General features: G+C 45.0%; 1 protein-coding gene across 1 annotated transcript; it reads right to left on the reverse strand.

Moving 5' to 3' along the window:
- Positions 1 to 518: 518 nt before the first annotated feature.
- On the reverse strand, positions 519 to 54,503 carry dhx8 (DEAH (Asp-Glu-Ala-His) box polypeptide 8). The gene is made up of 23 exons (XM_072487260.1): positions 54,222 to 54,503; positions 50,825 to 50,910; positions 48,802 to 48,877; positions 48,522 to 48,607; positions 44,853 to 44,956; positions 40,307 to 40,636; positions 38,713 to 38,857; positions 35,181 to 35,384; positions 34,634 to 34,721; positions 33,199 to 33,296; positions 32,313 to 32,460; positions 31,447 to 31,628; positions 29,368 to 29,562; positions 28,390 to 28,575; positions 27,599 to 27,809; positions 26,255 to 26,436; positions 23,425 to 23,565; positions 21,922 to 22,077; positions 18,705 to 18,842; positions 17,700 to 17,828; positions 16,692 to 16,888; positions 15,068 to 15,247; positions 519 to 1,868 (listed from the first exon to the last, which is right to left on the reverse strand). The coding sequence occupies exons 1-23, from the start codon at positions 54,328 to 54,330 to the stop codon at positions 1,649 to 1,651; spliced, it is 3,591 nt and encodes a 1,196-aa protein (XP_072343361.1). The 5' UTR covers positions 54,331 to 54,503; the 3' UTR covers positions 519 to 1,648.
- Positions 54,504 to 72,089: the final 17,586 nt, after the last annotated feature.

Genomic DNA, 72,089 nt, shown 5'->3' on the forward strand with positions numbered 1-72,089 from the left:
CTCAATGGGCCGAATGGCCCCCTTCTGCACTGTAAATTCTTTTTAAAAAGTTACTTTCCTCAACAAGAATTATTTCCGCATTTGCAAGTATCTATCTGAAGCTGGGAATAGGTTCCAAGAATTCTAAAAGAGAATGAATGGTCTGATGCCATTGCTCAAAAAACAGATTTCAGTTCCCTGACTGGTCTGTGAAGGACATGGGTAAGGTCACATATTCTACACTCAGTCCGTCCAGCTCGACAGTTGGGGCCATCATTTTGGAACCATGAAATTGGAAAGCAAGGGCAAAAATAAATTAAAACATTATATCTATTCCCGTGGACTCTGTCCACTGACTCCCTTCCTGATTAAAAAGCACTGAAAAGTGGAAGCATTCCCTAGCAGTAATCTCGCATTGGCACGCACACCAACAACAACCCGGCAGCATTTGAACTCATGGCTGAAATTATTACTTTGTAATCGTCCATGAAAGAATTGCAGGGTTGGTGCTAAAGGAGGAATAGAAACATACATGCATATTCCATACAAAATATACAGCCCAGTTTTATTTGTGTCCTTGAGATACTACATAATTAAAAGAAAAACTTTTATTTTTTATTTTTTACAATGCATATGTACATTAAATCTTAATATAAATATATCCGAATTGTAGATGAAACTGACTGAAGTCTTCCAATGAAAAAAACCTGCCTTGGTTGCTCATTCCCAGTTGCTGCAAGACCTGCTCTTTGAAACCACCAGTCAGGACTAAACACCGTACATGAAAAATATTAATCGTTTTTAAGTATAGGATTTGCCACTTCCTTTGAAATTAAACACAACTATTAAAAGAAAATAACTGTATTAGCAGCGCTACTGTTTAAACCTTACAATGCACTGGAAGAATCATTAAACTCTTCAAAAGGTAGTGGCCGAGGAGTCTTACGCTTCAATGTTTAATCCATTTCAATAATTATAGCTCTTGGGAGTCATAAATTAACTTGACGGATTAAAAAGATGCTATAATGTTCTGGGTAAAACAAATCTAGGAAGATGAGGGGTTGAGGAGGAAGATTTAGAACAGATCTTTCAACACATTAGGACAGGAAAGAAATGTCCAACCACAATATTAATCTAATATCTTCCTTTGTAATCCTGACATCCAGATATATATCGTAGTTATGCATTTCTTGACCAGAGGTTCTGAATGCTTAATATTTGAAAATGGTCAAACACATTCTCAATTGCACTTTGTGCCTGTTTCTGAAATATCAACCATGGTGGAAAAAGATGTATACTTAAAAAAGGCTGCATTTTTTTTAAAAAAGGACATTCTGCCAAATTCTCGTTGATGAAGTGGAAAAGTATTTTCTTGGATGCAATTGTTACAGTACATTACTTTATTCTGTAGAAACAGATAAAACAGCAGTTATAACCAGGTCTGTGTAAAACAGATATGCGACAAATCAAGATCAAACTGGGACATAGAAAACGCCAAGAATTCATCACATAGGGCAACACACAAAAATAAGTCTTTTAAATATTGGAGGTGCAAATTTTCAGTTTTTAGGGTGCAGCGTGGAGTCCTACTTTTCAGCCTGCAATCCCTCTTGAGCATTTCCTCCCACTTCCTACCCCACTCCACCAAGAAATGGTGGCGACCAAAGGCCTAACGTCGTCTGAAAGCACGGGAGATCCTCCAGGCATTAGGCTCTTCATAGCGGTTGTAGAGGGGCTCCAGCCTCTGTTGTTTCTTTTGCTTGCTGAGTTTAGTTGGGTCGGACACTTTGAAGAAGGCAGGTGCAAACTCCACCAACCAGCGTGGGTCGATGGTGGTCACTTCCCGCATGTATTCCTTAGTCGTTAAGACAAGTTCATGATACACAACCCTGAAAGGAAGATACAAATATTGTAAACTCTTGTCAATCCAATTTTGGGTTGCAAATTTCAGCTTTTCACATTGGGAAACAATTTTAGTTTTATCACACAAGGTCCAAAACAGCTGGAGAGCAAAGACAGTCAACACAGAGGATCTCCATTAAGTTAACTATTTCACAAATGGGTTCCCTGGTCTTTTATTAACAACAGCTCTAGCACTGGATCTTAGTGGGTAGGGACAGGATGGAGAAAGAGCTGTTGAGAAGTACCAACATTGCTCTTTCATCTCCAGAATCTTGGTTTGAATCAACTCATATTGATGGGCTGAATGTTTCTTCTCCCTGTTGGCGACTAAATCATTTACATGAAATGAGTATAACAAAATCTTTAATTAACTTTAAAGGTTTGCATTTATATAGTGCCATTCACAACCACAGCACTTCCCAAATGCTTTATATCCAGCAATGTGCTTTACGTGCAGTCACACTGTTCTACTGTGGGAGATATGGCAGCACACGACCAGCTCCCACAAACAGCAGTGACCTGATAATCTGTCTTTTTTTAATGTTGATTGAGGGTTAAATGGATTAAATATTGGACAGAACACCCCCCCCCCCACCCCGCCTCTTTTGCAAAATTATTTTGCAAAATAGTTTCATGGGATGTTTTGGGTTCAATGGAGGTGCTAGGCAGGGCCTTGGTTTAACATCTCACCCTAGGTGTTTCCTCTACACTGCAATGAGTGTCACTCTTGTTTTTTTTGTGCTCGAGTCCGAAAGGGCGACTTGAACCCACAGCTTTCTGACTTGGGGCGAGAGTGACACCTAACTCAGCACAAATTGGCAATCTGATTCAGAAACATCACAAGAGTGGCTGGTATTAGAAATGGAAATGTCGGGGCAGCACGGTGATGCAGTGGATAGCACTACTGCCTCACGGCGCCGAGGTCCCAGGTTCGATCCCGGCTCTGGGTCACTGTCCGTGTGGAGTTTGCACATTCTCCCCGTGTTTGTGTGGGTTGCGCCCCCACAACCCAAAGATGTGCAGGGTAGGTGGTTTGACCACGCAAAATTGCCCCTTAATTGGACTAAAATGAATTGGGTACTCTAAATTTATTTTAAAAAAGAAATGGACATGTCACACTCAGGGTGCAGGTGATGTTTTTTGGAGGTGCATTGGGATTGGTTTAGAGGTAGTTCTGGCTTAGTAGTAATATTTCTGTCCAAGTCAGAAAGTCATTGTTTCATGTCCCACTATACAGATCGAGCAGATAATCTAGGTTAGAATTGCAGTGTGCTGTAAGAAAGTTTCACTGTTAAAAGTGACGGTTTCAGATGAGACAGCAAATCAAGGCCTTTCTGCCTTTCCATGTGGGCATAAAAGATTTCATGGTACAATTCAAAGAGCAGGCGAGTTCTCTCCGGTGCTGAATTCATTCATGTCAGGTTAGATTATCATCATAGATTATCATAGAATTTACAGTGCAGAAGGAGGCCATTCGGCCCATCGAGTCTGCACCGGCTCTTGGAAAGAGCACCCTACCCAAGGTCACCACTTCCACCCTATCCCCATAACCCAGTAACCCCACCCAACACTAAAGGCAATTTTGGACACTAAGGGCAATTTATCATGCCCAATCCACCTAACCTGCACATCTTTGGATTGTGGGAGGAAACCGGAGCACCCGGAGGAAACCCACGCACACACAGGGAGGATGTGCAGACTCCGCACAGACAGTGACCCAAGTCGGAATCGAACCTGGGACCCTGGAGCTGTGAAGCAATTGTGCTATCCACAATGCTACCGTGCTGCCCGCTGGTTATAGCATTACAACCATTGAAGGATATTACACTCTCCTGTGTCGTTTTTCACTAACATTACCATAGATCGCGGGATACAAGTCAGGCTGGCATGTAAGACAACCCCATTTATCAGCCCCAAAAATCATGTCTTTCCATATACTCAACGTACAAGTCAACACCACCCTTCCACAGCAAGCTACACACACGCATTAATAGACACGTTCAACTTTTCACCTCACAAATGCATGTTTCACTTACTGGAGCCTTAAAATTGGGTGCAAACAATCAAGCAGCTGATTTGGGCAGCGTTGCAAAGACGCGTAGGAGACACACCCACACAAAGCAGACCCCACATAACAAAGTTTGGCGACCACCCATATCCAGCCAACGGTTCATTATTATGCTCATCATATAATTGATCCCAGTTTTTGGAAGGATTTACCAAGAGTTCAACGGGCAACTTATTCGTCGACATCTATGGCAATTTCATTTACCACACACATTAGAAAACAACTATGAAAGCAATGTGATTTGAAAATTTGGCGAAAAGAGTCTACGACATAACCTCGAGCAGAACGTTATATTGGCTAGAATGCAGCACTGTAGCAAAAAAAAAAACAGAGGAACAAAGAACAAAGAAAAGTACAGCACAGGAACAGGCCCTTCGGCCCTCCAAGCCCGTGCCGCCCATGCTGCCCGACTAAACTACACTCTTCTACACTTCCTGGGTCCATATCCCACTATTAAAGAACAAAAAGGAAGCAAACAGCACCTCAACTCATGGAATGATCTATCCCATTTCCCAACTTCATTCTCGGCACCAGAATAGGCCCAGCGGCAGAATCCTGAACAAGAACTAACTAGTGTGAAACTGGATACACCCATCTGAAACAAAGCCTAGAATTAGCAGGATTAATCCCCGAAGGAAGGAAATGAGATGAAAAATAGGAAGTTCCCAAGAAGTTTTGTGAAGCTCAATTAAAACATGCGGAGAGAATGAAATGGGTAATATAAAGGTGGACTACAATATAGATATATATATATATATATATATATGTATGCATGGAAAAGAGAAAAATATCAATTAAACATACAAATCCTGTAGCTAGCTTGCAGAAATCAGGGCATAAACAAAACGAGTGGGTATATAGCATATAGAAGTTTATTTATTTATTTTTAAAAAGTTTTTAAAATTCCATCCTTAAAGTTACAAAGCCAATGTGCAGAGTGGACAGGGGAAATCCTTAATCCATCTCATTTGAAGCCAATTCAAATTGAAGTCAATTCATGGTCCCCACAAGAGAGATATACAAGATCCAAGCTGACAAGAAAAGGTGTTGCACCTCATCTTGGGCTTGATTTGATACTTGATCTTAGCCAAAAGGCCAAGAAGCAATGAAGTTTAATTATTCCTTCAAGGGCGGCACAGTGGTTAGCACTGCTGCCTCACAGCGCCAGGGACCTGGGTTCGACTCCGGCCTTGGGTGATTGTCTGCGTGGAGTTTGCATGTTCTTGCCATGTCGGTGTAGGTTCCCTCCGGGTGCTCTGGTTTCCTCTCTCAGTCCAAAGACGGACAGGTTAGGTGGATTAGCCATGATCAATGCACAGGGTTACAGGGGTAGGGCCTAGATAGAGTGCTCTTTTGGAGGGTCGGTGCAGACTCGATGGGCCGAGTGGCCAGATTCTGCACTGTAGGGATTCTACGGATTCAAGTGAAACAAAGGCCTGCAAACACACATCTGGAAATGACTATTTGTGCTATGTAAAGAAATGACAGGTTATGCTGCCAAATGTCGCAAATCAATTAAATAAGCGGGGATGAGGCTCACTTATCCCAAAGGGCTCATCATACCGCAATTCAATGGGGTATATCAGCTGACTGTCCATAAGCCTATCAGAAGACAATCCACGTATTGAAATAATACAAAATACCATCTTGCAGTTAGTATCTCTTTCTCCCACTGAAATTGTATAGCGGGATTCTCGCTAATCAGTTCGTAGCACTTATCCTTTTTCAAATCTCACAAACTCAATCCTAAAACTTAAAGCCACTATTTACAATTCATTTAAAACTAATTTAAGATTTACTCTCTCTATCAGCTTCTTTGGTAGTGTTCCACTGACTCTGTAGAAGCAATAGAGTTAGGAAATTCAACACCTCCTGGGTCTCCACCAACACTGTTCTTTTTTAAAATAAATTTAGAGTACCCAATTCTTTTTTCCAATTAAGGAGTAATTTAGCGACTTCCGGGTGCGGCGATGACCAGCTGAGTCGCACGTTTCGGCAGCTCCCTGTGAAACGGACTTTTGGGCTCTTGATAGGAGCCCCAACGGCAATAATGACGGCTAAAAACACTGTGCGGTAAACCAGAAGGGAATCCCCCCTGGATACGGATGGAAAAAGGAGGAGAGTGTGGCCAGATTGCAGTGGATCCTTTAGAACAGCGGCAAGGAAGGCAAGCAAAAACCAAGATGGCGTCGGAAGGTGGCAGTTTAACATGGGGCCCTGAACAACAAGAGTTCTTGAAATGCTGTGTGGAAGAGATAAAAAAAGGAAATGAAGAAAGAGCTGTTGGCCCCGATACTACAGGCGATCGAAGGGCTAAAGGAGGAACAAAAGACCCAGGAGCGGGAGCTTCGGGTCGTGAAGGCAAAGGCAGCCGAGAATGAGGACGATATACAGGGCCTGGTGGTGAAGACGGAGACGCAGGAGGCACATCAGAAACGATGTGTGGAAAGGTTGGAGGCACTGGAAAACAACGCAAGGAGGAACAACCTGAGGATTCTTGGTCTTCCTGAAGGTGTGGAGGGAGCGGACGTCGGGGCATATGTGAGCACGATGCTGCACTCGTTAATTGGATGCGGAGGCCCCGGCGGGTCCGTTGGAGGTGGAGGGAGCATACCGAGTGATGGCGCGAGGACCGAGAGCAGGAGAAATTCCCAGAGCCATAGTGGTGAGATTCCTCCGTTTTAAGGATAGAGAAATGGTCCTTAGATGGGCGAAGAAAACTCGGAGCAGGAAATGGGAGAACGCGGTGATCCGCGTTCATCAAGACTGGAGTGCGGAGGTGGCGAGAAGGAGGGCGAGCTTTAATCGGGCCAAGGCGGTGCTTCATAAAAAGAAGATAAAATTTGGAATGCTGCAACCGGCAAGACTGTGGGTCACATATCGAGGGAGGCACCACTACTTTGAGACGGCGGATGAAGCGTGGACTTTTATTGTGGAAGAAAAACTGGAATGAGCGGGTTATTAAAAAGAACGTTCGAACAAAGTGGTGGGGCGAATGCGGGGGGCAAAGAGGGGTTTTATGTACTAATCCTGCGATGTGGTAACTTTTCTCTCTCCCACAGGTGGTGATGGGGGGAGGAGGGGAGGTGGAGGAGATGGGGCGTTGGCCATTGGGGGCGGGGCCAAGGGAGAAGCGCGGGCTTGGTTCCCGCGCTATGATAATCATGGCGGGAATAGAGAAGCAGGAAGGAGGGGGCGTCGCACGGTGCGAGCCGAGGTCACGGGGGGAAGCCGAGGTCAGCCAGAGTTTGCTGACTTCTGGGAGCAACATGGGGGGAGTAATTACGCTAGCGTGGGATCTAGCGGGGGGGGTGGGAGGGGGGAATTACTGGGTTGCTGCTGCTGGGGAGAGGGGGGAGCTGGTATGGGAGAGGATGGGCGGGGGGGCACCGCCTGGGGGAGATACAGCTGCGTGGGAACTGGGTGAGGAGCTGGAAAAAGGTGATGGCTAATCGACAAGGGGGGGGGGTAGGAAGCCCCCCAACTCGGCTGATCACGTGGAACGTGAGAGGGCTGAACGGGCCGATAAAGAGGGCACGGGTACTCGCACACCTTAAGAAACTTAAGGCAGATGTGGTTATGTTACAGGAAACGCACCTGAAACTGATAGACCAGGTTAGGCTACGCAAAGGATGGGTGGGGCAGGTGTTCCATTCGGGGCTAGATGCGAAAAACAGGGGGGTGGCTATATTAGTGGGGAAGCGGGTAATGTTCGAGGCAAAGACTATAGTGGCGGATAACGGGGGCAGATACGTGATGGTGAGTGGCAAACTACAGGGGGAGACGGTGGTTTTGGTAAACGTATATGCCCCGAACTGGGATGATGCCAATTTTATGAGGCGGATGCTAGGACGCATTCCGGACCTAGAGATGGGAAAGCTGATAATGGGGGGAGATTTTAATACGGTGTTGGAACCTGGGCTGGATAGGTCGAAGTCCAGGACTGGAAGGAGGCCGGCAGCAGCCAAGGTGCTTAAAGATTTTATGGAGCAGATGGGAGGTGTAGACCCGTGGAGATTTAGCAGACCTAGGAGTAAGGAGTTCTCGTTTTTCTCCTATGACCATAAAGTCTACTCGCGAATAGACTTTTTTGTGCTGGGTAGGGCATTGATCCCGAAGGTGAGGGGAACGGAGTATACGGCTATAGCCATTTCGGATCACGCTCCACACTGGGTGGACTTGGAGATAGGGGAGGAAACAGGAGGGCGCCCACCCTGGAGAATGGACATGGGACTAATGGCAGATGAGGGGGTGTGTCTAAGGGTGAGGGGGTGCATTGAAAAGTACTTGGAACTCAATGATAATGGGGAGGTCCAGGTGGGAGTGGTCTGGGAGGCGTTGAAGGCGGTGGTTAGAGGGGAGCTGATATCAATAAGGGCACATAAGGGGAAGCAGGAGAGTAAGGAACGGGAGCGGTTGCTGCAAGAACTTTTGAGGGTGGACAGGCAATATGCGGAAGCACCGGAGGAGGGACTGTACAGGGAAAGGCAAAGGCTGCATGTGGAATTTGACTTGCTGACTACAGGCACTGCAGAGGCACAATGGAGGAAGGCACAGGGTGTACAGTACGAATATGGGGAGAAGGCGAGCAGGTTGCTGGCACACCAATTGAGGAAAAGGGGAGCAGCGAGGGAAATAGGGGGAGTGAGGGATGAGGAAGGAGAGATGGAGCGGGGAGCGGAGAGAGTGAATGGAGTGTTCAAGACATTTTATAAAAAATTATATGAAGCTCAACCCCCGGATGGGAGGGAGAGAATGATGGGCTTCTTGGATCGGCTGGAATTTCCCAAGGTGGAAGAGCAGGAAAGGGTGGGACTGGGAGCACAGATCGAGGTAGAAGAAGTGGTGAAAGGAATTAGGAGCATGCAGGCGGGAAAGGCCCCGGGACCGGATGGATTCCCAGTCGAATTCTATAGAAAATATGTGGACTTGCTCGCCCCGGTACTGACGAGGACCTTTAATGAGGCAAAGGAAAGGGGACAACTGCCCCCGACTATGTCTGAAGCAACGATATCGCTTCTCTTAAAGAAGGAAAAGGACCCGCTACAATGCGGGTCCTATAGACCTATTTCCCTCCTAAATGTAGATGCCAAGGTCCTGGCCAAGGTAATGGCAATGAGAATAGAGGAATGTGTCCCGGGGGTGGTCCACGAGGACCAAACTGGGTTTGTGAAGGGGAGACAGCTGAACACGAATATACGGAGGTTGTTAGGGGTAATGATGATGGCCCCACCAGAGGGGGAAACGGAGATAGTAGTGGCGATGGATGCCGAGAAAGCATTTGATTGAGTGGAGTGGGATTATTTGTGGGAGATGTTGAGGAGATTTGGTTTTGGAGAGGGGTATGTTAGATGGGTGCAGCTGTTGTATAGGGCCCCAGTGGCGAGCGTGGTCACGAATGGACGGGGATCTGCATATTTTCGGCTCCATAGAGGGACAAGGCAGGGATGCCCTCTGTCCCCATTATTGTTTGCACTGGCGATTGAGCCCCTGGCGATAGCGTTGAGGGGTTCCAAGAAGTGGAGGGGAGTACTTAGGGGAGGAGAAGAGCACCGGGTATCTTTGTATGCGGACGATTTGCTACTATACGTGGCGGACCCGGCGGAGGGGATGCCAGAAATAATGCGGATACTTGGGGAGTTTGGGGATTTTTCAGGGTATAAATTGAACATGGGGAAAAGTGAGTTGTTTGTGGTGCATCCAGGGGAGCAGAGTAGAGAAATAGAGGACCTACCGCTGAGGAAGGTAACAAGGGACTTTCGTTACCTGGGGATCCAGATAGCTAAGAATTGGGGCACATTGCACAGGTTAAATTTAACGCGGTTGGTGGAACAGATGGAGGAGGATTTCAAGAGATGGGATATGGTATCCCTGTCAATGGCAGGGAGGGTGCAGGCGGTTAAGATGGTGGTCCTCCCGAGATTCCTCTTTGTGTTTCAGTGCCTCCCGGTGGTGATCACGAAGGCTTTTTTAAAAAGGATTGAAAAGAGCATCATGGGTTTTGTGTGGGCCGGGAAGACCCCGAGAGTGAGGAAGGGATTCTTACAGCGTAGCAGGGATAGGGGGGGGGCTGGCACTACCGAGCCTAAGTGAGTATTATTGGGCCGCTAATATTTCAATGGTGAGTAAGTGGATGGGAGAGGAGGAGGGAGCGGCGTGGAAGAGATTAGAGAGGGCGTCCTGTAGGGGGACTAGCCTACAGGCTATGGTGACAGCCCCATTGCCGTTCTCACCGAGGAACTACACCACAAGCCCGGTGGTGGTGGCTACACTGAAGATTTGGGGACAGTGGAGACGGCATAGGGGAAAGACTGGAGCCTTGGGGGGAGTCCCCGATAAGAAACAACCATAGGTTTGCCCCGGGGGGAATGGATGGGGGATATGGAATGTGGCAAAGAGCAGGAATAACGCAACTGAAAGATCTGTTTGTGGATGGGAAGTTCGCGAGTCTGGGAGCGCTGACCGAGAAATATGGGTTGCCCCAAGGGAATGCATTCAGGTATATGCAACTGAGGGCTTTTGCGAGGCAACAGGTGAGGGAATTCCCGCAGCTCCCAACACAAGAGGTGCAGGACAGAGTGATCTCAAAGACATGGGTGGGGGGTGGTAAGGTGTCAGATATATATAGGGAAATGAGGGACGAAGGGGAGACTATGGTAGATGAACTAAAAGGGAAATGGGAAGAAGAGCTGGGGGAGGAGATCAAGGAGGGGCTGTGGGCAGATGCCCTAAGCAGGGTAAACTCGTCGTCCTCGTGTGCCAGGCTAAGCCTGATTCAGTTTAAGGTATTACACAGGGCACATATGACTGGAGCACGGCTCAGTAAATTTTTTGGGGTGGAGGATAGGTGTGCGTGGTGCTCGAGAAGCCCAGCGAATCATACCCATATGTTTTGGTCATGCCCGGCACTACAGAGGTTTTGGATGGGGGTGACAAAGGTGCTTTCAAAAGTAGTAGGAGTCCGGGTCGAACCAAGCTGGGGGTTGGCTATATTTGGGGTTGCACAAGAGCCGGGAGTGCAGGAGGCGAGAGAGGCCGATGTTTTGGCCTTTGCGTCCCTAGTAGCCCGGCGCAGGATATTGCTAATGTGGAAAGAAGCCAAGCCCCCGGGGGTAGAGACCTTGATAAATGACATGGCGGGGTTTATAAAGCTAGAGCGGATTAAGTTCGTCCTAAGGGGGTCGGCTCAAGGGTTCACCAGGCAGTGGCAACCGTTCGTCGAATACCTCGCAGAAAGATAGACGGAATGGGAAAAAGAAGGCAGCAGCAGCAGCCCAGGATCGGGGTGGGGTGGGGGGGGGGGGGGGGGGGGGGGGGAGGAGGAACCAGAAGGACTCTCAGGGTTGTTAATATATACTGTATAGTATGTATAGGTCGTTGCTACAGATAATTATATATTGGACTGTTAAATTATATTTTTGGAGAGTGTTACTTGTGACAAGGCAGTTGCCAATTAGGGCTAGTTTTCATTTTTGTTATTTATTATTTATTCATTTTTTGTTTATAAAATAGGTCATTGTTATTTGTGTTGTTATAATATTGTGTAAAGGATGCACAATGTACTGTGTTGGTTGACCAAAAATTTTCAATAAAATATTTAATAAAAATAAAAAAAGGAGTAATTTAGCAAGGCCAATCCACTTACCCTGCACATTTTCTTGGGTTGTGGGGGTGAGACCCACGCAGACACGGGGTGCACCAATACTGTTCTGTTTTTATTGTGTTCCGCTTGTGGAAGCTCAGGTAATTTGTTCTCCCATTAGATACATGTCACTGTATTTATGATGTGCCCAAGAGTCAGCACTTATCTCAAGGACCCCACAGTATGCGATGCAGATTTTCCAGTCGACCATCGACATCACATTTTCACTGCTCAAACATTTTATATCAGATGTTTGTTCACGATCACATGATTTTGTTTTATTTCCCCCTTCATGACCTAGCTGCCCCTCCCTCCTCATCTCTGTGACCCCCTCCAGCCCTGCACCAGAGATTTCTACACTCCCCCTGGCCAGCCCCTCTCGCACCCCAAATTTCATTGTTCCACTGCTGGAGTCCATGCCTTCAGCAGCCTAGACCTAGAATTTTCTCTCTAAGCGCCTCTCTTTGCCAACTTTTCTACTCAATGCCTCTTGGTGGTGATTCCCTCATGTATCTGTTGTATGTAAACATAAAGTTTAAAACTGAGATCGGTAAGAACAAGGGAGAGGGGGAGTAAAGCGTGCCTCATTAAACTTGGGATTTGGTGGCAGCACGGTGGCGCAGTGGGTTAGCCCTGCTGCCTCACGGCGCCGAGGTCCCAGGTTTGATTCAGGCTCTGGGTCACTGTCCATGTGGAGTTTGCACATTCTCCCCGTGTTTGCGTGGGTTTCGCCCCCACAATCCAAAGATGTGCAGCCCAGGTGGATTGGCCACGCTAAATTGCCCCTTAATTGGAAAAAATGAATTGGGTACACTAATTTATTTAAAAAAACTTGGGATTTGAATGTTAAAATCAATCCTGGCTGATAAATTGATGCTTAATTGTGTGATTAAGCAAAATGGAGATTGTCCAGGCTCCACCCAATTCCCAGTAAAGCACTGGGCCATGGTTCAAAACTCACAATTGAGCAGCTAATTCCGTTTTCATACCCTGGATATATCTCTCATTATCAACTACTAAAAGAACCAATGTTATAAACTATTGGTGATATCTAGGGGCAAACCCTTAGGGGTGGCACAGTGGTTAGCATTGCCGCCTCACAATACCAGGGTCCCGGGTTCAATTCCAGCCTTGAGTGACTGTCTGTGTGGAGTTTATGCAATCCCTATAAGGATTCTATGATTCAATGAACATGTGTGACAGCTCTCTGTCTGCTATTTAAACGGATGGAGATGCCGGCAGACTGGGGTGGTGATGAAGGAGCTGCACTCCGAAAGCTAGTGATTCGAAACAAACCTGTTGGACTTTAACCTAATGTTGTAAGACTTCTTACTGTGCTATTTAAATGGAAACATTAACAGTTAACATTTACAACAACAATATTTTCTTGTCTCAACTGCCTCCCTGTTGCTCCAAATGTACTCTTTCTTCCACAATAGATGCAAATCCATGCTGGAGTACAGTCCCCACGGTCACCAGGATCTCCCAGTATCATGCCCCATGCTTTAAGTGAGCATAAGCAATAAATGTGAGCAAATTATTCAAAATGCTGGCTCATAGCCACACCAGATGTCCCCAATTGGCATCTAAACTTGCAAACTTTGCAGTGAGGAGAGTGTGTGGAGTGGGTCGGGTCACTGGACTGCAATCAGCAACAGGAACTTAAGCCAATTTTTCCTCCTGCCAGCCCTCAGATGTAAAATCCAGTTGTGGTGTGCCCTATCCACTGTGACCAGATACCTTCTGCTCAACCCCAGGAACCTTGCTGATCTGTATAGCGTGGTACCATACACAATGCTTTTATTCAGCAAGCATCAAGAGATCTTTGTCATACATATAAATACCACAAATATGCAAGCATCGTGTAATGTAAACTGTTTACGTGTGCTACAGACACTGGAGTAAAAAAAATACTGTCATACACGTTTTGGAAAAAAACACTATGGAAAAAAACCCAAAGGTTTGAACAAGGACATGCCATAGGAGAAATCACCTCAAAGTCCCACTTGTGAAATAGACTTTCTGGAATATTTGCCCAATATTCCAGCAATAACATATAAGCAGATGATGACATACCACTCGTGCCATGAAATAAATAGCACGGTTCAGTTTGTCACTCAATGCAAAGGCTAAATGTATGATTTGAAAAGCATCGCAGCCTGGATTAATTGTTTAAAAAATAATGGCAGATCAAACAGTAGGGCATATTTAAACAGGAGATACATAACGGGTAAGTTAAATATCTCCCTCCTCTGGGTAAAAGAGACGCAGGTATGAGGAGAAATTAGTAAAACTTATGGTTTAAAAAGATGCAAGCGATAAATAGTGTAAAATACAGAAAATAAATAACCGGAAAGCAAACAGGGAGATTAAGGCAGGTGTAGGCGAATATGGAAAAAGATTGGCATAAGGGAAAAGTAGCAAAAAGCTTTTACAAATACATAAAGAATTGATAGGTTGGGTGGCAGCATTTGAAACAAAGAAACCATCTTATAATTGAGAGTGAAGGAATGGCAGGAATAAGTAAATAATTTTGTTTCAGTATGAGAGGAAAATGAAGCTAAGATCGTGCATGATTTGGACAAACACAAAGAGCATGGATATTGAAGTTTATTGATGGTACTGAACACAAAGCGTCTGACAAACAGTGAATAAGGCAGCAGAAGAACACAGGTTAGTGGAGTGAGAAGGTCCGTGACAGATGCAGAAAAATGTGAAGTAGTGCATTTGTGGGACATTACTGTAAAAATATGCAGCTGGTTTTGAATTTGTAAATGAAGATGGTTCGGGTATAGTTGGAGGACTAAGTATGGTTTGGCTCATTCCATTATTGCAAGGACATTAGTCAAAGGGATACAGCAAAATTATGATAAATCTATAGTAGTAACAAAAGGTCATAGATGTGAAGAACAGCTTACACATGCAACTGAGAAGATTATGGGAGTTTGTCAAAATTATGAATTGATAGGGCAAATAGTAAGAATTTACCTCCATGGCAAATTGGCAATCAGGGGCATTGCTTCAGGAGAGAAGGAAAAAAGGCAGAAATTAGGAGGAATGCCACCTCCAATGCAGAAGAGTGCGCTACCATGAGCAACTATTGAGGCAAGGAGCGTAACAGGATCTAAAAAAGACCAACATGCAGATCTACCAGGAAGTGGGCGACCAAATAATACCTAAGTCTTATGTGGCCCCTCACAGGGAAATGCCATTTTCCACCCCCCAACTTTCTTCCTTCGATAAATACAGACAAGTGCACCAGTGGCTTAAGTGCCTCTACCTCGCGAGAGTTGGGGAAACTGCTCATCATTCGGACAATCTCAAAACGTATTACAAATTTAATCTGCAATACTTTTTCATTGCTTGCAGGTAAACAGATTTCAGCCGTACAAAGTGGGCCAGAACCAACAGTCCACAGAGGCGTTCCGCAGGGTGGTTAGTTTTGACACTGCAATTATCTCATTAACATTACATACCATTCAGGCTGCCTGTTGAAGAGAGCACTGGAGGGGTGAATGTACACCACCTGCTGGTCAATCAGTGTACGGTATCCCTCTTGTGGGTCCTTCTTAGCTGCATTGCGGAAGAAGCCACTGCAGATTGCTTTCTGAACTCGCACCGTGGCTTTTCCACATGAAACAACATCCAGTTTATGCCTATAAGAAAACACAAATTAAAAGAAAATTAAAAGAAAAGGTAAAAAGTGTTTAGTTTCACTTAATGGCACAGATTTACTTCTAAAGATCCAACCCAGACTTTTATCCACCCCAACATTTCTTAAAAGGTTTACATTTGTACAATACCTCTCACAACTACCGGATGTCTCAAAGTACTTTACAACCAACAAAGCTTCCTCACAGCTCCAGGGACCCGGGTCCAATTCCAACCTTGGGTGACTGTGTGGAGTTTGCACTTTCCCCTCGTGTCTGCGTGGGTTTCCTCCGGGCGCACCGGTTTTCTCCCACAGTCCAAAGATGTGCAGATTGGGTGGATTGGCCATGTTAAATTGCCCCTTAGTGTCCAAAAGGTTAGATGGGATTACTGGCTTACAGGGATAGTATGGAGGCGTGGGCGTAGGGTGCTCTTTCCAAGGGCAGGTGCAGACCCGAAGGACTGAATGGTCTCCTTTTCCACTGTAAACTCTATGACCTATGAACTGAAACAGGGATATTTCAGATCGCTATTGTGCATATTCCAGCAACTGAGAAGAAAATGATAGAGCCTTGAGTACCCGAGGTCTGGTCTGTTATCTTTCCAGTCATCCTCTGCTAGGGATATTGCGCATTCAATGGAGATCTTTCACATTCAATGAGAAGTGAAAAAGTGCAAAAGGTCAGGCAACACTATCAAATAAAGCTGCAAACTATTTAAACTGTCCAGGTAGTCAAAATATGTCATCACACATACAAGTTCATTCATTTTCTTTTTAAATTTTGAGTACCCAATTCATTTTTTACAATTAAGGGACAATTTAGCGTGGTCAATCCACTTACCCTGCACATCTTTGGGTTGTGGGGGTGGAATCCACGCAAACACGGGGAGAATGTGCAAACTCCACACGGACAGTGACCCAGAGCTGGGATCGAACCTGGGACCTCAGCGCCGTGAGGCAGAAATGCTAATCACTGTGCCACCGTGCTGCCCCTACAAGTTCATTCATTATGGATTTGTTCAGTGGACCAAATTAACTAAATTAATAGATTCAATATGCATATTGAATCTAACTTCATTTGCTAAGGAATACACTCCTGAGAGAGTCACTGGTCTAGTAATCCAGAGACCCAGGGCAATGGTCTGGGGACTTGGATTCAAATCCCACCATAGCAGATGGTGAAATTTGAATTGAATAAAAACATCTGGAATTAAAAGTCTAATGATGACCATGAAACCATTGTCGATTGTTTTAAAAAACATCTGGTTCATTATGTCCTTTAGGGAAGGAAATCTCGCCGTCCTTACCTGGCCTACATGTGATTCCAGATCCCCAACAATGCGGTTGACTCTTAACTGCCCCTTCAAGGGCAATTAAGGATGGGAAATAAATGCTGGCTCAGCCGACAACACCCACGTCCCGTAAAATAATGAAAGATTTCCCGATACCTGTCCATGATACCCAACATCTGCTTGCGGATATCCTGAGCTCTGCGAAGGGAACGTGCTTGGATGAAGTTTTCATAGCACCATGGATTGGAGAACTTATTATTTTTCCATGAATTGTAGACAGCAAGCAAGGTGAGATGATCTCCTTCTGCCTGGTGGAACTTGGCCTTCTTCTGGTCTGCAAGAGCTTGCTTATCCTAGCAGTGATTTAAGAGCATAAACAAACAATGAGCGAGAGAGCACAGATTGAGCCGACAACTGCAAATGCTTAAACAGAATTTAAAAATGACAGCTGCTGGAATTCTGCCTCAAATCGAGAAGACACTGAAATGCACAGGTCAGTTAAATCTGTAAAAAGAAAAGGCAAGCTAGCAACTCAGGTGTTGGCCTTTTGTTGGTCCATTTCTGATGACGTTTCTGCAATTGAAACGTCAGCCTATCTTTTCTCTTAACAGATGCTGATGGAAGTGTTGTGCATTTTTTAAAATTTGCAATCAATGTTTTCACTTTTATTGGTAAGACTCCACACTTTGCTCAATAACTGATTTCTTACGCTTGCTTTATTATTTTAAAAAAATTGGTTCCTAAATGGGTAGAAAACCAGGTACCTCATGATAAATTCCCGCATTTCTAGTTTTTGCAAAAAATCCTATCGTAAAGAAAATGTACGCACAAAAATAGGCTTACGATCTCAATTCCATGGATGCGCTCTGTATTTGCCCAGAAAGGAGTTATAACACGGACACATTTAAGTGATGTTGTAGAGATGCCGGTGTTGGACTGGGGTGGGCAGAGTAAGAAGTCTGACAATACCAGGTTAAAGTCCAACAGGTTTGTTTCGAATCACTAGCTTTCAGAGCGCTGCTCCTTCATCAGGAGAGCGACTCACCTGATGAAGGAGCTGTGCTCTGAACGTTAGTGATTCGAAACAAACCTGTTGTACATTAAGTGATGCACAGGTGGTTTAAGTTAGCACTTTCAATTATCAGCCCAGTTAGATTTGCTTACCTTTGGTCGGTAGAAAACATTCTGTACAGACAGCATGGACACAATTGTCAACATCTCTTCACTGCAGCCAAGATGTACTGACATAATCAACATTTTACATAGCATGGGCTCCAGGGGAAACTCGGCCATCTGAGAAAGGTGTGTAGAAATGGCACATACAGCTTAATATCAAAATTAATCAGAATTCAATTTTTAGCATTGTTTATTAATGCAAAAGGTAGCTAGGATGCAGTATGGTCTCCTGTCGCTTCAAGTCAACTTTTAGTTTAAAAGAAACAACTCCGAATTGTCATTCTTTGCATGATATCAATTTAATTAACTTAACAGGCAATTCAAATCAAGTAACTTTGAATTAAAAGTAGACTGTATCAAGCTGAGTGAAGACTGATGCAGTCCATGTCCATATGTCCAGGACACGATTTCCATTCTTGTGACAAAATGAGTTATAAACAAAATACCGTGGGTTATAGATCCTTTTTCTAAAGAACTTGAGTATCCGATTGGGATGAGCTCATAGCTCAGCTCTGACAATCAATCAAAATAAAATCAATACAAAAAACTTAAATCAACAGAAAATTTAATAAGCCTAATCACCTTGTCCAGCTAGCCAATTTGGCCATTGCAAAATTGTGCAGACACAACTCATTCTATGAAAGACAGTTTTATGATCACAGCGACATCAGCAGACACTGCAATGTTAATAGCTGCGTGGCTGACCTATGCGCTGAGTAATAAATGGACCTAAATGAGAAGCCAACCACTTCCTGCTTAGTACTTAAGATTGCTGATATTTAAATGAACAAACTTCAGGCATCAATAGTCATTCAACTTAATAACTTGGTAAATTTTCTATTACAAAATAAGCAACCTGCCCATCTCCCCAGCCCAAACACAAGTAAAATGACCTGAACTGATTCCCAACTCATTTAATACAACAGCGGTTATAAATGTGTGATGTTATCAAGCCAAAGTTAGTCTTCCAAAGATCCACTAAGTTCCCCTTACCCTGCGCCCGAGTCGTGTCAGTAAACCTTCATCATCCAGTGCTCCTAATGTGTACAGTTGTTCCATGGCAGTGATAAGGGTCTCCATAGGAGGGGCATCCATAAAATCAAATGAAAGCAGGTCATTGATCCCCATAGCCTGAGACAGAGAAAGGTTTCATTGTGAAAGTACATATATTTTGAATGCTCGACTATTATAGTTATTAAAGCAATTAACCCAGACTCGGATGTTGCTTATGTCATGTCCTGATAGTACAGAATTCTTCAGACTTTCTTTCTGAACTACACAAAGCTAGGTGAGCGGCATCATGCACAACTTACAATACCACAACAGACTAGTGGAGGTATTTACATGGCAAAGTGATACATCACCAACACACAAACCTTCTCTAACAATTGACTTTTTCTTTAGTAACAAAATGACAACCGCAGGGCAGATTTTAAGAACTCAGAATCCTGGAATGGGAGCCAGTTAGCTCACTTGGCTAGATGGCTAGTGTGGGGATCAGATTAAAGGCAACTGCACAGCGTTCAATCTCTGTTTCAGTGGAGGCAGACTCCGGGTCTGTCTCCTCGTCCTAGCCATAATAATTTTTAAAATTACAGCACCTTCCATTGTTTGGCGAATAATTGCCAAGGACGTGCCCTCGGTTTACTGTCTGTGTGGAGTTTGCACATTCTGCCCGTGTCTGCATGGGTTTCCTCCGGGTGCGCCGGTTTCCTCCCACAGTCCAAAGATATGCAGGCTAGGTTGACTGGCCGTGCTAAATTTTCCCCAAGTGTCCAAAGGTTGGATGGGGTTACAGGGATAGGATGGGGGACTGGGCCTGGGTAGGGTGGTCTTCCGAAGGGTTGATGCAGACTCGATGGGCCAAATGGCCTCCTTCTGCACTGTAGGGATTCTATGATTTGAGTAGCGAGATCAGTTTGTTGTCCACCAACAGCAGCATTTAGATAACATTATTAATGCAGGAACTGCATCAAGGCACTTCACACAACAGAAGCCGAAAAGTAAGAAACAGAAATTGTGCTAACAAGGGAAAATTAAGAAAGGTGACCAAACTCTTGTTCAAAATGATATCCAACAACAGAAATATCAGCAAACAGGAGTTTAACAGCATCATAAAACTCAGAATTTAACCACTGAGGCAGGAAAAATTAAATATTAAATGGACTTCATTCAATTAGCAATGGTACAGTTTTGAACAGACACGAATCAAAAGTTCCTGGTTTCTTGGCAAATCCAGAACATAAAGTGTCAAGAGAGATATCTATACTCCAGTGTAGCCGGACAAGGATTCAGAGGAGTAGTGATGCAACTTTAGGGAAACCATTGGCTAGATATCAAACTCTAAATTGACCAATTCTAACCTCACCTCCATTTCAGTTTAGCAAAAAACTTGCAATAATTCCAGAGACACAAAATGAGCAAACGCAATTTGCAATTGCAAAGCAGCACGAGTCCTGGCCTTAGAGCTGGTTATCGGGTAAATTCAATAATCCGCCTGCCATAGTCTACCAGGAGGTTACGTTTTAAATATGGTCTCTTTTAAATTCAAATATAATTGAAACTAAATGTTATCACATTGGTCATCATTCATGGGCAGCACGGTAGCACAAGTGGATAGCACTGTGGCTTCACAGCACCAGGGTCCCATGTTCGATTCCCTGCTGGGTCACTGTCTGTGAAGAGTCTGCACGTTCTCCCAGTGTCTGCATGGGTTTCCTCCGGGAGCTCCGGTTTCCTCCCACAGTCCAAAGATGTGCAGGTCAGATGGATTGGCCATGATAAATTGCCCTTAGTGTCCAAAACGGTTAGATGGAGTTATTGGGTTATGGGGATAGGGTGGAAGTGAGGGCTTAAGTGGGTCGATGCAGACTCGATGGGCCGAATGGCCTCCTTCTGCACTGTATGTTCTATTAATACGTTATTTACCAGATTACAAATACATAATAATATAATCTTTATTAGTCACAAATAGGCTTACATTAACACTGCAATGAAATTACTGTGAAAATCCCCTAGTCGCCTCGAGTGCACCGAGGGAAAATTCAGAATGTCCAATTCACCGAACAAGCCATGTCTTTCGGGACTTGAGGGGGAAACCGGAGCACTCGGGGGAAATCCACACTAGACACGGGGAGAAAGTGCAGACTCCGCACAGTGACCCAAGCCAGGAATCGAACCCGGGTCCTTGGCGCTGTGAAGCAACAGTGCTAACCTCTGTGCTACCTTGCTGCCTGAAATACATAAGTATTTTCAAAATACAATTGCTTAATAACACACAGTTACCAACAGCATTTGGGTTTTATATTATAGAAACGTAAAATATAAGAGTATTGGTAAGAAGTTCATACAAGGATATGGTTATGTCAAAGTTAGAATATTGTGCGTAATTTTCAGAAGACCATTACTGAAAGGGCATTAATGACATGGGTTTGTACAGAGTGGCTTTGCCAGGATGATACCAAGGATTGGAAACGGCAGATACAAGGAGACTTGGGATATTGAGGCAATTCCTACTGGAGTAGATAAAGCTAATTATGAAATGTTTTGATAGTATAAATGAAGACTGAGTGATAAGTAATCAAATTAATATTTTCAGTCACTGAATGAGGAAAAAGTTAAGAGAGCTTTAAGCGATGAGTTGAAAAAGCATGAATGCTTTGTCACAGGAGGTAGTTAGGGTAGGGACCATTACGTTGAGGGGATAAATATTTGTAATAAAGAAAGATAAAGAATTTTGGGGAGACATCAATGCGAATACAGCAGCAAAAGCCAGCACAGACATGGAGTGACCATTCTGTGCTGTCCTTGTATGGTTTCGAAAATATACAGTCTTAAAAGTTATCTCAACACTCATGTTTTAATGAGGCGGGGATCACAGATTTGTTTCCTCTCCTCACACTTTAACCGAATTACATCCAGAGCATTTAACAATGTTTGAAGGTGTAAGTAAGGGCAGCAAGGTGGCGCAGTGGGTTAGCCCTGCTGCCTCACGGCGCCGAGGTCCCAGGTTCGATCCCGGCTCTGTGTCACTGTCCGTGTGGAGTTTGCACATTCTCCTCATGTTTGCGTGGGTTTAGCCCCCACAACCTAAAGATGTGCAGGCTAGGTGGATTAACTACGCTAAATTGCCCCTTAATTGGAAAAAATGAATTGGGTACAGTAAATTTTTTTTTTTTTTAAATGTAACTGAAATAGACATGTAATTTACCTTGAGTGACAGTACTGTACTAGCAAGATTAGTTCTTTGAATTTCAGGAACATTTGTGGTCAACATTTCATCCCTATAGGCACGCTCGGTGTACAGGCGATAGCACTTCCCAGGTCCTGTCCTCCCTGCACGGCCAGCGCGCTGTTTAGCTTGAGCCTGTGGACAACAGACAGTATTCAAATCAGTAAAGGAAACAAGGGTTATGGGGATAAGGCAGGAAAGTGGAGTTGAGTGTTATCAAACCAGATCAGTCATGATCTCCTTGAATGGCGCAGCAGACTCAATGGGCTGAATGGCCGATTTCTGCTCCTACATCTTATCATCTTAAAATGAAACAACGATGGCAAACAAAATTAGCACTAGGTGGAAATATTACAATTGAAGATTTTTCCTCCTTATGAAAAATTATCAGTTTTAAAGGTCAATTATTAAACTTTCCCTCCTGTTTGTTGTATTTATTTATATAGTACAAGAACGGTTAAAGAAAAGTATATTCGGCCTAAAGTTCATCCCTTGTTTGGACAGGCTGGACAGAGAGCAGCTGTTCCCCTTAGTTGAAGGGTGAGTTATGAGGGGACACAAGTTCAAGTGTGGCAGGAGGTTTTGGGGCGGGGGTTGGGGAAAAACCTTTTTTTACCCAGCGGGTGGTGAAGGTCTGGAATGCACTGCCTGGGAGGGTGACAGAGGCGGGTTGCCTCACATTCTTTAAAAAGTACCTGTGTGAACACTTGGCACGTCATAACATTCAAAGCTATAGGCCAAGTGCTGGCAAATGGGATTAGATAGACAGGTCAAGATTCTTCCATGCGTCGGTGCAGACTTGATGGGCTGAAGGGCCTCTTCTGCACTGTATTATTCTGTGATTCTGATTCTCTTAGCAGGCTGCACCTCTCAAGCTACCATCCAACTGGAATGTTGAATGTCTTTAATGTGTTACCATGGTGGTGCAAGAAAGCAGTGGGTCTGCATGGTTGCCAGGTAAGGACAGGATGGAGCTCAACTATGATACCCCTGCGATTAAGTGGCTTCTCTCAGGGTTCACACAGAATAACGTCTACCTGGAAAAGGTACCGAACATAACAGACACTTGCAGAATCATATCCCAGGGGAGTGGTTTAGCACACTGGGCTAAATAGCTGGCTTTTAACACAGACCAACAGCACGGTTCAATTCCCGTACCAGCCTCCCCGAACAGGCGCCGGAATGTGGCGACTAGGGGCTTTTCACAGTAACTTCATTGAAGCCTACTTGTGACAATAAGCGATTTTCATTTTCAGGAGCAAAGAAAATTGACCGGTGGATGGAGGAATAAAAGGAAACTACAGTTTATTATAAACTATAATACTGGTAGGAGTAGAAGATGGCTTATTAATTATAGGCTACTGCACACATATGGCACAGTCTACTAAAGATCTTAAAGACACGCTGATGCTGGCTTTGTTTATAACAAGATATACAATATGACAACAAATTACATTCAAAACAGATGTTTAAAAGGAAAACCTGTGAAATTGGAGTCACCACTAACTGGTCAATGCCAGTCTTTGAGTTGTAGACTTTCTGTTTAACAAACCCAGGATCCACAACATAGTAGATACCGTCAATAGTCAGTGATGTTTCAGCAATGTTGGTGGCAATTACAACCTATAATTGGAAAAAAGTTACAGATAGAAAAGGTTTAGGGAAACACATCGAATTAATTAATTAAAAAACAACAAGAGAGATAGAACCACTAAACCACCTACATTTTGGCCCTTCTTAATCCACTATGACTTTGGGAGCATCTGCCAACAATTGTCGCCACTTCTTCAGGGCTCTTTAGTGCAGGAGAGCGTCTCAAAACACTCTACATAGAAAATATAACATCTGCAGACACTGACTAGGCAGAAGGGAACTAACAATAGAGAAGGAGCTGGGGGTGACTGATGGCATTGTTAATGAGAAAGATTTGAAAGCACAAAGGGGGGGGGGGGGTGGCAAGGCAGAGAGAATCAAGGCAGGTGGAAGAGGAGAGTAGCCGCTGAATAATCAGGCACAAATGGAGTAGAGGGAGTGAGGCAAAAAGGTGCTCAGACAGCAGAAACTTACAAAGATTAAGCCTCGAGATGAAACAATGGACTGATGTTCCAGTAATTCTGGTCAATGGTAATCAGAGAAAAGTTTCCCTCAGTGAATAATTACACTACTGAATAATGCAGACCAGGAAAGCCCTCCACATCTGTGCTGAGTTAGCACTGCTCATCTGAAATGATGATGGAAGCAAAACTTGGACTGGACTTAAAAAGAAAAAAAACTATTCGCTAGAGTTTATGATTTTGATTACTATCCACCTACTATTGGAAAGCCCCTGATTGTGAACTTCAAGCAAGGGGAGGATTCTGGTTTGTCTGTAATGGCTGACAGTTGAACTGTTTGCCAATGCTCAACATTGAGATTCATTCAAAGAATGGATATTTTTGAAAGGTACTCGCTTGTTTCTGGTGATTACAAAATTAACAAATTATTACATTGATAAAAGGGAGAAAACTTGGTTAGATGCTGGGGGTGAGGGAAAAAGAGGACAAACGATGCAGATACTTGTCTCAGAGACAGAAGATTGTGTGTCCCAGGACCACTTCAGAAATTTGAACACAATCTTAGCTACCATTTCAACAATACAGAACTTCCTTAGCCCTGTGTTGTGAGCTGGTCTGATCTTGTATGTCCAGACATACCCACATGCTCAAGTTTCTAGCTAAACCTCCTGAGTAATGATCAGGAACAGGAACTCTGTTGATTTACTCACCTTCCTCCTCTCCAAACCCAGGAGTATGGAGGGATCTTGCATTTCACCTTTCTCAATTGAGATGATGGTTCTAATTAATCTTTCCACGAAACATTTTTAATTCCATAGTGTATTTGCTTTCAGTTATTTTGCAATTATGTAGTAACCTGTTATGATCCATACACATTTAAGTTGATTGGTATGTTTGCTACTAAGTTAGTAAATAAGTAAATGATTTGGAAAAACTTCCTGCCCCATCCTCTGAGTGGCCCAAAGTATTTCGCAGACTAGTCACTTTTGAACCATAAGAAAATGTGACCCTCCGTTTGTGCTTAGCAAATGTGAAGGTGCTAAATGATCAAATATTGTGTTTTAGTTGTGCTGGTTGAGATATAAATGTTGATTAGAACACAGAGAACTGGAGGCATTGTTTTACAAATGCAATGTTTAACCGAGGCTCCATTTGACTTCCCAATGGGTGCTCATAATCCCATAACATTCCCATAACAGGGAATTCTCCCCCCCCCCCCCCCCCCCCCCACCCCTCAGCCACATCCTCCCCAATCTCAGATCACACATGGAAAATGGCCACAAACAAAATATTAGAGGGCAGTTGACACCTGCAAAATTGTAACCATCCTCCCAACCAACCCAAATCAGCACTTTCAAAGTTACAAGAGAAAATTGAAGAGTAACAATAGCAGAAGTGTGCTTAGGGACAGAAGTTAAATGTTTAGTACATATTTAATCATAATTCCATGAATGAATACTAAAGGGAACATTGATCGTCATAAAGTTTAACGATCCTTGTATGCCACTAAAAATTCACAGTGGTCTTTTTAAATGTAGCTATCGATAGACACAGGTTACCCAAGGTTTTTTTTGAAGGAGTGGTTACAAGTAGTTACATCAAGCAGCGGGAAATCTACTGAAGTTCCACAGATGCTGGGTTTCTTTACAAGGAAGCTCGAAAATAAAAGTCGCTATTGTCCCCAAGGACCATAGGCTGCTTTTCCCTTTTGAGAGAGAGAGCTGACTGGTGGTGATTTAACCCGAGGGTCACCACATCTCAGACATGGGGCAAGCTTGAGAAGGCAGGGCCTTCATGGATAACCTCAGCTGGTACGGAAATTGAAGCCGCACTGCTCCGCATCACGAACCAGCTGTCCAGCCAACTGTACTAACCATGTCAAATACCAGACATTCCATGCTCAATGGGTTTGCTCACTTTTAAAACATTTTTAAAAATAAATTTAGAGTACCCGATTATTTTTTACAGTTAAGGGGCAATTTAGCGTGGCCAATCCACCTAGCCTGCACATATTTGGGTTGTGAGGGTGAGACCCGCGCAAACACGGGGAGAATGTGCAAACCCGGGGCTGGGATCGAATCCAGGTCCTCAGCTCCATGATTCAGCAGTGCTAACTCCTGCGCCACAGTGCGGCCCTGATTCAATTCGCATAGTTTTCAGTTCTAACTTAAGTATATTCGTAATTCTACCTACACAGCTCGAAGTTAATGAAACCACACTGCCTCTTTTACATTAAAATAACAAGATTGCAATTTTACCTTTCTGCTGCCAGGAGGAGCAGGATCAAAAATTCTGGTCTGCATCTCACTCGGCAAAGCAGAATAGACAGGCAGAATGATCAACTCTGGCACATCGGGACCCATGGACTTCATTCGCTCGTACAAAATCTCACACGCAGTGTCAATTTCTTCCTGACCAGTTAGGAAAACCAGGATGTCACCTATATCCAAAAATAATTTTACAACACGCTTTAAAATTGCACGGAAAGGGTTTGTAGGGACAGCAAATCTAAACTTTGGAATTAAAAAAAAAAAAAGAGCTTATAATGCATAAAAGTATCGAGCAGCATAACGTTAAATGCGTTTAGAGAAAGTCGCAATTTCTGTTGGTAAATAGGTTACGGCTGGTTTGGCGTTGTTTGTCAGGGGTTGGGTGCGGTGGGAAAATGCTGGTGATAGGTGGAAGGAGAGGAAGGGAGACGGTACCTCAAGCAGAAAGCTGCACGCAACTATACTATACACCATGGCCTTGATTTTGCAGTCAGTCGCAAACAAATGACACTCGGCATTCTTTTAAGCTCAACTTATTCATGGATGTTCTATGGGTTTTTGCACTGGAACGTGCAATACTTCGAAATTCTAGGTGGTGCATGCCTTTTGCTGGGTATTTGGGGCTTGCAATTAGGTATCTCCTTAACCTGTCTGAATCCTTACTAAGCTTTAGTTAATTGCCAAATGTTGTACAGAAAGTGAAAATGAAAGAGCGAGAGAAAGAGATGGATTAAGGAAGAGGGAAAAAAGATAAAGCAAAAATAAATTCCGACATTAAAACTGAGGGAATGAGACTTTACACTTGTAAAATATAATTTTCAGTGCTGGAGTGTTTGGAAAAAAAATAAGACTTCTCACACTGTTAAAAATTCTCTTATGCTAAGTTAAGCCCTGTATTTATCTAATGTGTACTCTTTCTATGTTTCTGAATGTCGGGTCTCCTGGTGAGATACTGGCCCAATGATGCTTCTACAGGTGTAGGTCAACTTAGAGAACAACTTCTTTACTTCCCTGTTTCACTGCACATATGTGGTGCTGGAGGTTGTGGTCTAATTTACTCTTTATCAACGCTGAGCATCTGATAGCAGCAGTATGAATAGTAAGGCTATGCCCAGGCAAATATCGAACAATTTAGTCATTGAGATTATAAATTAGTAGTTCAATTTTTAAGTCACTTGAATTATGAAAATATTATTTAAGCTACTGGGAAGTAATGGCATTGAAGATCAGAAACAAAGTTTTCAAAAAAGAAAAATTCACTTGCTTTTGTGGGAATGATAGGACACAAATAAGATAATTAATCACTAGTGAGAACTGTGTAATGGGAAATACCTGGTGGCTCCGTCAAATGAATCTGCATCACTGTAATTAGACTAGCGTCTAGATAATCGGTCTCAGGTTCCTTAGTATAAAGTACTTCCACGGGGTATGTTCGGCCGGGGATTGTGAAGATAGGTGCCTCGTAGAAATACTGGGAGAACTTAACTGCATCCAATGTAGCTGATGTTACAATCAATTTCATATCAGGGCGTTTTTTAACAGTCTAGAGAGGAAAAATAAGCATAATGAGTTAAAAGGGTGAAACGTTTTACTCATAGCACTGTTCTAACGAAATGTATATAACAGCGCTATTCATTGCTTTGAATCATAGGATTAAAACTGTTAGCTATAGAAAAAAAGGTCTTCCACAGGATAAACATTGAAAAAATTCTTATTGCAGTACCTCTAGCCTAATGTGCACAATTTAGCAATACAAAGATGAACTGAGAATATGCTGAGCTATTAAATCTTTGTACATTTGAAATGGATAACTGACTGAGTTCAAGATTGTAATCTAATTGAGGTTCAGAGAAGGATCATAAAATCGAAGTTCATTCTCAGAATTTAGAATGTCGCCTGAACAACTTTATTAGATTAGTTATATAAGTCACTTCTTCTGGCCTGCATGTCACGTTCCAAATGTTGTCTTTTGCTCCCAGTAATCAAAACTAACGCCAGAGTGAAACACTATATGCCGGCAAATTGGTTCAACATGGGGCTGGTTCAATTACAATGTTTTAATATGCTATGCTCAATATTTCAGTGGCCTTGAAGCAGAGAAAAAATATTCAATGACCGCTTACCTTTTTCAGAAGCCCAAACAAAACATCAGTGTGGATAGTCCTCTCATGGGCCTCATCCAACATGATGATAGCATACGGAGACAGGTCAGGATCTATTAGGCACTCTCTCAGCAACATACCATCAGTCATATACTTTATCACAGTCTCTGGACTGGTGCAGTCCTCAAATCGAATGGTGTAGCCAACCTGCAATGTTCAGCAGAAAGACGGAATAGGAATGTGCTCACAATTCTCGTATCCCACCTGTTCCTATCATCACCAATCTTTTTACACACAGTTCAAAGTCATCTATGCAGTCACACATTATTAAATATACATATAAATTGCAAATAAATCTCTCATGTTTCTTTGAGGAGCCTTGAGGCATGAAAACAGAGGGAAGAAAGTGAGTGAAAAATTATTAGAAAGAAAAGCTGCAGTGGAAGAATATCACAGCAACATGATCTACAGTACTGAATGCAGCAGGTTACTCATATACTCCAAAATTGTCACAATTTCATAGATTGCATTGCATAGGTTCGCTAGAACATATTATAAGGTTGTGGCATTCTCATCGTTCAGCCATATATTGCAGGTTATATAGTCAACTGAACCACTCCATTTTGCTGGAGTTTTACCATCTACTGTAGAGGGTATAGGGCACATAAGGTAACAATTACGGTGTGTTGTTATCATAGGAATACCTTTTGTCCATGTGAGCTGTGTGCAAATCATGGACCTTCAGGGGCTATCTTTAATATGTTCCCACAAATTTATATTCATAGCATGGACAACCCTTTGAAATGATTCTTAAAAACCATATGCCAGCATTAATCTGGACAAGAGCATGTACATTAGAATACTATCCCGCCACTAAATCTGAAATATATCAATTCATTTCAACAGCCCACTGGTGAAAAAGCTTCAAAATGAGAACCATCAAAAAACAAGATCTCCAGTGGAAAATTAATATAAAACAGCAAGGCAATTTCAGCTTACCTCTTGACCCAAGCAGCAACCATACTCTTCGGACACTCTCTTAGCAACTGACATCGCAGCCACACGCCTTGGCTGCGTGCACCCGATTTTCCCCCGGGTTGTGTACCCTGCCTCTGCCAAGTACTGGGTGATCTGAGTAGTTTTACCAGAACCAGTTTCCCCAATGACAATCAGAACCTGGTTGTCATGCACGGCCTACGGAAAAGGAAACAATTTCATTACCAGAAATTAACTTTTAAAAAGGCAGGGACACGAAAGCTTGTATACAATTTCTAGTAACTTCATTTCATTTTTGAAAAACATTAATAGTAGAACTGTAACAATATACAAAAGGAAACGGTGGCAATTAGAAAGGATTGGGTTGCATAAGGCAGTTCATTCTGTATGAGATCCCAGCTTATTGCTTCTATTAGTATATCTGAAATAATAAATGCTCTTTTAAATTGGGGACGTTGACTTCAAAATCTAAGTTGTCATTTACAGCACTGCAGCATTCTGCGATAACCGATGCAAGGATTTAACCAGTTCTGGACTGCAAAGTTGACTGTTTCTTTCTGCCATGCCTGCTGGGTATTTTCAGTGTCCTCTGCTTCGTTGCAAGGATCGAATCCAAGTTTTAAAATCAAATCATAAATTATGGTCACGTCCACCTCTAATACTTCTTTATCCCCAAGTCATATTTGATAGCACTGTGGTTAGCACAGTTGCTTCACAGCTCCAGGGTCCCAGGTTCGATTCCCGGCTTGGGTCACTGTGTGTGGCGTCTGCATGTTCTCCCCGTGTCTGCGTGGGTTTCCTCCGGGTGCTCCGGTTTCCTCCCAACAGTTCAAAGATGTGCAGGTTAGGTGGATTGGCCATGATAAATTACCCTTAGTGTCCAAAAAGGTTGGGTGTGGGTTACTGGGTTACAGGGATAGGGTGGAGGCGTGGGTTTGAGGGGGTGCAGACTCGATGGGCGAGTGGCCTCCTTCTGCACTGTAGATTCTATGATACTTAATTAAGCAGCTGATTATTTTTACATGGAACACGCCATTCATAAAATGAAATATTCCACTTATTCAGTCCAAGTGATGAGCTTTTCATTCAAATATCTGAATGGAGTTTTCCTTTAGATTTTAATTGCTTTACAATATTGAGAGAATCAAGATTTCTGTTTCCAGATGTCTCGTTTTCAAAATACCAATGCTCGTTTTCAAAGTATTAGAAATCTTTGAACGTTCTATGAGTTCAACTTCACAATTTAAGTATTTTCAGAATATTTGCAGATATTTTTCAGATTATCACAACAGAAAAATAGAACCCCCCCCCCTTTACACAAATAATAAAACAAGAACAAAAGTGCATAAACAAACAAATAAACGTTAAACAGTAAACAATAGTGCATCCCCTACCAGACACGAACTTACCCCCCCTTCCCCCTCCTCTCCCCCCCTCCTCCTCCCCCCTCCCCCCTCCTCCTCCTCCCCCCCCCCCCTCCTCCTCTCCCCCCTCCTCCTCTCCCCCCCCCACCCCTCCTCCTCTCCCCCCCACCCTTCCTTCCCCCCCCCCCACCCTTCCTTCCCCCCCCCCCCCTCCTCCTCCTCCTCCTCCTCCTCCTCCTCCTCCCCCCCCCCCCCCCCTCCAGGAAGTTGACATTTTCCAGACAATTCCCATTTATCCTTGCTTGGGGACTTCCAAGGTATTCCCCGGCATATCTTCCAGGGCACATTCCTCCAGGGACCTGAAGATCTGGGTCACTGATATTTCTTTCAATCCTTCAGTGAACTGTACATTCAATTTGAATGCAGCTATCAATTTGATTCTTTTTGGGTTGATTAGCCTTGAAAATGGATCTAAAGATGGTGCTGCTCACTGTATGTTGGGAGTTCCCCACCATACAGGGTAAAGCGAAGCCATAACACTACCCGATAGCTGTAGCCTGCAACTACAGCATCTATGGAATAATTCACATAAAGAATTTGTTTTCTAATCAATCGCCAATTAGGTGATGGAGAGAGAAAATTGTGGAAAATTAAATCTATTGAATAAGACTGAAAGGTTTAGCGTGACTATATATCAATTTAATGCAATTTATTTTACCTGAACCAGCTGTTCTTTAAGTCTGTAAATGGGTAGGCTCTCTCTCTGCTCAAGAATAGACATTTGGGTTTTACGACCATAGGATGCCTTGTTTCCTCCAAAGGCATGCTTCTTCCACTCGGGTATGTCTTGGGGCATCATTCCTATGCCCCTCATATTTGCTGCAATCTGTCGGCCATCAACTAGAAAATAAAGCCACATGGTTTGGAACTGCCCCACGATCTGCAGGTGCTTTCTGCATTTGGTACATCAAGTATGGCAATTTACTGCACTCAAAAATAATACCTTATTTGGGGTGAGGAGGAGAGAATTAAAAGGTGCCGTGAACAAGGCACTTTTCTCTACATTCGGAACTCAAATCCATCCAGAATAATGAGTCGAAGCTCTGATTTATTCGCGAGCCGTAGTGGTCTAAGTTGAAAACAGTACAGCTAGTTCCTAGTTGGGCCGCAACGCAAACTGTTGTTAACTTGACAAAACTGATCATTTAATTCAGAGAGACTACAAGGTGGCTGGTGTGTAAAGCGCGGCACTCAAGCAAGAGGTCTTCAGGTCTGAGACACATTGTGAGCATCAAGTATCAGAGCTTTCCTCTGCTTCTATTTCTGATAAACCTGTGATATTCACTGGATGCCAAAATTGAAAGTGCTCCACTCCCTAGCTTTGAAAAGCAAAAGGCAGAAGAGTGGGAAGAAAGCTACAATATTTTTAATAATGTCGATAATTAGCAAGTTTAAACTAGAAAAGCATTAGAATATCAAATTGCAAATTTCTGAAAAATGAGACCAGCAGAAATAAACTATTTACAATCAATATCTTTCCTTCCCATCCTCAGCATAAAGAACCTACTTTAGCCATTAACGTACCATCAGGTAGTGGATCAACCCAGTGTTTATTGAGTCCCATTGGGATCGAGTCCATTTCTGCCTCTCGCTGCGCTTGTTTCATCTCTCGTCTCTCTTTGGCCAGAGCGCTTTGCATCATGGCAGCCTGGGATAGCGAGCCATCAGGATTCTAAACTCAAAGCATAAACCAACATTTTAGCACTTCAACCACAATATTTTGAAAACAACAAACCAAATAATTGGGCATGGAAAGTTTTTAAAGCTTTTAATTTAGCGCAAAAACCAAGTCAGCAAATATGCCTCGGAAGCAGCTATTTTAAAAAAAACTAAAAGCAGGAAATGCCTGAAACTCTGATTGCAATGGAAGGGTCTCACTCGTGTCACAGTGTCAACGTATCAGCAAGGGCACTCTGTGACATTGTCAAGCTAATTGCCTTATTAAAGACAGGTAATGGTTATTGGATCAACCAGCAAAGAGTATAAATGGACACAGCTGGAACAATTGCTGTAGTTTGTATCTCTGCGGAGTTTGACGCAGAATAAACTTGCTGCTGTATTATTGCTCCATCATATACTAACAGTTAATATTAACAACTCTGGTTGTCTCACTAGATTTTCATATAGTGCCTGCACTTCAGGATCCATAATAGCACAACGCTTCAGTGCACACTCCCTCACAAACAAACTCAAGAAGTTGCCGCCACCGAATAATTACAATGAGTATTGTACAACGTATGGAGCTTCCTGGCTCGAAGATGAGCTGCAGATTAATGCAACATTCGGAAAAGTAAGCAGAAAATATGCTTCAAGTGGGGTACAAATTTAAAATATGTTTCACAAATTCAGGACAGAGAAATGGCAAAGAGGCAACAACAGAGATTCTGGATTCTTCAACTCTTTTGCATACCTTTACTATTTTAACAGGGCTCATGTCCATGCTCTGTTTGGTGTGTCCCCTGAGGAATGGAGGCTCTTCTTCCACTAGCTCTATCTCAAGGTCCTCATCTGCAAGATAATTGACAATGTGTATCAATAACTCAACAGGCTGCATAGAAAATATCACTCAATTTTTGATATTTGATTTTTACTGTTGCAGAAATGTCCAAGACATCTCAGTTTGATAAATTGACTGTCCTGAACCAATCCACAATACTGCAAACATAGAAAAATACAAAATAACGCGAGAAACATTAAAGAAAATATGCAGCAAGTGATTAGGATCTGGATTGCAGCGCCTGAGAGCGTGGCAAAGGTATATTCAATCACGGTTTTCGAAGAGAAATTGGGTAAACACCTGAAGAGAAAACAATTCAGGTTCCGGGGAAAAGGCAGGGGACGGGTTGGGTAGCTCAAAGAGAAATGCCTACATTAATCTATAGACAGACGGTTGTGACTTACTGAATTAATCCAATGTCTGAGTGTCATTGGGCTCAATTGTGTTATACTCTCCCATCACATATTTCATCATCCACCTTTGAATGTTATAAAGCAGGAGATGTGTGAAAACACAATAAATCAATTGATAGGAGTCAAATAGATCTGTTTGGGCTTAATTGATACAACTAAAAGAAATGTTTTATTCCTTCATGGCTGTGCCGGTATTCATTGCCCATCCCTAATTGCCCTTGAGGGGGCAGTTAAGAATCAACCAAAATGCTGTGAGTATGGAGTCACATGTAGGCCAGACCAGGTAAGGACAGCAAATTTCCTTCCCTAAAGAACATTAGTGAACGAGTTGGGGTTTTAAGACAATCGACAATGGTTTTCATGGTCATCATTAATTCCAGCCTTTTTACTGAATTCAAATTCAAACCATCTGCAGTGGCGGGGTTTGAATCTGGGTCCCCAGAGCATTACTCTGGGTCACCAGTCCAGTGACAATACCACTACGCCACCATGCTGACAGCCTGCTAAGCATGCTGCCATTGAACAATTTAAAAGTGATGAATTTACAAGGTCTTAACAAATTAGTGAAAAGCAACCAACAATTCTTTTGGGGGATAAAGTGCGTTTATCACAGTAAAACATCCCAAGGCGCTTTCACAGGAGTGTTATCAAATAAATTCTGAGACCAAGCACCACAAAGAGATATTAGGATAGGCTGATCACAGATAGATATTAAGGAGCATCTTAAAGGAGAAGAGAGAGGGAGAGAATCAGGGAGGCTTAGGTCAGGGATTCCAGTGCCTAGGAGCTAGGCAGCTGAAGGTGCAACAGCCAGTGGTGGAACGATGAAAACCTAAGCTTAAAGTAAGCAAACACAAAAATGCGACTTGGGTGTTAGCATATTTCCTTTAAAGCAAGGTGCCCAGTAGAAAATAAGTACTCTAGACGAGTCATACCTTCTTCATCATCAACTTTAGGAAGGATGCCTGTTTCTTCATCAAAGTCAGGATACTCTTCTTTTGAGATAACGTTTGCTGCAATCATCTGAAATTTGAATCGTATGTACAAAAAAATTAATAGGAGCACTCTACTCGGTTTTCAAATGCATTGTGCATTCCTTGAAAAGCACGATTCACTGATCAACCCTGATTCATGTGATGAATTAGTGCCACCTAGTGGCAGGAAACCAATAGTGCAAGAATTTCACCACTGCTTTGTTCCAAGTGTAATCTTCTCTGAAATGCCACCTCAGTGTTAGTTTCCGAAAACTATATCAAAATCTCTCCAGTTAGCATTACGTTTAACATTCGGCAGTGGAGAGAAAAAATAGAACAATGGGAGATAGAGCAAGGCACAAATCACCCTCTAAAAATATAGGTGAACAGTGTTTCATCTGAAACAGCCAGTTGTCGTTTCCCTACAGATGGCATCCGATATATTTTGTGCAGTTCGGCATTTTCAGTTTTTACTCTGGTAGATTAGTCTGTGTTAACTGGCCCCCACCTGTTTGATCTCCCACTTCTCGGGATCGGAGATTTTTGTGAGCCGTTTGCGTTCTAGTACATCGTCCTCAACTTCGGGGGTGTTCACCAATGAGAGATTACTGGGTCTGTCAGGGTTCCTCATGGTAGTTTCCTCATTGTTTTCTCCGCCAACATTTCGGCGCCGATTTGGATTTAGATCCTCTCCAGTCTCTTGATCTACATCCTAAGGAAAATTATTAAAGCAGGAACAGCTTTAGTTCAGAGCTAACCAACCAACCCCAAGCTCAAAATAAAAGGCTTGGCTATGTGTTTCACTCGGACACCTGTACAGAGCCTTAACTAGTTTAGATCATGACATTTATACTTTGAACAACCAATTGCAATCCAAAATTTAATCCAAATTCACATTCTTTATAATTATCTTCATACTTTTAAAATATACATATAAATCTATGTATTTTATTCCAAACACAATCAACGAACCACAATCATCAAAAGACACAGCCAAATTACAAAGTTTGTCATTTTCCTCATTTTCTCCCACTAACTAACACAACCCCTCCCCTCCAAGACGTCCCCCATTCACTACCCGCTGGTGTCGAACAGATCCTTGAATAGAGACCAAAACAGTCTCCATCTTACATAAAAAACTTCCTCTGACCCACAGAGTGAGATTACTTTTTTCCCCACTTGTCGCAACTTTGCCATATCCTTCAACCACACCGACACCCTGGGTGTACCACCAACCTCCAACCCAATAGGATTCACCGCCAGGCAATCAGAGCGGGGAAGGCCACAACATCAGCCCCTCTCCCCTCCAAGAGCTCCGAAACTCTGAAGATACCACCATTGGGCACGGCACCATCCTCATTCCACAGTCTCTGACAATGTCTTAAAGATTGAGGTCAAGAATTCCCCCGATCTTCAGGCAAGACCAAACATATGGACATGATTCGCAGGCGTCCTCACATTTGTCCCCTACCTCAGGGAAAAACCTGCTCATATGAGCCCACGTCATATGGACCCTATGCATCACCTTGTACTGTATCAGGCTCATCCTGGGACAAGATGATGTAGAATTCACCCGATTCATAATTTTACTCCTGCTCCCCCCCCCCCCCCCCGCCCAATTCTATCCCTAGCCCTTCCTCCTACTTAAGTCTCATCTCCTCCACTGCCGCCGTATCCATTTCCAACCATCCGTAAATATCCGCACTCCCCCCTTCCCCCAGCTCGTCCTGTGTTAACAATCTATCCAATACCGCATGCCTTGGCAGCTGAGGGAATGAGGGGAACTCCTTGCGCACAAAATCCCACACCTGCATGTACCTGAATTTGCTCCCCCTCGGCAGCTGGTACTTCTCCTGCAACTCCACCAGCCTAGCAAACCTCCCCTCCACAAACAGATCCCTTACCTACTCTACCCCTTCCCTATGCCAACTCCTGTATGCCACGGCTATTCTTGCTAATACCAACCTGTGATTCCTACATAATGGTGCCAGCAGACATACTGCCCACTCCAATGTGCCACCACAGCTGGTTCCAGACCTTGAGGGACGATAACCAGGACTGGGCTAACGGTGTACCTCATTAGGGAGAATGGGAGAGGGGCCCCCACACAGGAGGCCTCCTCCATCTCTATCCATTCCGCCTCCACCATCGTCGCACCTTTTTCACATTTGCCGCCCAAAAATAATATAGCAGGTTTGGAAGCGTCAGACCCCCCCCCCCCCCCCCCCCCCCCCCCCCGCACTCGCCGTCTTCTCTGCACAAAAGCCCTCTGAATCCTGGGTACAAAGTCAGAGATTAACTTAGCTACCCTCCAAAAGAATGCCTTGAGAAGGAATATCGGGAGAGACTGAAAGACAAATAGAAACCGAGGAAGGATGTTCATTTTTATGGTCTGTACCCTCCCTACCAAGGACATTGGTAGGTCATCCCATCTCTTTAGATCCCCTTTTATCCCTCTACCAAACTGACCAAATTCCACTTATGCATCGTGGCCCAGTCGTGGGCTACCTGAATTCCCGAATACCGAAACCTTGTTTCGGCCAGCTTGAATGGCAGGCCTCCAAAATTAGCACACCTCTCCTGGTCATTCACTGGGAATATCTTACTCTCAATTTATAAAAAAAAAAAGAAATAGTAACTTCTGGCGCCGTTCCCTTAGACGGAGTCATCGTCACATTCAACAGTTGCCTAAAGTTGTTTGATAACTGCGACCCCTTCATAAAACCTGTCTGAACCTCAAATACCACCTCCGGCACACACCTCTCCAATCACCTTGCCTGCACCTTGGCCAGCAACTTCACATCGGTGTTTAAAAGAGAGATGGGCCTATAAGATCCACAGTCCACTGGGTCCTTATCCTTCTTCAGGATCAAAGCTATCGATGCCAGGGCCAGCGTGATCGGCAGCTCCCCCCGCGCCAATGAGTCTCCATACATCGCCAGGAGATGGGGCGCCAACACTGCCAAAAATTATTTATAAAATTCCATCAGCCCAATGGACTCCAATATCTCCTGCAGTTCTCATGTCACCTCCAATCCCTGTCCCTCCTGCCGCTCCAGCTGCAGGAATACCAGACCGTCTAAAAGGTGCCCCATCTCCGCTTCCTCTTTTATGCACCGTGGTCTTAAATCATAATTGTTGCATATTCCACTCCCACAATCCCCGGAGGTATTGATTTCGCCACCACAAAAACAATCTATTCAGGAATATACCTGATGCACGTGGGACAACAAGGAAAACTCCCTCTCTCCTGGATGCCTAAACCTCCACAGTCCACCTCCCCCCGCTGTCCATGAGTACCCCCAGCTCCTTTGCCATTCCCAGCTTGGCCAACGACTTTGGGCCCGACCTACTCATCCTGGAATCTAACACTCAGTTAAAATCATCCCACATTATGTTGATGCGAATCCAGGTCCGGAATGGAAGCTAACATCTTTTAACAAATCACACGTTGTCCCAGTTGGGCGCATAGATATTCACTAGGACCACTGGCCAAATCCCATTCACCATCATGTAGTTCCCTCCCACGTACCGATCCTCGCTGGCCACCAAAAATACCACCCTTTTACTAAACAAAATCGCAACCTCTCTCAACTTGGAATCAAACGCCGAGTGGAATGTCTGCCGGCCCAACCCTTTCATAACCTCACCTCGCCCTTTTACCATAGATGTGTCTCCTGCCGCCACCTCTCCCCGCCCCCCCCATTACAATCACCATTCCAACCTAACACAAAACCCTCCCTACCTCCAGTCCCCTCTCTTGTCCGAGCCCACCCAAAATGACCGCCCCTCCATTCTCACCTACACTCTGCCACAAAGCCACCTGTGTCACCAGCGCATTCTTCTTCTAGCTAACCACTCCCCCCACCACTCTGCCCCACCCTCCCAATCCCCTCCTTCCTCCTCCCTTCGAACCAAACTCCCTCCTACCTCTCCCCTCTAGCAACCCGCCGCAACCCCCTCCCCACACTTCTTCCATTGACTAGCATCCCAGCTAGCATGGCAACACCCACCTGGAGAAAGACGCAAAGGACAATTACCTTCATACTTAAGCTGGTTTTAGATCCAGTGAATGATAACACTTTGATCTTAACTCTTTGACCTTTGCTAACAACGTCAGCAACATTGGCTACACGCCCTTCTCGCCTGAGCTCGGAGATGTGTACCAAGCCCTCCCATCGTTTTCTAAAAAATAGAGAGGGAAAGGAAAAAGCATTTATTTATTGGTAAACTGAGTGTGAAAACATTTACACACACGTCCTTTTACATAGTGAATGAAGCATTTTGAAATAGAAATGGAAAATCTACATTAATTTTTTTTTAAACCAGTTACTTTAACGGATTCGGAGACACACCTGGGAAATGGTTGATATCTGAAACATCCAAGAAAAACACAACAGAGATAAAAATAATCAATAGGCAGGTTTTGGCTTTGCAGTTAAATATTTTCAAAAAAACGTATTCATACTTAAGAGGCAATAAGTAAATTAACTATAGTCAAAGATTTTTTTTAAATTCAAAATTCGAGCTTCAGGACACAAGGGAATCAAGGACAACGCTAACCCCCAGTAACAATTACAACATTTTATTTTAATAAAGGTCAAGGAAAATGTATGGCACTTCCACAACTTTGTTCTGTACCTCGGGCATAAAGCTCTGACCAGTGCCCCAATTAAAACTGAAATACCTCAAAAGATTGACAAGGTTGTCCAATCTCAAACTAGTGTTGTCCGTTCTAAAATAATGTGGCTTTAACGAATTGGAACAATCAAACACTTCTGGGACAAACTCAGCTTTAAAGAACCAATTTCTATGATCTTGTTAACTTCAGATAGATCCATGTAACCTGAACTGTCATTATAATAATAATCTTAATTGTCACAAGTAGGCTTACATTAACACTGCAATGAAGTTACTGTGAAAAGCCCCTAGTCGCCACATTCCGGCGCCTGTTCGGGTACACTGAGGGAGAATTCAGAATGTCCAATTCACCTAACACTACGTCTTTCGGGACTTGTGGGAGGAAACCGGAGCACCCGGAGAAAACATACGCATACACGGGGAGAACGTGCAGACTCCGGACAGATAGTGACCCAAGCCAGGAATTGAACCTGGGTCCCTGGTGCTGTGAAGCAACAACAGCGCTACCCAATGTGCTACTGCGCCGCCCATAAAAAGAAACCTTCATTGCAATGGCCGGGAAACAGATTTTTAAAATTCTATATATGACCCACGCGGACCAACAGATAAAGGCACTTGCCTATAATTTGGAAATGTAAGATTAAGTATATAGTTTTGAGCACATCTGATATTTCCTTAAGTCCACCAGAATGCTTGAAGTATTGGTTGATCAGTACATGTGGCAGGGAATAAACCCCCCCATTTGTTTGCCAAGTGATTTTTCTAAACTGCTTGGACAAAAATTAGAATTAAACACTTGAGAGATTCGGAAAACTTTGCTCAAATGTAGAAAACAAAAGCAACAAAAAAAAACTCCTTTCAGAGCTACCTTAGTAATACAATGCTATTTACTACACATTACAAATCAATGCATTTCTCAGCCCATTCAATTGCTTCAGAGTGCCCCCATCATTTCCTACATTTGTGTACTTTTTCTTTTGCGATGTACTGTACCTCAGACCTTCCAGCTGGACAAAGCATCCAAACTGCATGATACTGGTGACCTTGCCATTGTAGATCTCGCCCACTGATGGTTCCTCTGGTGGAGGTCTGTCTATGTGTCTGTCTTTCCTCTTCTCGCAACTCTTTTCACTGACATTGCCTCGATCTTTATGGTCCCTGCTCAGGTTCGGGCTGCGGCTCCTGCTTCTGGACCACTTGTTGGATTTACTTTTGTTTCGGTCTCTGGAGTGTGACCTGGACCGTGATCGGCGATGCCGCTTCCTGTCTCGGTCTCGGCTGCGACTACGACTCCTTTTCTTTCGCTTTCCCTTTTCATGAGAGCTTTGAGAAATAAAAATAATTTGCTTTCAAAATTGCAATGGATCAAAATAAATCAGGATAAAAATGTTGACAGGACATATCCACGTCAAGAGATGAAAAAAGCCAGAAAAATAATTCTCCCTAATTACAGCACCAACAGGTTCCAGGGTCTTTGTTTCTACTACCAGCAACTACAAGCCAGGTAGTTTAACCTCAGCGGTAGGGAAGCTTTTAATAATGATAATGGGGAACAAAACTGATTGCCTCTCAAGCTAATTAAGCGAAGCCAGCATGGATTTGTTACAGGAAAATGAGGTAACGGACAGGATTGATGAGGGTATTGCAGTTGACGTTTCAGCATTCACAGATGATGAAGAAAAGAAAATAATGGGACGTACAGGTAAGGTGCAACATAAGCGGAACTAAATTATGTCAAAACTGTATCTGACCTTGGTGAGGCCACATCTGTAGTACTGTGGGTGAAGAGTCATCAACCAGAAAAGTTAACTCTGTTTTTATGCTGCCTGATCGGCTGAGTATTCAGAGCCTCATTGGTTTTGATCTGTATATTTTCAGATTTAGTCTCCATATTACAGGAAAGACATATAATTATTAGAGGGAGTCCTGGATAAAGTTACACTAATAATTTCTGAAGTTAGAGAGTTAAGTTATGAAATTCGGAAGGGAAAAAGGGAAGATCCGATAAAAGTCTTTCGGACAATCAGAACATGAAGAATTTTGAACCAACATATATTTTCTGTCAAGCACAAAATTCAAGGAGCAGGAAATACAGTTTAAAGTTAAAGATATCAGAGGGATTCGGGGCAGGTTTCCAAGAAGAATTGGATGAATTCCTATTAAAGATATACAGATATACAGTTCCAGAACGATAGTAAGGGAACTGATGGAATGATTAAAAATAACAGATGAGATATAAACCAATGCTCTTCTGCTCAAAATTTTAGACTCTTACTTTAAAGTCTACATAAAGTATCATATGGTTAGATAAATAAAACCATCATACACCATTAAACTGTTTGTATAAGGAAGAGGAGGGGAAGTTTGCCGCTGAACGGGGGCGGGGGGGAAGCGGCTGAGGGAGGGTGGTTGAGGCGGGGAGGGTAGTACTGGACTCTGGGCACGAGGATCGGGGCACCCGTTACAAATGGCACCCCAAATTTATAAGTGCAGGCTGGCAAGTGTGCTAGCCGCTATGCATATTTTAGCATGCTAATGGTGAGGGAATCCCACCTCGACGGCGCTCCTGACACCAGTGGGAACCACTCCGGTTTTCCTGCTGGGAGGACTTACTTTCGGAATGGGAAATTTGCGCCCCATAACAAACCCAAGCAGGATAAAATTTGCAATAACAAAAAGGGAAAAGGGGACCAACCCAGTAATCAAAAGACCAACATTTAAGTTAACAAAAACTTGTTACAAACAGCACACTATAAACTTCAGATAAAATTGTGGTTTGAAACTTCTGTAACATCATACAGTAACCTGACTTTACTCCAATCTTATCATCCGTTATCTGTTGCAAGGCAACATAAGCAATAAACCTGTTACTCCCCACAATGACAGGGAGTGGGATAGCTTGATCTTGGTTTCGGACAAGGCTCGGCACAACACCGAGGGCCGAAGGGCCTGTTCTGTGCTGTACTGTTCTATGTTCTATCTGAAGATTCCACTCCAAATGAAATAAATGATTGGAACTGTGCCCTCACATCTCCCCAAAGGTTTCAGTTTACGTGGACAAAGTTTTATAATAAGTTGGTAACCGAGTTATTTTCTTTTTTTATTTTAATTTAGAGTACCCAATTCATTTTTCCAATTAAGGGCAATTTAGTGTGGCCAATCCACCTACCCTGCACCTCTTTGGGTTGTGGGGGCGAAACCCACGCAAGCACGGGGAGAAAGTGCAAACTCCACACGGACAGTGACCCAGAGTCGGGATCGAACCTGGGACCTCGGCGTCATGAGGCAGCAGCACAAACCACTGCGCCACCGTGCTGCCCCCACCGAGTTATTTTCTACACATTTACAATTTGGGCATATAGATCAAATGACAAGAATCTTTCCCAATTTGTCCCTTTGAACCACTGTATTTTCAACAACTTGTTAAGTCTGTGAAATTCTGTGACGTCGATTATATAATTCACCTCTCATATTGTCAATTTGAAGGTATTGAACCAGTCATAAGCTTCCTCAACCGGGAAACCTAAATGACCATCGTGCAAGTGTGCCCTCCTCTGGTCTCTTCGGAGATGGCATGCACAGCAGTACAACTTTTGGAAACATTTTTTCTCAAGTAATTTTCTCTCCCCTCACAACAGACATTACAAAATCCATTAACAAGAAATTCCTCTTTTAAAATTCCTTAAATGCCAATCAATTCAATATTAGACTTGATGTATTACTGTGTGGCCTTAGAAAACCCAATACAAGTACAGGCTAGTTATATCCAGAACGTTTAACCATCAGCGTTTTTGTCCAAGCAAAAACTTACTACCCTACTACATCTACATCATAGTTTTTGTTTTCAAAAGAACATGAACAGATTTCCATTAATGAGGTTTGTTTTAAAATTTAGAGTACCCAATTCCTTTTTGTCCAATTAAGGGGCAATTTAGCGTGGCCAATCCACCTACCCTGCACATCTTTGGGTTGTGGGGGTGAGACTCAGGCAAACACAGGGAGAATGTGCAAACTCCACACGGACAGCGACCCGGAGCCGGGATCGAACACAGGTCCTCAGCGCCATGAGAGAGCAGTGCTACCGTGTCGCCTATCCATTAATGAGTTTAACTAACCTTCCCACTTTGGAGTCAATTATTCCTTGTGGAATTATGGTTCCTTAACTGCACAATTTAATAACTACAAAAATGTAATTTCCAATTAAAATTAATAAAACTGTAAAACACAACTCCAATTTCAAAAATCAGACACAAGATGGATGTTCAAAATGTAAAATTAAATTAAATAGGGTCCATTGATTAAGATAGCATATTTGAAGTTGAAGGAACAAGAGGTTGAGATATCACTTGGAAATTGCACTTCTTCCTATGCCTCGGTCTCGAGTTTATGTGACAGTAATTCATATAGCCTGAGACTGTTCATGCAATTCTAGACTTAGTGACCTTCGTTAAACCATTCTCATATTCATAGAAATAGTAGAGTTCCTTCATCAAACTACTGGTTTAACAGGAGATCAATTTTCTTGGGAGGGTGAGGATAAGATAGAATGAAAGAAAGAATAATAAAGAAGGTACCTCCTGCTTTATCAGGGAAAAAGAAACCACCCATAACTGGCTTAAAAGATCCACTTGGGTAACAAGGCCCTTTCCAGCCAGCTTTCCCTGACCCTACTGGGAATCAGGATCCTGCTCAGAACTGGAGCTGAAACGTAAATATAACATCGAATACCATTGTAACTCAAGTCCCAAATTAAACCTATTCCATATTTAATTCACTGGCGGACATGCAGCTTAATGTACACTGGCTTGTTAACTTTGCTAAGGTTATAGTTCCATGGACACTGGTAATCTCCTACACCTTGACTAAGTAGCTGTTCACCTCTGAATCTAACACCAACAGAGTATTCTAGCACTGAGGGGATCACAGGGAAACTCAGTTTGGCTTTCACCTAGTGCACACCTTTCAGCTGAAGTCACTAAACAGGAACCCAAAGTGGGGATTCTGGCTGATTCCACCCCTCCCTTAACCTAGGATTCAAAGTCCAAACACTTGACACGGTATCATAACTACCAGCATTGCAAGGGTTAATGTAGTACCATGAATAGCCACTCGAGGGAGCTGCAGATACTACTATATTAAGCATTGATGCTAGATGTTGGGGGAGGAGCGTATGCAGGAGACAGCTAGTGAAGGTCATAGGAGATTAGCAGTAGATGAGTGTAGTTAGATGTTACTGATCAATTCTGAATTCTAAAAGGACTAAGTAGCAAAACCCAGTTTCGTAGTGCAAATAAAATCATAGCTTTGTTTGAGTAAAAGCTATACTGTGTCTTTGTGGAACACTACGCCAACCATCCTAACACAAGCAACACAAAGAACACCAGAGACACCAGGAAGGTCAGCAAAAATCGAGAAACAAACCAAGAACTTTCTGGTGAGTAACTTATTGCCAGATCAAGCCGTGAATTTTTCTACTCATCTATTAATGAAGGGAAGTTACTAAACCACATGGAAAGGAAACTGCCCATTGCATGCCTACCTGCGCTTGCTACTCTTCTTAATATCATTCTTTGATGGCATCAAGGCCTCAAGCTCCTTCAATGCATCTGCGGCTACTTTTATGTCATCTTCATCCAGCAGTGTCTACAAAACAAACACCGGGTTGGGTTTCAATCAGAACAGTTAACAAGTAGCAATAGCCGTCATGGAGACATATCCACAGAGTGACTCATAAATGGCTTCATCCAAAATAATACAAGACTTCAACATGGAAACAAGACCATTCAAAGATTACTAAAGAATGGAATTAAGATTCTGAGCCTGGATGACTCTTTGCCAAGAGCCATTTAGACTCAAACCGTTAGCTCCGCTCTCTCTCCACAGATGCTGTCAGACCTGCTGAGATTGTCTAACATTTTCTGTTTCAGATTCCAGCATCCGCTGTAATTTGTTTTTATATTACTAAAAAGTAGTTTGTTGCATGTACGTTATGTTGTCAGAGGTTAAGTGCTAGAGACCTTTGATTGGGCAGCACGATAGCATGGTGGTTAGCACAATTGCTTCACAGCTCCAGGGTCCCAGGTTCGATTCCCGGCTTGGTTCACCGTCTGTGCGGAGTCTGCACGTTCTCCCCGTGTGTGCGTGGGTTTCCTCCGGGTGCTCCGTTTCCTCCCACAGTCCAAAGATGTGCAGGTTAGGTGGATTGGCCATGCTAAATTGCCCTTAGTGTTGGGTGGGGTAACTGGGTTGTGGGGATAGGGTGGAGGTGTGGGCTTGGATAGGGTGCTCTTTCAAAGAGCCGGTGCAGACTCGATGGGCTGAGTGGCCTCCTTCTGCACTGTAAATTCTATGATATTCTATGATCATAAATACATACAGCATTCAAATGCTTCAGGAACATCCAGCAAGATAGCTACCAGTTTCTGCAGTAATGCTGAATAAGTCCAGGTTAAAATAATAGAAAGTTATTTCATTTGACAATACAAAACAGGGCAAAGCCGCCAATATTTTGATATTCCTGCCATGGGAATTTGGAGCCTTGGTACCTCTAAGGGCAGTATGCGCAAATGCAGTCTTTCACCTAATGGAATCAATATTATATTTGAAAGGTAAACAAATCCTATGTTTGCCAGAATTTACAATAAGAGATGATTTCATTAAAAATCATAACATTCATAGGGCGGCATGTGGTGCAGTGGTTAGCACTGGGACTGCGGCGCTGAGGTCCCGGGTTCAAATCCCGGCCCTGGGTCACTGTCCATGTGGAGTTTGCACATTCTCCCCAGTGTCTGCGTGGGTTTCACCCCCACAACCCAAAGATGTGCAGGTTAGGTGGATTGGCCACGCTAAATTGCCCCTTAATTTGAAAAAAAAATAATTGGGTACTCTAAATTTTTTTAAAATGTGTAACATTTTAAAAAGTGCTGGACACTGTAAATGCTCTGAAACTATTTCACCTGGTGGAGGTATCTAGGATTAATGGTCAGGGGCTCAGGATAAGGGATCGGCCATTTCGGACAGAGATGAGGGGGAATTTCTTCACTAAAAGGGATGCAAATCTTTGGAATTCTCCACTGCAGCGTGTTTTGGGACATTAAATCATAGAATTATAGAATCCCTACAGTGCAGAAGACCACTCGGGCCATTGAGTCTGCGCCAGCTCTCTGAAAGAGCACACTATCTAGTGTCAGGCCCCCACCCTTTCCCCGTAACCCCACCTAATCTTTTGGACACACTTGGGGGCAATTTAGCATGGCCAATCCATCTAACCTGCACATCTCTGGATTGTGGGAGGAAATCAGAGCACCTGGAGGAAACCCACGCAGACACGGGGACAACGTGCAAACTCCACAGACAGTCGCCCGAGGCCAGAATTGAACCCAGGTCCCTGGCGCTATGAGGCAGCAGTGCTAACCAATGCGACACCGTGCCGCCCAATCATGGAGTATATTCAAGACATTGGCCGATAGGGTTAAATGGTCCACTCCTGCTCTTATTTCTTACATTGTTATGATGAAGAAACCATTTGGACGCCCAATGCAACCAAGCATCCCCTCAATCAAAATTACTTGTAAGCTGAAACTAAAGGTTACATTTTCCAAATCTTTTTTTTTTAATTTAGAGTACCCAATTCATTTTTTCCAATTCAGGGGAAATTTAATTTGGCCAATCCACGTACCCTGCACATCTTTGGGTTGTGGGATGAAACCAATGCAAACACGAAAGTGCAAACTCCACACGGACAGTGACCTGGGGCCGGGATCGAACCTGGGATCTCGGCGCCGTGAGGCAGAAGTGCTAACGACTGCGCTACCGTGCTGCCCCCATATTTTCCAAATCTAACTGTCCTTCAATTCTCCATTATAATGTCCACACAATATATTGTCGCAGTGTAAATGGTAGCGATGAGAAGAAATATTGAATTTTGCAAATCAGAGTTGCGCCCTGATGAAAGGGAACATAATAATAATAATCTTTATCAGTGTCACAAGTAGACTTTAATGAACACCGCAATGAAGTTACTGTGGGAATCCCCTTGTCACCACACTCCGGCGCCTGTTCGGGTACACCGAGGGAGAATTCAGAAGTCCAATTCACCTAACAAGCATGTCTTTCAGGACTTGTGGGAGGAAACCGGAGCACCCAGAGGAAACCCACGCAGACACAGGGAGAACGTGCAGACTCCGCACAGACAGTGCCCCAAGCCTGGAATTGAACCCAGGTCCCTGGTGCTGTGAAGCAACAGTGCTAACCACTGTGCTACCGTGCCGTGAAAGTTTCACCTGTCTTTCTGCTTTCAGATACTGACTGTTTCTTGTTGCAATTTCAATGCAAGAATGAAAGTGAGCCTGTTCAGTGAAGTTCTACTCAACTGAGTATCAAAGGACAGTCAGAAGTTAGAAAGAGCAGCCACAGAAACAATTAAATCCCCCATTACGAGTGGGAGGAGGAGCTGGGAGGTGAGATAGAGGATGATGTATGGGCAGATGCGTTGAGTAGAGTCAACGCGTCCGCAACATGTGCCAGGCTCAGCCTGATACAATTTAAGGTTGTTTACCGGGCTCACATGACAGTGGCCTGGATGAGCAGATTCTTTGGGCTGGAGGACAGATGCGCAAAATGTGCGGGAGGACCGGCGAACCATGTCCACATGTTTTGGACATGTCCAAAGCTTAGGGGATTTTGGCAGGGGCTTGCGAACGTCATGTCCACGGTGTTAAAAACAAGGGTGGCACTGAGTCCAGAGGTGGCGATTTTTGTGGTGTCAGAAGACCCGGGAATCCAGGAGGAGAAAGAAGCAGACGTTCTGGCCTTTGCTTCCCTGGTAGCCCGGAGACGGATACTATCAGCATGGAGGGACTCAAAGCTCCCGATGTCGGAGACCTGGCTATCGGACATGGCTAGCTTTTTCTATTTGGAGAAAATCAAGTTCGCCTTGAGAGGATCACTGCTAGGGTTCACCCGGAGGTGGCAACCGTTCGTCAACTTCTTTGCGGGAAATTAATTGTCAGCAGAGGGGGGGGGGGGGGGGGGGGGGGGTTGTAGTTTAGATTAGAGTAGGGGGTCAATAAGGGTGGGACCTGTACAAGAAGTAAATGGCTTTTGTACTATGTTTATGGTTTCATGTATATTGTTTATTTTGTTGTTACTATACCACAAAAAAAATCCCTCATTAAGGAAACTGGAAGTGAAGTAAATGCAGACATACCCTTGAAGATGGGTTATCAGGTAGACACAGGACAGGGAACAGCTCCTTCATCTTCTCCTTTTCTGATCTTGGTTTGACTATTTCCACTGTACAAAAGATATTAACAGAAAGAAGGAGGATTCACATAAATGCATAAATAAAGGACGAAAAAGGAGCCGACACTAAATGAGCAGCTCTTTCAGAGTGCAACAATGACAGACTGAATGGCCTGGTGTGCTCTGAAATTCCACGAAAACTCAATCAGTTACACAGATACAAGAGAAGGTTCTGTATCTCTCACCCTTGCAAGAGGTCGATGGCTTGGCTGGAGGTCGCATAGTCTGTATTAGACGTAACAAATTACTGATGAGCGAATCCTAGAAGACAGCAAAAAAAACCACTCATATTAATCAGAGCAAACAATTAACAGTACAAAATAAAGCGGGGTACTCATTAGGGGATCATTCCTCGCAACAACTTATTCCTTTAATTTGCATGATATTTAAATCGTAGATGTGGTCATATATGAAGATGTGGAGGTGGGAAAAGATGTTGTCACCTGCCTCTGATCATGTAGAATTTGCTTTCAGAGCAAAAAAAAACGTTAATTTCATTGAATTAAGCAACTTTGACTTAAGGAATATCTTTTTAAATAAAATGATTGACAAGAATTATGAGCGAACACTACAAATTCTTGGGGTCCTCGAGCAAACATTGAGCCCTTGAGCCCTTTTTGGTCCTCGAGCAAACATTGAGCCCTTTATTTGAAGTGCCAAGGAGATGACTCCTATTTTGGGCAGAAAAGCTGCACACCAATTTTCTGGCATTCACCAATTTCTAGCTCATAATCATTATGCGTGCCCTGCCCACCAGGCTTAGGAAGTCACTTAGTGCCCCAAAAGACAGGCCAGCCAAACATCTAGGCCTATGATTCAGCATATTTGATGGGGAGCTTCATGCAACGGAATGCATATCAGGAATCTGAGTAAAGTGCCCAGCCAGCTCCCATCATTTTCCGAATATTTTTTTTTTTTAATTAAAAAATTTAGAGTATCCAATTAATTTTTTCTATTTAATGGGCAATTTAGCTCGGCCAATCCACCTAACCTGCACGTCTTTGGGTTGTGGAGGCGAAACTCATGCAAACACGGGGAGAATGTACAAACGCCAAATGGGCAGTGACCCAGAGCCGGGATTGAACCTGGGACCTCGGCGCCGTGAGATAGTGCCACCGTGTTGCCATAATTTTCCGAATATTAACGTAAAATATTGGGGTTGCAAATATGGGAATCTCCTCACCATGTTTACATTTCCGCTACGTGCCTCCATTGCTGGGAAAAACAGCACTGTATTGTAAATTTATCCAGCTGCTGAGAATCTGAGCAAAGTAGTGAAATAAGTCCTCTTTCTTGTGACAACTATCGTTTGGCAATGTAGCGGAAAATGTTGGTCAGCAAGCAGGTTAACATTTCAGATCAAGCTCCTTTGCTAGTACTACTGTTCTATCCAAAATATTTCTTTGCTGTTTCAGATATGAACTGGACCTTTCACAGTATCTTTTATTGGCCCTTGATTTCTTCCACTTCCAGAAATGTTTCTTTCAGTTGTGTAAGTTGCACACTTGAACAAAGAAGAATTTGTGTACAAGTGTCTACAAAAATAAAAACAGCAGGTAGTGAAAATGGCACATAAGCTAGTAAATTAAAAGTTAGGTCTAACTATTCAGGAATGCCCCTTCTGCTCAATTCTTGAAACGGCAATATTTCAGTACTGCTCATGTTCAGGCAGATTAGTTGGAGGAAACGTACATCTGAAACAGAGGAGAACCAGCAAATAGACGGGTTCTTCTGCCGCCAAATTACCTGTTTATATTCTTTCATGGAATATGGGCATTGCTGTTAATTGCCCATCCCTAATTGCCCTTCAACTGAGTGGCTCCCCATCAAAGATGCTTGCTAGGCTGTTTCAGAGCACAGTTAAGAGTCAACCTGGTCTGGAGTCACATATCGGTCAGATTTTCTTCTCAGTGAGGGACAGCAAGGTTGGAATTCTCCGTTCATTTACTGGCGGCAGGATTCTCTTGGGTCTCTGGATTACTAGTCTAATGATATTGCCACTGTGCCACCATAACCCCCTGCTTTTCAGGGGGCTTTAGGAAATATGTCTGATCATTTTGGTCCAATTGAATTGCATCGCAGTACAAGTTCTGATGAAAGGTTAACTTTCATTTTCCCGCCACAGATGCTGCCCAGCCTGCTGAATATTTCCAATTTTTATGCTTATTAATAAAGTTGAAATTGGATCCCTCCCTCTATCGACCTTACCGTAAACTCAGCTCCATTCTTCACCAGTGCTCCTTTAAAAGTATCAAAAGTAACATTCTTCTCAGCCAGACTGATGATAAATTCAGCTGGAAATAGAAAAACAATGGCACACTGAGAATAAAAGCAGCGGATTTTCATTTTGCTCATCACATTGCATAAAATCAAGTACCTCCTTGCATTAGAATCACAAATTAATAATTTTGAAACAAATGGCAAAGATTGTTAAAGATTTAAGCACAATTACCACCCCCAATGAAAGGATTTGTTCATGTTAGGGCTCATGTAACGCTTCCCAGTGTCCAAAGCACTTCCAGACAACTCAGTACTTTTCTTAAAACATAGTCACTGTTATAATGTAGGAAATGTGGTAGCACACAACAAAATTCATACACAGCAAGTCCCACAAACAGCAATGAGACAATGTCCAGTTAATCCCTTTTCAGTGATGTTGTCTGAGTGATAGGTATTGGCCAGGGCATTGCAGCGACCTTCCCTTGTTCTCTGAAATAGTGCAATGGGATCTTTTATGTACTTTGAAGAGCACAGGTTGGTTTAATGTCTCATTCAAAAGATGCAGCACACACTCGTCACCGCACTAGAGCATCAGCTTAAATGTTGTGCACAAGTCCCTGGTGTGGAACTTGTACCCGGAACCACTGGCTCAGAGGCAAATATGCTATCACTGAGAACTGCTTAAGAAATGAGAACCATTGATATTCACTTGGTTCAGATATATAAATAATATTAATTCGCCAATCAAAGAAAATTTCCCCCCAAAATTGACAGTGCTCAGCTGGTATGAGGTAAAACAGTTTTCTACAAAACAAATGTATTGACAAATGCCTTCATGCTCCTTTCCTAGTTTAAAGATTGTTAGCAATTTATAAATCTCTAAAATCCCACTATTGGTTATATACAAGACAATTAAAAGTTTGCATTAAAAAATTCAAATAGTGACAGTCCTTCAACTCAAATTGAAACAACAGGAAAATCAAAATTACTGAAACTAGTTTTTATTAGACACCTTTCACCATCTCCCTCCCCTTCACCCAGGGCCCCAAAACACTCTTTCAGATCAAGCAGCAACTCAGTTGCAATTCTTTCAACTTGATATACAGTACTCACTTCTCACAATGTGGTCTCCTCTACACTGGGGCTTGAGTGATCACTTTGCCCTGTTCAGTCTACAAGCATAACCCTGAACTTCAAGTCATTTGCCATTTTAATTTCTCATCACGCTCTCACTCTGACCATGGGCTCCAATTGAGGTTAATGGAAGAACAGCATTTCATCTTTCAATTTTTAAAAAACTGTTTCTCGGGATGTGGGCATTACTGGTAGCATTTGCTCCCCGCCCCTAATTCACCCGAGAAGACCTGCCATATATTTTCAATATTTGACACAGACACTCCAGATATAAAGATACTCACACAGATTTCAAATGTGTTCAAAGCTAATTGTTTTCAAAAATAAGAGGAACAGAAGGCTGTTGGTCTTCAGTGTCAATATATGGGAACAGTTTATCAGTGACTGGCAAAGAGAATACCTGAAAATGTTTGTCGCGACTCAACTTTACTCACTCACCAGGAAACCTAACAGCAACACAGGTTTCCACGTCCTTTCCACGTCATGTCATGCCTTTTGCTATATTGCCCTCCCTCCCCATCCACACAAGAGATTGGAACAGAACCTGCTCGAGAGTCTCTCACCTTTGACACCTAGAAAATGCATGTTTACCTTCAGAACCAACTCAGGAATCAGATGATTAATTTACATTTTTACTGAACTAACAAACAGACTGAGCTCCTAAAATATTATTGCATAGCCAAAATTGCTAGGCATGAGATTTTTTTAAATAAATTTAGTGTGCCCAATTAATTTTTTCCAATTAAGGGGCAATTTAGCATGGCCAATTCACCTAACCTGCACATCTTTGGGTTGTGGGGGTGAAACCCACGCAGACATGGGGAGAACGTGCAAACTCCACACGGACAGTGACCCAGGGCATGAGATTTTTGATCAAGTGTGAAACAGAGATCACAAACCGTTCTGCTCTGGCAAAAAGTCATGGACTTGAAACATATTAACTTTGCCCTCTCCACTGTTGCTGCCTGAACTGTTTAGTACTTCCAGTTTTTATATCACAAATTTCAATTGGGCTACAGCGTCACCGCTTTATCAGTATAGACCAGTAACTTTGGAATCTTCAGCACAGCCAGCAAGGCCAAGTGACTTCTTGGCATTTCTGGGTCATAAATCATACTCTGGCTGCTCTTCAAATGCAGACCCCTGGAACCCAAATGGCTACCTTAAGTTAGGAAAGTACAACAAGCACGCTCCCTTAACGTATTCAGTCTTTTAAATGTTAATTTAGTAGTGCGACAAATCATCTAAATACGTTTTCATAGAATCACAGAACCCCAGCAATGTACTACAAAGTCAGACCATCATCAGGAACTTATCTTCCAGTTCATTTGTGGTCTACAGTCAGACCATTTTTAAAAAATTCATTCAACAGATATAAACATCATCGGGGAGACAAGCAGTTTTTTGATAATTCAAGTTGCCTTTCAGGAAGGTGGCAGTGACTATCACCCTGAATCGCTGCAGTCCATGCACCATAGGTGCACCCACAATGTGAGGGTGGGAGTTAGACCATAAGACATAGGAGCAGAATTCGAACATTCGGCCCATTTAGTCTGCTCTACCATTCAATCATGGCTGATATGTTTCTCATCTTAATTCTCCTGCCTTCTCTGCAAAACCCCTGATCCCCTTATTAATCACTAACCTATCTATCTCTGCCTTAAAGATACTCAGTGACTTGGTCTCCACAGCCTTCTGCGGCAGAGTTCCACAGATTCACCACCCTCTGGCTGAAGAAATTTGCCTCGTCTGTTTTAATGGATCATCCCTTCAGTGTGAGGCTGTACCCTCGGGTTCTAGTCTCTCCTGCTAGTAGAAACATCCTCTCCATGCCCACGCAATCCAGGCCTCTCAGTATCCTGCAAGTTTCAATGAGATCCTCCCTCAGCCTTCTAAACTCCATCGGGCACAGACCCCTCCAGCTTTTGGTTCCGGTGAAGGAACGGCAGCGTCACAGTCACAAGTCGAGATGGGGGAGGGGGAGACTTGCCGGTGGCAGTGTTCCAATGGGTCTGCGGCTCTCATCTCTCTGAGTGGTGGCAGTCACCAGTGAATAGTCACACTTAATGCCCAGGTGCACCCACAACCTTTTTTCACCATTACAGGGGGGGGGGGGGGGGGGGTCATCAGCAGCTGGAACCTTTAGCACCTGGAGCTGGGCATCAATGTTTCTTCAGTGGGATGGCTAAGAAGCAGAAAACGTTGGGGAAGCAGAGGGATTGGGGGCGGTTGGACCGCTCCAGTTTCTTACCCAAGTCCTTGTCGTTGATGCCCAAGTGGTTGTCCAGCTCAGTGCAGACCTTGGACACCAGGGACAGGTACTCGAGCTTACTGAGCTCGTCCAGCGCCACCTCCACCATTCCCAAACTCCCCCGGGCTCCAGACACTTATATTATCAACAACAACGAAATCCCCAGCGGAGAAGGATCCGCCCGCTCCCCAAAAACAAACTCTCGGGAAACAGGGATCAAAACAAGCACTTCTCCACCCAGCCTCCAGCAGCCGCCGCCATCTTGACGCACGTCGATCCGACCTTTCGCCTTTCCTTGTTGACGTCAGCGCGTCGCCCCGCCGCCGACCCGCTTCGACCATTCCCGGAAATACCGTCCCCGAGCGGAAATTCCGGCGCCCGACCAGCAGGGGCCGCTCTGGCGCCAGGGCCCGAGCCGGCCCGTGGGAATTGGCAACAGTGCTGGAAACAGCTGGGCTTCCCAAACTCTGGCTGTGACAGCGGGAAGGACGCTGCCAATGCGGGTCGATACAGCATGAGAGAGACAAAATAAAAAAATATCAGAAGCTATCGAAGTGCACTCTGAAAAATGGGATATCGTCCCAGGAGTCAGTTCTCTCTGAATTGCTTTGCTCCGACAAGCAATCCTCTCCTGGGAGACCACTGTACACGGTACTCCAGGTGGGTTGGAATGCGTATAACGTGGGAAAATGGGAGCTTGTCCACTTCGGCAGAAGACAAGCAGTACAGTAGCACAGTGGTTACCACTGTTGCTTTACAACGCCATGGATCTGGGTTCGATTCCCGCTTAGGTCATTGTGCGGAGTCTGCACGTTCTCCCCGTGTCTGCGCGGGTTTCCTCCAGGTGCTCCGGTTTCCTCCCACAAGTCCCGAAAGATGTGCTGTTAGGCGAATTGGACATTCTGAATTCACCCTCAGTGTACCCGAACAGGTGCCGGAATATGCTGACTAGGGGATTTTTACATTAACTTCATTGCACCGTTAATGTAAGCCTACTTGTGGCACTAATAAAGATTATTATTAAAATATGTAATAATAGATTATTATAATATATTTTTTATCTCTTCCAATTAAGGGGTGATTTATCATGGCCAATCTACCTACCCTGCAGGGACACACCTTTGGGTTGTGGGGGCTCTCCTACAAGGAGAATCCTGGCTGTACAAAAATCCCAGCATAGGTGCAGATCGGGGAAAGAGACCCTTGGGGGAGTGGAGGAGTATCGGAATGGTATTGAAATAAACCTCAATCGCAATTTCTACTATCGTCTACGCGTTCTACTTATCGCGGATTCAACACCGTTGTTGGGAGTTTGTGTGTGCAAATTGGCTACTGTTGTTACTGCATTTGCAATAATGACTTCAAAAGTACTTCATTAGCTGTAAAGTGTTTGGAGACCCAGTGGTCATGAAAAGTGCTATAAATGGACGTCTTCATTTTTACCGTTGGTGTCCCTTTGTTAGATCATCACAATTAGAATAATTCATTTCACAGAAAAGGTTATTAAAATTCATTTTTCTTACATAGAATGAATTGTCACTGGAATTAAATGAATCCTGATCAGTGAAATTAAGTGAAGCTTGATCAGCGTTTGCACATTAATTGTGTCCTTTGTTTCTTATGATCTGCTTCTTTTGCTGCACATCATTGTTGCAGTTGTACTGTATAAAACTTCAGCTGATGGAGTCTTCAATCAGGACAGTATTATGGGCCACAACTTACCCAGAGTGGCAATAAGCTCTGGATTCCCACTCCATGCTCACTTGCCCTTGCCACGTTTCTTCCATGCCTGTTTCGCGCGATCATCCGACTCAGGCCAGGTGATATCCCAGCAGCTCAGTGGTCTCCGTGGCCTAGTGTCGCCGTCCAGCAGATTCCGATTGAAGGAGGACACGCCCCTTCTTACAGCACTAGCTGCCATAAAGCAGGTAAGTTTAAATCTCCCATGACAAAATGACAGATCAGGGTGGCATGGTGACACAGTGGTTAGCACTGCTGCATCACTGCTCCAGGGACCGGGCTTCAATTCCGGCCTTGGGTGACTCTGTGTGGCGTTTTCACGGGTTCTCCCCGTGTCTGCGTAGGTTTCCTCCGGATGCTCCGGTTTCCTCCCACAGTCCAAAGATGTGCGATTGGCCATGCAAAATTGCCCCTTAGCGCAGGTTATGGGGTTACGGAGATCGCGCGGGGGAGTGGGCCTACAAGGCAAGGTGCTCTTCCAGAGGTTCGATGCAGACTCGATTGGTCGATTGGCTTCCTTCTGCACTGTAGGGATACTATGAAAAAGGTAAGTGCCTAAGCTAAGTGGATAGGATTTGAGTGGTTGCGGGCTTGGGGAGGTTGGATATCGGAAGGGTTGGATATCAGGCAGGGGTTGTCAAACAGCACTAAGGGGGTGGTTGGACAGTCGAGGATTGGCTCAGGCCTGTGGGTGTGGAGTCAGATCGGGGGTGGTCCGGTAGCAGGTCAGGGGATTGGGTCGGGGTGAGAGTCCAGACTGCCATTGGGGAAATGAGAGGGGTGCATTGGAGGTGGGGGTAATGCCCTGGGGGCTGGGGGATTTTGGTGGTTGGTCTTCACCTTTATAATAAGTATCCAGAAATTAGAAGACATTTTTGAGATAATGGTTTTGCATAACACAGCTGGGGCCATCTGAAGTTTGCAATTTAAGTCACATCTCCAAATGGTTCAGAACAATTGTCCAGAGGAAGTCAGCACTTCTGGGCAATTGCTGTGTAAATGCTTACCTGGGAAGTTCCAAGAGTGTTTCCCCAGCGCATCTTTGGTGTACCCCCGATATGGCGCAGGGGAACCCGGTGTACCCCACTCTTAGCCTTCCACCTCTTACCTTAAATCTATGCCTTCTGGTTATTAACCCCTGTACTAATGGGAAAAGTGCCTTCCTAGCCACCTGTGGGAAGCCACAGTTGTGTCCAACCTGAGACTTTGTACAATTGATCGTGCATCAATTTATTGCAGTCAGATTTTCTAGAAGATGGACCTCCGAATCAAACCATATCGCCTGCAGCTGGATCCACAATCGAACGAAGACAGAAAGGACTTTAATCACTGGCTAGCCTGCTTCGAGGCCTATATCAACTCAGCGACCACCCTTCTGACGGAGGCTCAGAAGATACAGATCCTGTACTCAAGGTTGAGCTCCAGCGTGTTTCCGCTGATCCAGGACGCCCCAGCAAACTCAACGAGCCCCCAGACGCCCTATCCCGAGGTACATGTGCCAGCGCACAAGGAGACCGACTCCGGGCCCTACACGACAGCCTCTGTCACCCGGGGGTCACACGGTTGTACCATCTTGTCAAGGCTCGCAATCTGCCCTACTCCATCGAGGAACTACAGACAGTCACCAGGTCTGTGCCGTGTGCAAGCTGCACTTCTACCGGCTGGACCATGCGCGCCTGGTGAAAGCCTCCCGGCCCTTTGAACGCCTCAGCGTGGATTTCAAAGGGCCCTCCCCTCCACCGACCGTATCACGTATATTCTCAGTGTGTCGATGAGTACTCCAGGTTCCCCTTCGCCATCCCCGGCCCCGATATGTCATCTGCCACCGTCATCAAGGCCCTCAACACCATCTTCGCTCTCTTCGGCTTCCCCGCCTACGTCCACAGTGACAGGGGATCCTCATTCATGAGTGATGAGCTGCGTCAGTTCCTGCTCAGCAGGGGTATCGCCTCCAGCAGGACGACCAGCTATAACCCCCGGGGAAACGGACAGATAGAGAGGGAGAATGGGACGGTATGGAGGGCCGTCCAACTGGCCCTACGGTCCAGGAACCTCCCAGCCTCTCGCTGTCAGGTGGTCCTCCCTGTTGCACTCCACTCCATTCGGTCACTGCTGTGCACCGCTACGAATAACACACCCCATGAACGCCTTTTTGCCTTCCCCAGGAAGTCCACATCCGGGGTGTCGCTCCCGACTTGGCTCGCAGCTCCAGGACTGGTCCTGCTCCATAGGCACGTCCGACTCCACAAGGCAGACCCATTGGTGGATCGGGTGCACTTGCTCCACGCCAACCCCCACTATGCCTACATGGTGTACCCCGACGGCCGCCAAGATACTGTCTCCCTCAGGGACCTGGCACCAGCAGGTTCCACACACACACACACACACACTTCTCCGGCCCGGCGCCACCCTCCCCTCCCCCGGCGCTCCCAGCATTAACCCCACCAGGACCATCCCTCCTTCCCCTGCCCACGCAAGAGGATGAAGAGGATTTGGCATGCTCCCGGGGTCACCTGACATCAGGCCAACACCGACATCGCCAGCATCGACATCGCCACCACCGTTATGTCGCTCCCAGCGGAACGTCAAGGCACCAGATCGGTTGAATCTCTAACTGGCATCGGACTTTCAAAAGACACTTTTTTTGTCTCCTAATAAACCACTGTACATAAATTCACTACTGTATATAATTCTCCACCACCCCCGCCGGACTCATTTTTAACAGGGGGTGAATGTGGTAAGCCACAGTTGTATCCAACCTGAGTCTTTGTACAATTGATCATGCATCAACTTCTACCTCTTACCTTAAATCTATGCCTCCTGGTTGTTATACCCTTAACTAATGGAAAAAGTGCCTTCCTAGCCACCCTATCTATGCCCCTCATAACCTTATACACCTCTATCAGCTCCCATCTCAGCCTTAGCTGCTCCAAGGAAAACAGCCCCAGCCTGTTCAATCACTCCTCAAAGCTCAGGCAGCATCCTGGCAAATCTCTTCTGCACACTCTGCAGTGCAGTAACATCCTTCCTATAATGTGGTAACCAGAACGGCACACAGTACTCCAGCTGTGGCCTAACCAGCAATTGACGAAGTTAAGCCAGCATTTATTGGCTGCACAGAATGAAGAAGCAGAGATAGGGAAGCCACAGAGAGAGATATGTAACAATCACAAAAACATAATGACATTAATACCCAAATGGCCTAAGGGTGGTGCTGGCCCAGTACAGGAAGGATTTGACTAAATCTGTCCAAAGCTGGGAACCTCAGCTGGTCATCAGCCACCATCCAACCTCCGACCACAGAGAACTTCGCATTAAATGAAGAAATAATTGTAATTAAACTAAAACAGCAGCTGAGCCCCCAACACTGTTAGGTTGCTGCACTGGCACTGTTTCAAAGTACAAACAGAACTTCTGTGACATTGCTCAGGGTGCCATGTTAAGCAATGACCATTCAAAGTCTTACATCATGTCAGTACAAAGCTTAGCAAACAGCCATTTTAATATATAATGTACAAGCACTGATGTCGGCTTGTGTTCACTCCTGGGTGCTATCGTGCCCCAGGTGTAACAATTGTTTCATCGGCACCAAGATGTTGCAGGAGCCTTTCCACCAATCCAATTCTTGCCCCACTATGTGCGGATCAGGACTATTTGACAAAGCTGGCCAGCGCTAGATGATTATTCATTTCAGAGGCCAGTCTGAAGGCCTCCTGAGACTTTTAGTGAATGTACTTTAGTGGGTGCCTGGAACCCGCTGCCGGAGGAGGTGGTGGAAGCAGGGACGATAGTGACGTTTAAGGGGCATCTTGACAAATGCATGAATAGGATGGGAATAGAGGGATACGGACCCCGGAAGTGTGGAAGATTTTAGTTTAGATGGGCAGCTTGGTCGGCGCAGGCTTGGAAGGCCGAAGGGCCTGTTCCTGTGCTGTACTTTTCTTTGTTCTTTGTACTTTCCCCCCATTCTGATGATAGTGAATATTCATATATGCTCCCTGATACATTGGCAATAAACAGATGTGAACTCCTTCTGTACTGCACCAGCATACAGCTTAGACCATGTGCTCAAGCCTCCAAAAGATACAGCGTCTGTATCTGGCCTGACTTCGGACAAGCACCCCATAATTTACAATGTGATACCTCTCCATTTCACTCATCCTGACAAATTGCCAATTTGCTACCAACGCTGTGTTTTGTCCCGTAATAAATCAAAATGAGATAGAAACTGCCGAAACTCGATTCATATAGGCCATTCATTCTCTGTAAACCGGAGACAGCTTTCATTCCATCATCCTATAGCTATGCCGTCACTGAGATTCCCCCTCCCAGGTGAATGCATAGTATATAACACACTGCATATACTGTGTTTGTGACCTCGAGTCTGTGACCTCGAGTTTCCACATGATTCCATTGGTTTTTTTTTTGCAGTGCAATTCTCCTGATACCAGTGGCAAAGATTGTGGGATTTTAAGGACAAATTGTGCTCAGCGTTACTTGGGTTTCCATGATCTTTTGTGTAGGTTGTAAAGTTAATCGTGCCAGCAACAAGCCGCTCGCCCTCAAAACTCGGCAAATCCTCAGAGTGAATTAACCACCATTGGAGGTTTCTGTTAAAAGCTCTCATTTGTGGCCCTTGTATGGAGGCTCCAAAATTAACCTGGATCTTCTGGATGTAGCATCACGAATAGGGACATGTTGATAGGTTTCAAATGTTTTTTTCAGGAACTGGCGACTGTACCCAAATCTAACCATAAGATAAAGGACGAAAATAAAGACTTGCCTTGAAAAAGCATCTTTCACAACCTCAGCAGATCCCAAAAAGCTTGAGAACAAAATTAATACTTTCGAAGCGTTGTCACCTTCAGATATTCTTGTATATTTTTTTAATGTCATTTTCAGCCCTTTGAAACCTAATTACGCACAGGTGACAGATTGACGCTGCAATTAAAAATGTTTTTTTTTAGACAAACCCATTTTCGGCTGTATTAATCAAACTGCAGTGAGTTGCAACTCTTAAATCTAGCAAGGATTTTTTTTTTCTTTTGTGAAGAATTATGTTGTAAAAGGCTGCGCATGTTCAGCAACACACAAACATATTTGAGCAGAAATATGTGAGCGGGGCGGCATGTGGGGCAGTGGTTAGCACTGGGACTGCGGCACTGAGGACCCAGGTTCGAGACCCGGCTCTGGGTCACGGTCCATGTGGAGTTCGCACATTCTCCCCATGTCTGCGTGGGTTTCACCCCCACAACCCAGTGATGTGCAGGTTAGGTAGATTGGCCACGCTAAATTGCTCCTTAATTGGGGAAAAAAAAAAATTGGGTACTCTAAATTTATATTAAAAGAAAGAAATACGTGAGAGATAATGAATCACCTTTGAAAATGGGCGTAGGAATTGACAATCATGCCCAAAACAGAAACCCAACCTGTGTCTCTTGGTGTTGCCAATTGTGATGTTGGATATGTAATGGCAGGAGGCAGAACTGGGTGAACCGACAATGGGTGAAGGGTTTTACTGCTAACACCCTCTTCCATAGAACCCGTTGAATCCCTACAGTGCAGAAGGAAGCCATTTGGCCCATCGAGTCAGCACCGACCCTCTGAAAGAGCACCACCGCCTTTAATAAGTCCTGTCCTGGCTTGATACAATTCACACCTCTTTAACCTGGGGTTACCCCATCTCTGGATCGGTAAAGATTTAATGACCTGCAAATGGTCGCATTCCAAGCATTGTTTGGCATCTTTGAATTTGTCTATATATGTGTTTCTGGAACATACCTCTTCATTCACCTGAGGAAGGAGCAGCGCTCCGAAAGCTAGTGACATCGAAACAAACCTGTTGGACTTTAACCTGGTGTTGTAAGACTTCGTACTGTGCTCACCCCAGTCCAACGTCGGCATCTCCACATCACCTTTGATAAGCACACGGAGAGTCCACACCAAGTTTTTTAAAGTTTTATTTATGCGAACCGATATATACACTACCCGGTAGATCCCTACCGGGTTCCTCTCTGGGCGGTGTCTTACAGCTCGACCTTACATACACCGGTTAATTGAGATTACCCGTCCCGAGCGGGGGAGCTCGTACTCCACAAGGAGCACAGGGAAGACAAGCATTCCCACCCCGTAGGTCCCGTGCAAGATTTTACACCGCCCAGACCCACTTCCCCCACCCTATCCTTGTAACCCCATCTAACCTGCATATTTTTGGGCACTAAGGGACAATTTAGCATGGCTAATCTACTAGCGCACGGTTGCTTCACAGCTCCAGGGTCCCGGGTTCGATTCCCGGCTTGGGTCACTGTCTGTGCGGTGTCTGCACGTTCTCCCCGTGTCTGCATGGGTTTCCTCCGGATGCTCCAGTTTCCTCCCACAAGTCCCGAAAGACTTGCTGTTAGGTAATTTGGGCATTCTCCTTTGTGTACCCGAACAGGTGCAGGAATGTGGCGACGAGGGACTTTTCACCATCACGTCATTGCAGTGTTAATGAAAGCCTACTTGGGACACTAACAAAGATTATTATTATTAACCTGCACATCTTTGGATTATGGGAGGAAACCAGAGCACTCAGAGGAATCCCACCAGTCACATGGGTCCCTGGTGCTGTGAGACAGCAATGCTAACCACTGTGCCATGCTGCACTGCATTACTGTTTTCCTGTCCAGAGAATATTCAAGCTAACATGGACCAAGTTTCGCACTTAAGTTATAACAGCCACATAACTGGCTTCTTGAATGTGCCTTGCAATGATCTTTGATACAGGGTACTGTATTTGGCTTCCTTTCCTGTGATAAGTGTGCAGAACGTAGCAGGTCTTTTGGGATTCTTCATGTCCAGGTGGTGGTGCTGTGTTACAGTTCACTCAGGAAGTCGCAGTTACTGTTGCAACATGCATTTTTACATGCATGTTGGAGTCTGGAGTTGTAAATAGTGATGGTAGAGGCGGCAATTTTCTTCCCATCACTTGGCTGACCAGGGATTTCTCCCGCTCTTACTGCCTGCCACCGGCGTGTTTTGGGAAGATTTGCGGGTCAATACTAAACCTTGGTTGGCCGCATTAGAAACACACCTTCCTTGGCCATGAAGTCCAGGGATGGGACGTGAACCCAGAGCTTCCGGCTCAGATGCTACCCACTGAACCACGAGACCTGCCATGATCATGTAGCACAGTTCAACGTGGTTGAATCCGGTTAATATGGATACCACAGAATTTGGAGTGGCTGTTTTACCTGTTGCCATCCAAAGGAAGTGATTTAAAGCAGGCCCCTTATTAATCCGGGCTCGTCCATAAATGCGTGTGACACCCACCTCTCCGGCTATCTAACTTTCAGTGCAACTCCATCGGCAGAGATTCACATGAATTAAATCCTCACATCGCACAAAACTAAATGTAAATCAATTTCTAAGCTAATGGAAAGGATTTGGACATATTATGGTTGTATTGCTGAGTACATTATTGGATTGGATTTGTTCATTGTCACGTGTACCGAGGTACGGTGAAAGGTATTTTTCTGTGTGCAGCGCAAACAGATCATTTAGTACATGAAAGGAAAATACATAATAGGGAAACACAAGGTACACAATGTAAATACATAGACAACGGCATCGGGTGAAGCATACAGGGGTGTAGTGTTAATCAGATCAGTCCATAAGAGGGTCATTTAGGAGTCTGATAACAGCGGGGAAGAAGCTGTTTTTGAATCTGTTCGTGCGTATTCTCAGGCTTTTGTATCGCCTGCCCGATGGAAGAAGTTGGAAGAGTGAGTAAGCCGGGTGGGAGGGGAACAGATCATTCTGCAATCTTCTTTTCCATGTGCACATTAGCAGATTAGGTCAGACAGGTTGTCCACCTCATTGAATAATTTATCGGTATTGATGCATGAATTAGACATTCATTTTGGGACAAGTGTGTCTGAGGCCAAAGTGCTATTTGCAGGCACAGGCTGAGGCAGCTGGTCCTGTGACCTTTGCACTCTGCATCTGTCCTGTTGGTGAGACAGGCTACAAGGGTGGGGGAGACGGGGATGATTGGCAGGGGAGGGGGTTGAGCACATGTATCTGACAGCTCTCTTTGGCCCATGTTTCACTGACGGTAAACATAAAAGAAAGATAATGAAAACACATGCAAACATTACACAGGTAATTAAAGGAGATAAGTTATCAGATACCTTTCCCTGTCCATATGGTACATTAATTGAAATCTTGTCAGGACCTTACCCTTCATATCGACGGCAGGAGATACAACGGTAGCATAGTGGTTAGCACAGTCGCTTCACAGCTCCAGGGTCCCAGGTTCGATTCCCGGCTTGGGTCACTGTCTGTGTGAAGTCTGCACGTTCTCCCCGTGTGTGCGTGGGTTTCCTCCGGATGCTCCGGTTTCCTCCCACAGTCCAAAGATGTGCAGGTTAGGTGGATTGGCCATTCTAGATTGCCCTTAGTGTCCAAAAAGGTTGGGTGGGGATACTGGGTTATGGGGATAAAGGGGGATATTGTGGAGGTGTGGGGATTGAGTAAGGTACTCTTTCCAAGGGCCGGTACAGACTCGATAGGCTAAATGGCCTCCTTCTGCACTGTAAATTCTATGATTCTTCCCAGACTGGGAAGGACGTCCTCATAAGAATGGGAGATGGTGCTTGACTCATCGATCAACAGTACTGATATGCCACTGCCAAAAAACGCATCGGCCTCCACAGATGAACACAGGACATGACCAACAGAGTACCCTTTGTCATCCAGTACATCCACGGAGCGGAGAAACTACAACATCTCCTTCAGAGCCTTCAACATGTCATCGATGACGACAAACATTTCGCCAAAGCCATCACCACACCTCAACTACTTGCCTTCAACATCCACCTAACCTCAAACAGACCAGTAAACTACCTAGCCTTCAGGAGAACAGTGACAGCCCTGCATGGCAACCTCTGCAAGACATGTGGAATCATCGATATGGATACGTGATGATAGGTACACTGTCATTTGTATATAACATGAGTGGATCATCATCATCGTCTGTCTGTGTATTATAAGTTATATCTTTTACTGTTGCAGTTCTATCATCTGACCAGCAGGTGGTGTGAGTATGCAGGCAAATGACCCAGATGCATCATGGACGGGATTCTCCGGGTGCAGACGGCAAAATCGCGTTCGGCGATCGGCCGGAGAATCAACATTAGCGCAGAAATCGGTGATGCTTTCTTTGACAAACCTTTTGAGATGGGAAGGGATCACTCCTGCCAGGCAATACTTGCGCAGTGTCCGTTCTTTTGATGTCGCAGCATCTGCATGGTCTTGATGATGTACCACGCCTCGGGGCATCCTTTCCTGCAGCGTATGAGGTAGACAACGTTGGTTGAGTCGCACGAGTACGTACCGCGTACCTGGTGGATGGTGTTTCTTACGGGTGATGGCCCCCTTGAAAGTGCCGTACTCTAGGGGTACGCCGTATCGACAGCCCTTCCGCCGATTCTCCGCCCCCCTACCGGCCAAGTTCCCGATGCCGTGAGTCTCTCATGCTATTATTTGTTGGGAACCCGGCGTGGTGACTGCGGATTGAGTCCAGCACCGCCACAATCGGGGGAGAGCCGATCCGCAGGCAGGGGGGGACTTTGCCAGGGTCTGGGAGAATTGTTGGGGGGTGGTCCGGGGGTGGCGAGCCTAGCACACGTACGGCCACGGATGCGACAATTCTCCAGCTGTATTGGCAGCTAGAGCCGGGGGCTATAGCGTTCCCACGTTGGCACCAGGACATAGCCTGAAAATCGGAGAATACAGCCAGATGTGTTCCAGGACAAGGTATCAGTAAGGAGTTGATAGCAGTCACAAATTAGAGTAGGTCTGTAGTATCTTAGTGTAAGTTAGTGTTAGACCATTATTTCCAACTGTATTAATCTTAGATATTATAGAAATCCTTCATAGTGTTAGTAATAAATAGATTTGTTGTTCAACAAAGTCGAATGTTCTTTGTTAACACTACCACATCAAGATTCAACATCAGCATAATCAAAGAAAATTACAGATACTACTATCACACGTGAGAACACCACCCACCAGGTACGCGGTACATACTCGTGTGACTCAACCAACGTTGTCTACCTCATACGCTGCAGGAAAGGATGTCCCGAGGCGTGGTACATCATCAAGACCATGCAGACGCTGCGACATCAAAAGAACGGAAACTGCACAACAATTGCCAGGCAAGAGTGTTCCCTTCCAGTCGGGGAACACTTCAGCTGTCAAGGACATTCAGCCTCCGACCTTCGGATAAACATTCTCCAAGGCGGCCTTCAAGACACACGACAACGCAGAATCACCGAGCAGAAACTGGTAGCCAAGTCCCACACGCATGACGATGGCCTCAACTAGGATCTCGGATTCATTTCACATTACATGTAACCCCCACCATACTGCCGGGTTTGCAGAATCCTACTAGCTATGTTGGCTTGAAACAATTCACACCTTGATTACCTGTGATTATCTCTCACTCCAATCACACTCTAAAGACTTGTTTACTGGGAAAGACTCGCATTCCAACCATTCTTGACATTCCAGTCTGTAATTATCTTGCCTATATTTGCTGTGATTGTGAACCTGCCTCCACTTCACCTGATGAAGGAGCAGCGCTCCAAAAGCTTGTGATTTCAAATAAACCTGTTGGACTTTAACCTGGTGTTGTGAGACTTCTTACTGTGCCCACCCCAGTCCAGCGCCGGCATCTCCACGTCACTTTTGGCCGGCATTTCGCAGTCCCACCATCAGCCCCTGAAAGTCAATGGGGTTTTTGCCAGCTCGCCAAATTTTCCACCCTGCCTGCAACGTGCCCAGCCATAGGCGGAGCCAGAAAATCCCGGCCTGTGTCTCCCCTGACAAATGCCAAAAGTCGTTTGTGTTTAAGGAGAATTTGAACAGATGAATGTTGCACAAGGGACTGGCATATACAGGGTTAATGTGGGACTGAGTACAGTACCGCCCACACATTGATATAAGAAGGCACATGCCCCATACCTAGGCGGTCAGTGTGATGTTGTGCAGAGACGTGTAAAGACCTGGGGGGGGGGGATTTTCCGCCCCCGTTTCCAGAGGGCGGGAAGGCCGGACGGGGTGGAGAATCCAACGGGAGTCCCAAAACAACTTTTATCCCAGCGGGATTTCCAATTCCCCCCCCCCCCCCTCCCCACCCCCCAATGAAAGGTCAGGAACCCTATTAGCATACATTAGCATTCACTTAGCAAGCTTCCCCGCTGTATCACACAACACACACATCCCACCGCTCAACATCGGGTTTACAAAAGGTGTTGACAAACAGGGACCTGGTAAACAGAACCTGCCGGGGATGACCAGGTCCAAGGGGGGAAAGGGACATGCCCAGGAAGTACTCTGGTAGTGCTGGGGAAGGGTGGGGGTTCTGTTGGGAAGGTTTGGGGTTGGGCGGGTGGACATGGCTGTTAAGGGAGGGGGTGTCCTGTGTCCATGGGGGTGGGGGCGGTTCCATGGGGTGCCTCAGCCGCATGACATTGTGGGACGGACCCCGCGGCAAATGCTCCATTCTCACTGGCAGCAGGGTGGACTCGTAATGGAGAATTCCGGCCCAGGGCAGCCATGGTCTTATTAAATGGCGGAGCGAGATTGAAGGGGCCGAACAGCCTACTCCTGTTCCATGTTGTTGTGTTCCGATCTTGCAGGAAGCACGCAAGCAGTCTTCTGTGGTATAATTCTACCCAGGACCTGGTGTAAGAATTGACTCATCGCTAGAAGTCACGTCTTCCTGTCGGATGTGTTCGCAATGCACCGCCAGCCACGATGCCAAATCGTTACGCGGCTGTCGTGATAGTTGGTTAAGGAATGAATTCTTACAGGCACGACTTGAATGAACCTCACTGGCTGAGTGAATAAATGCTTTCGTTAGTTCAATGCCAAGCCAGAAGAAACAGAAGGTCGCCTTTAGCTTTTGTCATGCTCATAGAAACGCACAAAATTCCAACAGTATTAGACAGGGTAGATTCAGAAAGAATGTTCCTGACGGTGGGAAGGCCAGAGGTTTGAGGATAAGGGGTAAACCTTTCAGGGCTGAGGTGAGGAGAAATTTCTTCACCCAAAGAGTGATAAATCTGTGGAATTGACTGCTGTAGAAAGTAGTTGAGGCCAAAACGTTGGGATCAAGGGATATGGGAGGAAGGCGGGACTAGGGTATTGAACTTGATGATCAGCCATGATCATAATGAATGGTGGAGCAGGCTCGAAGGGCCGAATGGCCTCCTGCTTCTATTTTCTATTGTTCTATGTGCTGCCAATGGCACCTCATGGCCCCTGGGCTGGCAGGGTCAGGCTAGCTATGTCTTCTCCTGCTTGCTACCTTGTGATAGAAAATGACTGCATGTGGGAGCGTAGACAGGATCAGGTTTGGTTTGATTGCCTTGTTCCCCCATACGCCCCTACCATCATCAAATACCTCAAACAACAATTTATATCGACCTTTTAATGCGCTGAAATATCTTGAGATAGAGGAACAGGCGGTGATCTATGCAGGGGAATTAGGGCAGGTAATTGAAAAATGTCCACGTAGCCAATGTAACAGGGTGAAAGTATCCAAACGTCCAAGGCAGGATGGAAAAAAGAAACGGGTTTCAATGTTTATTAATGCTAACAATACTCTATTCAATCAAAACAAAAAAGGGGACAGGATAAATATTTTAAATGGATCATTTGCAATGTCAAAAATGCACTCAACACTTCAGTCACCATCAATAATAAAATAAAAGTATAACTTGTCATGAAGAGTAATTCCATAGCAGACAACCACATCCTGTCAGAGCCTGCCAACCAGAATGTTCAAACGGACAGTTTATTAAGCTCAATAATTACCATGAAACAGAATATAACACTGATTCAAAGATGACACAGGCAATCGAATGTGGGTCTTGCTGTCATGTTTACTGATGTGTGTTTAACAAATGAATTTGAGTTACAGTAGCGTGGAGCGCTGAGCGCCGGTACGTTTGGAGAATGGTACATTACCCTCGTCAGCCACTAAGCATGTGAGTGTGGATGATAAATAGCAACAATTTACGATAATAATTTTTGCTTTAGAGAAATGACCCCGTGTTGATTAATGAGGTCCCATCAGCTGTCAGGCCATTTAAACTTGCCTTGGGAAAAGGTCCCAGCTGCTGAGATTCTGTGTGTGGGAGATCGGTCTCCCCAAATGAAACAGACTGGAAAAATTAGTGTCACTCCATCTGGGATTACTTAGGTTTGGAAGAAAAATGATTTCAAACAACGTATACTCATCCATTTATTGATGAATAGGCTCAATTTTCCATCTTTGATTAAGTCTTTTCACTACAGTTGGACCTTCATTCACAATGATCCTTTATTGTGTAATATTGTGTCATGTGTGATTTAAATAGAGCCAGTTAAAGAGACAGCGTCCAAGCTTCACTTTCCCCAACTTGGTGTCTGGATAGAACCTTTGTGTTGTGGGGGCAAAGCCCACGCAAACACGGGGAGAATGTGCAAACTCCGCACAGTGACCCAGAGCCGGGGTCGAACCTGGGACCTCGGCGCCGTGAGACAGCAGTGCTAGCCACTGCGCCACCGTGCTGCCCAGTGTTGAATTTTTAAGAGTGGGGAACCAATAAGCGTAGTTGTATTGCTGACCTGTACCCTTTGGAACTTGACCCCAGTTTTTGCCCCACTGATAGGTAGTGACCATGAGGTAAATCGTAGAGGTTAATGCCGCAGCTGTGGCATTCATAAATCATAAACATTGAGCTTTTCTCTGAAAAGTTAAAGAACCCTTACAAAAACACAATATTTTCTTTTACTACGTTAGAGTTCTCCCTTCCTTGTTAAAATATGTTATAATGAAGCACATTAGTTCTAGTAAGATTATGGACGCAATTTACCAGCCTCGTCGCACCCAACTTGATGACGCGACGAGGCTGTTGAATCTCGTGAGAAGCCTCTCAGGGGATTCACGAAGCTCCAAGGGTCTTGCAAGATTCAACGGAACCTTGCGAGACGTCACAATCTGCATCTCACCCTCACCAGGCATGATCCAGAACCTGGGAGAACTCACCAGGTGCCACTTTGTACTGGTCCACACAAAGGTGGGCCTGGTGTCATGCCACCTTGGGGGTCTCGCAGGCCATTGGAGACCCTCCGGTGGTCAGGCATTGGGCAAGGTGGTAACCTGGCACTCCTGCTGGCACCCAGGCAGCTTGGCATTGCCAGCCAGGGCACCCTGGTGGTGTCACCCTGGAAGCACTGCCAGGCTGACAGGGGCACTGTTCGAACCGTCCCTCCACCCTTGTTTCATGGCTATGGCCCTCTTCACCCCCTGGCCCTTAGCACTGCCACCCTGGTACCCAGGCAGTGCTCCTGTTGGCTTGGCAGTGCCACCCAGGCACCTTGCCAGGCTGGCAGTGCCATGGTTCCTGGGTGCCAGGTTGCCTGTGCCAGGGGTCGGGCCCGGGGCACCTTGCCTATAAGAGGTGGGGTGAAGGGGGGGCTCGAGGACCCCGAAGGGTGCAGGGGGGGGTCCAGAGACCGCAGTGAGGTCACTGAGGAGGGTAGAAAGATCAGGGCTACCTTTAAAAATGATGCCCTGAGCCGTCTATAAATGATGTAAGTGCAGCGTCGACAGGGCATTCCTGAGGCCAAAACAAACGGTAAAGTGCCATTGAATAGCTGGGTCTCACTCGGCACTGCAGGCGATGAGAAACACGCCGCCAAATGCCCCCGAAATGGGAGTAGGGGCGTGATTCTCCCCAAAACTTTCTCAGTTAATTTGTGGCAGATTTTTCAGGGAGTTTCCCACCGGCTCCCCGGCGAGTTCCTCACCGCTATTCAATGACACTCAGTCACCTTTTGGGGCCCTGGGGAGTTTCTCACTGGTTTAGCCCACGCTTAGGGTGGGGATGCTCTGTCCTCGTTTGCCTGGCGACCGGAGAATCCTGCCTGAGGTCAATGGATTGTTCCATTGTCGGCGTCTCGCCTGTGGCGTTCTTGCGGTGGGCGGGGCAGAAGAATCCAGCTCTTAGAATTCTTTTCAACACCTGGGGAGCTGAACTCAGAGATCGGGCCGCCATTTTGAAAGGGTAGCCCGATCTCTAGGTGAGCTTGTGGGTACACCCCCCATCCAATGTCACCCCCCATACACATGGACACTACCCCACAACCCCTAAGAGAGGACATCCCGCTTTGGGGTCCCTGGGGGTCCCCACTCTTCAGGCCCCCCCCAAGCACCCTTGCAGCACCCTCCCTTCTATGACCCCCACCCGTTACCCCGCCCCAACCTCCCCCCACCCTTCGAACCTTCCCTCCACCCTTATTTCATGGGTATGGCCCTCCTCACCCCCTGGCCCTTAGCACTGCCACCCTGGTACCCAGGCAGTGCTCCTGTTGGCTTGGCAGTGCCACCCAGGCACCTTGCCAGTGCCAAGGTGGCAGTGCCAAGGTGCCAGCTGGGCAGTGCCAAGGTTCTCACATTCCCGTGGAGGGCCAGGCCACCCTGCACTGACCCTGTCCACCCAGGGGTCTCCGATGGCCTAGTAGACCCCCCGGGTGCCATTCAGCCTCGTACATGTTTGTGTGGACCAGCACTGATCAGCGCCCTGCTGAAGCCTCTCTGCGAAGGCCGGTGAATCAATGGAGGCCAGTGGATCCCAGGCAGGTAGGTCATAAGTAGGTTTACGACCTACCTCCTCGAGCGTCATTCGGACATGGCCATATGGGGGCGGAGTTCCATCTCCGCGTCTCGCAGGACTTCAGTGAATCCCGCAAGGTGCAGAGCCTGTCGGGTGACTCGCTGCAGGCCTCTCTCGGGATTCTGCGGCCCCGTTGTGCTCTCACTTGAATGCAACGCGGCCAGAGAATCGTGCTCTCTGTTGTTGTCCCATGGAATCGTGCCTATAATCTTCTTTATGATTAAAGGAACCCAGGGGCGGCACATGGCACAGTGGTTAGCACTGGGACTACGGCGCTGAGGACCCGGGTTCGAATACCGTCCCTGGGTAACTGTCCGTGTGGAGTTTGCACATTCTCCGCATGTCTGCGTGGGTTTCACCCCCACAATCCAAAGATGTGCAGGGTAGGTGGATTGGCCACAATAAATTCGGGCAGCAC

This window comes from Scyliorhinus torazame, chromosome 21 (assembly GCF_047496885.1).
Source record: "Scyliorhinus torazame isolate Kashiwa2021f chromosome 21, sScyTor2.1, whole genome shotgun sequence".
Classification (NCBI taxonomy): domain Eukaryota; kingdom Metazoa; phylum Chordata; class Chondrichthyes; order Carcharhiniformes; family Scyliorhinidae; genus Scyliorhinus; species Scyliorhinus torazame.

What these genes read in the sequence shown, in the direction of transcription:
- dhx8 (XM_072487260.1), bottom strand. Translation starts at nt 54,330, where the DNA reads ATGGTGGAGGTGGCGCTGGACGAGCTCAGTAAGCTCGAGTACCTGTCC. An exon ending in TAAAGTTGATGATGAAGAAG is followed by an intron (nt 33,297 to 34,633) that starts GTATGACTCGTC and finishes ATTATCTTGCAG; the next exon opens with ATGAGGACCTTGAGATAGAG. An exon ending in CTCCTCCTGGCAGCAGAAAG is followed by an intron (nt 23,566 to 26,254) that starts GTAAAATTGCAA and finishes TTCCAATTATAG; the next exon opens with GTTGTAATTGCCACCAACAT.